Source organism: Engystomops pustulosus, chromosome 8 (assembly GCF_040894005.1).
Source record: "Engystomops pustulosus chromosome 8, aEngPut4.maternal, whole genome shotgun sequence".
In the NCBI taxonomy this organism is placed as follows: domain Eukaryota; kingdom Metazoa; phylum Chordata; class Amphibia; order Anura; family Leptodactylidae; genus Engystomops; species Engystomops pustulosus.
In genome coordinates, this window is record NC_092418.1 from 7,459,093 (window position 1) to 7,531,181 (window position 72,089).

A 72,089-nucleotide genomic window follows, 5' to 3' on the forward strand; every position below is an offset into this window, starting at 1 on the left:
GGCACAGTGTGGTCAGTTGTGGTGTGAGGGGTATATATGATATATGTGGGGCACATTGTGGTCAGTTGTGGTGTGAGGGGTATATATGATATATGTGGGGGCACAGTGTGGTCAGTTGTGGTGTGAGGGGTATATATGATATATGTGTGGGCACAGTGTGGTCAGTAATGGTGTGAGGGTATATATGATATATTTGGGGGCACAGTGTGGTCAGTTGTGGTGTGAGGGGTATATATGATATATGTGGGGGTACAGTGTAGTCAGTAATGGTGTGAGGGGTATATATGATATATGTGGGATCACAGTGTGGTCAGTTGTGGTGTGAGGGGTATATATGATATATGTGGGGGTACAGTGTGGTCAGTTGTGGTGTGAGGGGTCTATATGATATATGTGGGGCACATTGTGGTCAGTTGTGGTGTGAGGGGTATATATGATATATGTGGGGCACATTGTGGTCAGTTGTGGTGTGAGGGTATATATGATATATGTGGGGGTACAATGTGGTCAGTTGTGGTGTGAGGGTAAATATGATATATGTGAGGGTACAGTGTGGTCAGTGGTGGTGTGAGGGGTATATATGATATATGTGTGGGCACAGTGTGGTCAGTTGTGGTGTGAGGGTATATATGATATATGTGGGTGCACAGTGTGGTCAGTTGTGGTGTGAGGGGTATATATGATATATGTGGGGGCACATTGTGGTCAGTTGTGGTGTGAGGGGTATATATGATATATGTGGGGCACATTGTGGTCAGTTGTGGTGTGAGGGGTATATATGATATATGTGGGGGCACAGTGTGGTCAGTTGTGGTGTGAGGGGTATATATGATATATGTGGGGGCACAGTGTGGTCAGTTGTGGTGTGAGGGGTATATATGATATATGTGGGGCACAGTGTGGTCAGTTGTGGTGTGAGGGGTATATATGATATATGTGGGGGCACAGTGTGGTCAGTTGTGGTGTGAGGGGTATATATGATATATGTGGGAGTACAGTGTGGTCAGTTGTGGTGTGAGGGGTATATATGATATATGTGGGGGTACAGTGTGGTCAGTTGTGGTGTGAGGGGTATATATGATATATGTGTGGGCACATTGTGGTCAGTTGTGGTGTGAGGGGTATATATGATATATGTGGGGCACATTGTGGTCAGTTGTGGTGTGAGGGTATATATGATATATGTGGGGGTACAATGTGGTCAGTTGTGGTGTGAGGGTAAATATGATATATGTGAGGGTACAGTGTGGTCAGTGGTGGTGTGAGGGGTATATATGATATATGTGGGGGCACAGTGTGGTCAGTTGTGGTGTGAGGGGTATATATGATATATGTGTGGGCACAGTGTGGTCAGTTGTGGTGTGAGGGGTATATATGATATATGTGGGGGCACAGTGTGGTCAGTTGTGGTGTGAGGGGTCTATATGATATATGTGGGGCACATTGTGGTCAGTTGTGGTGTGAGGGGTATATATGATATATGTGGGGCACATTGTGGTCAGTTGTGGTGTGAGGGTATATATGATATATGTGGGGGTACAATGTGGTCAGTTGTGGTGTGAGGGTAAATATGATATATGTGAGGGTACAGTGTGGTCAGTGGTGGTGTGAGGGGTATATATGATATATGTGTGGGCACAGTGTGGTCAGTTGTGGTGTGAGGGTATATATGATATATGTGGGTGCACAGTGTGGTCAGTTGTGGTGTGAGGGGTATATATGATATATGTGGGGGCACATTGTGGTCAGTTGTGGTGTGAGGGGTATATATGATATATGTGGGGCACATTGTGGTCAGTTGTGGTGTGAGGGGTATATATGATATATGTGGGGGCACAGTGTGGTCAGTTGTGGTGTGAGGGGTATATATGATATATGTGGGGGCACAGTGTGGTCAGTTGTGGTGTGAGGGGTATATATGATATATGTGGGGCACAGTGTGGTCAGTTGTGGTGTGAGGGGTATATATGATATATGTGGGGGCACAGTGTGGTCAGTTGTGGTGTGAGGGGTATATATGATATATGTGGGAGTACAGTGTGGTCAGTTGTGGTGTGAGGGGTATATATGATATATGTGGGGGTACAGTGTGGTCAGTTGTGGTGTGAGGGGTATATATGATATATGTGTGGGCACATTGTGGTCAGTTGTGGTGTGAGGGGTATATATGATATATGTGGGGCACATTGTGGTCAGTTGTGGTGTGAGGGTATATATGATATATGTGGGGGTACAATGTGGTCAGTTGTGGTGTGAGGGTAAATATGATATATGTGAGGGTACAGTGTGGTCAGTGGTGGTGTGAGGGGTATATATGATATATGTGGGGGCACAGTGTGGTCAGTTGTGGTGTGAGGGGTATATATGATATATGTGTGGGCACAGTGTGGTCAGTTGTGGTGTGAGGGGTATATATGATATATGTTGGGGGCACAGTGTGGTCAGTTGTAGTGTGAGGGGTATATATGATATATGTGGGTGCACAGTGTGGTCAGTTGTGGTGTGAGGGGTATATATGATATATGTGGGGGCACATTGTGGTCAGTTGTGGTGTGAGGGGTATATATGATATATGTGGGGCACATTGTGGTCAGTTGTGGTGTGAGGGGTATATATGATATATGTGGGGGCACAGTGTGGTCAGTTGTGGTGTGAGGGGTATATATGATATATGTGGGGGCACAGTGTGGTCAGTTGTGGTGTGAGGGGTATATATGATATATGTGGGGCACAGTGTGGTCAGTTGTGGTGTGAGGGTATATATGATATATGTGGGTGCACAGTGTGGTCAGTTGTGGTGTGAGGGGTATATATGATATATGTGGGGGCACATTGTGGTCAGTTGTGGTGTGAGGGGTATATATGATATATGTGGGGCACATTGTGGTCAGTTGTGGTGTGAGGGGTATATATGATATATGTGGGGGCACAGTGTGGTCAGTTGTGGTGTGAGGGGTATATATGATATATGTGGGGGCACAGTGTGGTCAGTTGTGGTGTGAGGGGTATATATGATATATGTGGGGCACAGTGTGGTCAGTTGTGGTGTGAGGGGTATATATGATATATGTGGGGGCACAGTGTGGTCAGTTGTGGTGTGAGGGGTATATATGATATATGTGGGAGTACAGTGTGGTCAGTTGTGGTGTGAGGGGTATATATGATATATGTGGGGGTACAGTGTGGTCAGTTGTGGTGTGAGGGGTATATATGATATATGTGTGGGCACATTGTGGTCAGTTGTGGTGTGAGGGGTATATATGATATATGTGGGGCACATTGTGGTCAGTTGTGGTGTGAGGGTATATATGATATATGTGGGGGTACAATGTGGTCAGTTGTGGTGTGAGGGTAAATATGATATATGTGAGGGTACAGTGTGGTCAGTGGTGGTGTGAGGGGTATATATGATATATGTGGGGGCACAGTGTGGTCAGTTGTGGTGTGAGGGGTATATATGATATATGTGGGGGCACAGTGTGGTCAGTTGTGGTATGAGGGGTATATATGATATATGTGGGGAACAGTGTGGTCAGGTGTGGTGTGAGGGTATATATGATATATGTGGGGGTACAGTGTGGTCAGTAATGGTGTGAGGAGTATATATGATATATGTGGGGGTACAGTGTGGTCAGTAATGGTGTGAGGAGTATATATGATATATGTGGGGGGTACAGTGGGGTCAGTAATGGTGTGAGGAGTATATATGATATATGTGGGGGTACAGTGTGGTCAGTAATGGTGTGAGGAGTATATATGATATATGTGGGGGGTACAGTGGGGTCAGTAATGGTGTGAGGAGTATATATGATATATGTGGGGGGTACAGTGGGGTCAGTAATGGTGTGAGGAGTATATATGATATATGTGGGGGTACAGTGTGGTCAGTAATGGTGTGAGGAGTATATATGATATATGTGGGGGTACAGTGTGGTCAGTAATGGTGTGAGGAGTATATATGATATATGTGGGGGGTACAGTGGGGTCAGTAATGGTGTGAGGAGTATATATGATATATGTGGGGGGTACAGTGGGGTCAGTAATGGTGTGAGGAGTATATTTCTGAAGGGCATCAACACATCTAAGTGGTCAAGGTTGCTGTTCTTCAGGCACAAAGACATCCATAGGCATCGGTTATAGGGAGACTAAGGCATCTATGAGGATCATAGCTTCTGATTGGGGGTCAATGGGGGTCAAAGTAACTTCGTTAGTGTGAACGGTGATTCTTTTGCCACCAATACATTTATAGGGGGCAGTTTTTGGTCACCAGGGCTTTTATCAGGGTACAGTTACTGTTTTAGGGTCATAAAGAGATTTGTGGAGTCCTAATCGACCTTCACGGGTCAATAGGTCATCTATGGGAGTCAATGTTACTGCTTTGTAGTCATCTAGAGATCTAGTGGTGGCGTAGATGTTACTGTAAGGTATCCCTGATGGAGGTGCAGTCACTTGTTTGGGGTCTCTTGGGCACCTACTGGCATGTGTATTGGTAGTTGGGGAGTGACTTGGGTTTTGAAGACGACTCCTCGGAGGATCTGGACATCAGGAAGCCCCCCACCCCCTGGACGTCCAGCAGTCAGGACCCTGGAATAATCAGGCAGCGGCCGCATCGTCCTATGATCTTTATTCATGGTAAATAAATGTCAAAAATACTGTACAAAAAGTTTCACTAAGGCCACGCCCACCGAGTCATGTGACTACATCGCAGGCGGCGTCACATGGCTGCTATTACGTTACTTGAAGGGTGTGTAGACTTCTGCAATCTTCTCTTTATTGCTGTGCTACATTGTGTATAGAACTTCTATACAGACCTATGAGTCTCCATGGTAACAGACTACAAGCGAGCCTTGTGTAGTCAGATACAGCGTCCCAGGTTTAGACTTATGTACAAGACATAAGAAGAACAGATATAATCGTCTCACATCGGGAACGACTGTCCGGCCCCATCTAGACGCCCTTATTGGCTGAATAAGTGGCACAAAATTAAGGGGTCATTTGGGAGTCAACGATAAGCGGATATGTTGTCCCTTCATGTGGCCATTTTGACCAATTAAAAGCAGGAACATGTTGCTCCACCCACTAGACTCAGTAGAAGCATGTCACATGACGTTTCTCCTGGATTCTGATTGGCTCAGGGGTCTTCTCATTTGCATCTTATCGCTAGAAGAAGTTGTCCTTCTTGGTGAGCTCCCGATGTTGTTGATAGCCGCCATTGCAGGAGTTCATGTCACCATGGAGACCTGGTGGTGGTGGGGTCACAGGGTCACAGGTCTCTATGGTTCCGCCACCAGAATTCATCGATGTCGTGTAGGGTCACACGCGGTTGGCGGCGCACTGCGCTGTCCCAGCTGTCGGTGAGCGGGGTCGGTGGTGGCAGTGCTGGTTCTGTGGGCCACAGGAGGTTGGTCTGACTGTGTGATGTAGGGGGAGCAGCCCATAACTCCAGGGGCACAGAGGGGGGCACTGGGTCCCTGCTCCGCCCAGGCTGCTTGGACCTCAGGGCCACCTTATAGGCCAACGAGAGGCAGGCCACCATGAAGAGAGCCGTGAGACAGCCGAGGACCAGAAGGACCACCACACACTGACCACAGGATGGAGGGAAGAAGGAGAAGGCCGAGGGCGCAGGGCCGGGGGGCTCTGGAGAAGCCGCCATAATGACCTGGAACAAAAAGGGGGAGAAAGGGAAATGGTCCAACGCAAGTCTAGTAGTGTATGTCCTGGATCTGGGCTGCATATATACAGGTCACGGTGTAGTAGTAGTGTATACACAGGTCACGGTGTAGTAGTAGTAGTAGTAGTAGTGTATACACAGGTCACGGTGTAGTAGTAGTAGTAGTAGTAGTGTATACACAGGTCACGGTGTAGTAGTAGTAGTAGTAGTAGTAGTGTATACACAGGTCACGGTGTAGTAGTAGTAGTAGTGTATACACAGGTCACGGTGTAGTAGTAGTAGTAGTAGTGTATACACAGGTCACGGTGTAGTAGTAGTAGTGTATACACAGGTCACGGTGTAGTAGTAGTGTATACACAGGTCACGGTGTAGTAGTAGTAGTGTATACACAGGTCACGGTGTAGTAGTAGTAGTGTATACACAGGTCACGGTGTAGTAGTAGTAGTAGTGTATACACAGGTCACGGTGTAGTAGTAGTAGTAGTGTATACACAGGTCACGGTGTAGTAGTAGTGTATACACAGGTCACGGTGTAGTAGTAGTAGTGTATACACAGGTCACGGTGTAGTAGTAGTAGTAGTAGTGTATACACAGGTCACGGTGTAGTAGTAGTAGTAGTAGTGTATACACAGGTCACGGTGTAGTAGTAGTAGTAGTAGTGTATACACAGGTCACGGTGTAGTAGTAGTAGTGTATACACAGGTCACGGTGTAGTAGTAGTGTATATACAGGTCACGGTGTAGTAGTAGTGTATATACAGGTCACGGTGTAGTAGTAGTAGTAGTAGTAGTGTATACACAGGTCACGGTGTAGTAGTAGTAGTAGTAGTGTATACACAGGTCACGGTGTAGTAGTAGTAGTAGTAGTGTATACACAGGTCACGGTGTAGTAGTAGTAGTAGTAGTGTATACACAGGTCACGGTGTAGTAGTAGTAGTAGTGTATACACAGGTCACGGTGTAGTAGTAGTAGTAGTAGTAGTAGTAGTGTATACACAGGTCACGGTGTAGTAGTAGTAGTAGTAGTGTATACACAGGTCACGGTGTAGTAGTAGTAGTAGTGTATATACAGGTCACGGTGTAGTAGTAGTAGTAGTAGTAGTGTATATACAGGTCACGGTGTAGTAGTAGTAGTAGTAGTAGTGTATATACAGGTCACGGTGTAGTAGTAGTAGTAGTAGTAGTAGTAGTAGCAGCAGCAGCGGCGTATACACAGGTCACGGTGTAGTAGTAGTAGTGTATACACAGGTCACGGTGTAGTAGTAGTAGTAGTGTATACACAGGTCACGGTGTAGTAGTAGTAGTGTATACACAGGTCACGGTGTAGTAGTAGTAGTGTATACACAGGTCACGGTGTAGTAGTAGTAGTGTATATACAGGTCACGGTGTAGTAGTAGTAGTGTATATACAGGTCACAGTGTAGTAGTAGTAGTGTATATACAGGTCACGGTGTAGTAGTAGTAGTAGTAGTGTATATACAGGTCACGGTGTAGTAGTAGTAGTGTATATATAGGTCACGGTGTAGTAGTAGTAGTGTATATACAGGTCACGGTGTAGTAGTAGTAGTAGTAGTGTATATACAGGTCACGGTGTAGTAGTAGTAGTAGTGTATACACAGGTCACGGTGTAGTAGTAGTAGTGTATACACAGGTCACGGTGTAGTAGTAGTAGTGTATACACAGGTCACGGTGTAGTAGTAGTAGTAGTAGTGTATACACAGGTCACGGTGTAGTAGTAGTAGTGTATACACAGGTCACGGTGTAGTAGTAGTAGTAGTGTATATACAGGTCACGGTGTAGTAGTAGTAGTAGTAGTAGTAGTGTATATACAGGTCACGGTGTAGTAGTAGTAGTAGCAGCAGCAGCGGCGTATACACAGGTCACGGTGTAGTAGTAGTAGTGTATACACAGGTCACGGTGTAGTAGTAGTAGTGTATACACAGGTCACGGTGTAGTAGTAGTAGTGTATATACAGGTCACGGTGTAGTAGTAGTAGTGTATATACAGGTCACGGTGTAGTAGTAGTAGTGTATATACAGGTCACGGTGTAGTAGTAGTAGTAGTAGTAGTAGTAGTAGTGTATATACAGGTCACGGTGTAGTAGTAGTAGTGTATACACAGGTCACGGTGTAGTAGTAGTAGTAGTAGTAGTAGTGTATACACAGGTCACGGTGTAGTAGTAGTAGTAGTAGTAGTAGTGTATATACAGGTCACGGTGTAGTAGTAGTAGTAGTAGTGTATATACAGGTCACGGTGTAGTAGTAGTAGTAGTGTATATACAGGTCACGGTGTAGTAGTAGTAGTAGTAGTGTATATACAGGTCACGGTGTAGTAGTAGTAGTAGTAGTGTATATACAGGTCACGGTGTAGTAGTAGTAGTAGTAGTAGTGTATATACAGGTCACGGTGTAGTAGTAGTAGTAGTAGTGTATATACAGGTCACGGTGTAGTAGTAGTAGTAGTAGTGTATATACAGGTCACGGTGTAGTAGTAGTAGTAGTAGTGTATATACAGGTCACGGTGTAGTAGTAGTAGTAGTAGTAGTAGTGTATATACAGGTCACGGTGTAGTAGTAGTAGTAGTAGTAGTAGTAGTGTATATACAGGTCACGGTGTAGTAGTAGTAGTAGTAGTGTATATACAGGTCACGGTGTAGTAGTAGTAGTAGTAGTGTATATACAGGTCACGGTGTAGTAGTAGTAGTAGTAGTGTATATACAGGTCACGGTGTAGTAGTAGTAGTAGTAGTGTATATACAGGTCACGGTGTAGTAGTAGTAGTGTATATACAGGTCACGGTGTAGTAGTAGTAGTAGTAGTAGTGTATATACAGGTCACGGTGTAGTAGTAGTAGTAGTAGTGTATATACAGGTCACGGTGTAGTAGTAGTAGTAGTAGTGTATATACAGGTCACGGTGTAGTAGTAGTAGTAGTAGTAGTGTATATACAGGTCACGGTGTAGTAGTAGTAGTAGTGTATATACAGGTCACGGTGTAGTAGTAGTAGTAGTGTATATACAGGTCACGGTGTAGTAGTAGTAGTAGTGTATATACAGGTCACGGTGTAGTAGTAGTAGTAGTAGTGTATATACAGGTCACGGTGTAGTAGTAGTAGTAGTGTATATACAGGTCACGGTGTAGTAGTAGTAGTAGTAGTGTATATACAGGTCACGGTGTAGTAGTAGTAGTAGTGTATATACAGGTCACGGTGTAGTAGTAGTAGTAGTAGTAGTAGTAGTAGTGTATATACAGGTCACGGTGTAGTAGTAGTAGTAGTGTATACACAGGTCACGGTGTAGTAGTAGTAGTGTATACACAGGTCACGGTGTAGTAGTAGTAGTGTATACACAGGTCACGGTGTAGTAGTAGTAGTGTATACACAGGTCACGGTGTAGTAGTAGTAGTGTATATACAGGTCACGGTGTAGTAGTAGTAGTGTATATACAGGTCACGGTGTAGTAGTAGTGTATATACAGGTCACAGTGTAGTAGTAGTGTATATACAGGTCACGGTGTAGTAGTAGTAGTAGTGTATATACAGGTCACGGTGTAGTAGTAGTAGTAGTAGTGTATATACAGGTCACGGTGTAGTAGTAGTAGTAGTAGTAGTGTATATACAGGTCATGGTGTAGTAGTAGTAGTAGTGTATATACAGGTCACGGTGTAGTAGTAGTAGTAGTGTATATACAGGTCACGGTGTAGTAGTAGTAGTGTATATACAGGTCACGGTGTAGTAGTAGTAGTGTATATACAGGTCACGGTGTAGTAGTAGTAGTAGTAGTAGTAGTAGTGTATATACAGGTCACGGTGTAGTAGTAGTAGTAGTGTATATACAGGTCACGGTGTAGTAATAGTAGTAGTGTATATACAGGTCACGGTGTAGTAATAGTAGTGTATATACAGGTCACGGTGTAGTAGTAGTAGTAGTAGTGTATATACAGGTCACGGTGTAGTAGTAGTAGTAGTGTATACACAGGTCACGGTGTAGTAGTAGTAGTAGTGTATATACAGGTCACGGTGTAGTAGTAGTAGTAGTGTATACACAGGTCACGGTGTAGTAGTAGTAGTGTATACACAGGTCACGGTGTAGTAGTAGTAGTGTATATACAGGTCACGGTGTAGTAGTAGTAGTGTATATACAGGTCACGGTGTAGTAGTAGTAGTAGTAGTAGTAGTAGTGTATATACAGGTCACGGTGTAGTAGTAGTAGTAGTAATAGTAGTAGTAGCAGTGTATATACAGGTCACGGTGTAGTAGTAGTAGTAGTAGTAGTAGTAGTGTATATACAGGTCACGGTGTAGTAGTAGTAGTAGTAGTAGTAGTGTATATACAGGTCACGGTGTAGTAGTAGTAGTAGTAGTGTATATACAGGTCACGGTGTAGTAATAGTAGTAGTGTATATACAGGTCACGGTGTAGTAGTAGTAGTGTATATACAGGTCACGGTGTAGTAGTAGTAGTAGTGTATATACAGGTCACGGTGTAGTAGTAGTAGTAGTAGTGTATATACAGGTCACGGTGTAGTAGTAGTAGTAGTGTATATACAGGTCACGGTGTAGTAGTAGTAGTAGTGTATATACAGGTCACGGTGTAGTAGTAGTAGTAGTGTATACACAGGTCACGGTGTAGTAGTAGTAGTGTATACACAGGTCACGGTGTAGTAGTAGTAGTGTATATACAGGTCACGGTGTAGTAGTAGTAGTAGTAATAGTAGTGTATATACAGGTCACGGTGTAGTAGTAGTAGTGTATATACAGGTCACGGTGTAGTAGTAGTAGTAGTAGTAGTGTATATACAGGTCACGGTGTAGTAGTAGTAGTAGTGTATATACAGGTCACGGTGTAGTAGTAGTAGTGTATACACAGGTCACGGTGTAGTAGTAGTAGTAGTAGTAGTAGTAGTAGTGTATATACAGGTCACGGTGTAGTAGTAGTAGTAGTAGTGTATATACAGGTCACGGTGTAGTAGTAGTAGTGTATACACAGGTCACGGTGTAGTAGTAGTAGTGTATACACAGGTCACGGTGTAGTAGTAGTAGTGTATACACAGGTCACGGTGTAGTAGTAGTGTATATACAGGTCACGGTGTAGTAGTAGTAGTGTATATACAGGTCACGGTGTAGTAGTAGTAGTAGTAGTGTATATACAGGTCACGGTGTAGTAGTAGTAGTAGTGTATATACAGGTCACGGTGTAGTAGTGTATATACAGGTCACGGTGTAGTAGTAGTAGTAGTGTATATACAGGTCACGGTGTAGTAGTAGTAGTAGTAGTAGTGTATATACAGGTCACGGTGTAGTAGTAGTAGTAGTAGTGTATATACAGGTCACGGTGTAGTAGTAGTAGTAGTAGTGTATATACAGGTCACGGTGTAGTAGTAGTAGTAGTGTATATACAGGTCACGGTGTAGTAGTAGTAGTAGTGTATATACAGGTCACGGTGTAGTAGTAGTAGTAGTAGTAGTGTATATACAGGTCACGGTGTAGTAGTAGTAGTAGTAGTGGTGTATATACAGGTCACGGTGTAGTAGTAGTAGTAGTGTATATACAGGTCACGGTGTAGTAGTAGTAGTAGTAGTGTATATACAGGTCACGGTGTAGTAGTAGTAGTAGTAGTAGTAGTAGTAGTGTATATACAGGTCACGGTGTAGTAGTAGTAGTAGTAGTGTATATACAGGTCACGGTGTAGTAGTAGTAGTAGTAGTAGTAGTAGTAGTGTATATACAGGTCACGGTGTAGTAGTAGTAGTAGTAGTGTATATACAGGTCACGGTGTAGTAGTAGTAGTGTATACACAGGTCACGGTGTAGTAGTAGTAGTGTATACACAGGTCACGGTGTAGTAGTAGTAGTGTATACACAGGTCACGGTGTAGTAGTAGTGTATATACAGGTCACGGTGTAGTAGTAGTAGTGTATATACAGGTCACGGTGTAGTAGTAGTAGTAGTAGTGTATATACAGGTCACGGTGTAGTAGTAGTAGTAGTGTATATACAGGTCACGGTGTAGTAGTGTATATACAGGTCACGGTGTAGTAGTAGTAGTAGTGTATATACAGGTCACGGTGTAGTAGTAGTAGTAGTAGTAGTGTATATACAGGTCACGGTGTAGTAGTAGTAGTAGTAGTGTATATACAGGTCACGGTGTAGTAGTAGTAGTAGTAGTGTATATACAGGTCACGGTGTAGTAGTAGTAGTAGTGTATATACAGGTCACGGTGTAGTAGTAGTAGTAGTGTATATACAGGTCACGGTGTAGTAGTAGTAGTAGTAGTAGTGTATATACAGGTCACGGTGTAGTAGTAGTAGTAGTAGTGGTGTATATACAGGTCACGGTGTAGTAGTAGTAGTAGTGTATATACAGGTCACGGTGTAGTAGTAGTAGTAGTGTATATACAGGTCACGGTGTAGTAGTAGTAGTAGTAGTGTATATACAGGTCACGGTGTAGTAGTAGTAGTAGTAGTGTATATACAGGTCACGGTGTAGTAGTAGTAGTAGTGTATATACAGGTCACGGTGTAGTAGTAGTAGTAGTGTATATACAGGTCACGGTGTAGTAGTAGTAGTAGTAGTAGTGTATATACAGGTCACGGTGTAGTAGTAGTAGTAGTAGTGGTGTATATACAGGTCACGGTGTAGTAGTAGTAGTAGTGTATATACAGGTCACGGTGTAGTAGTAGTAGTAGTGTATATACAGGTCACGGTGTAGTAGTAGTAGTAGTGTATATACAGGTCACGGTGTAGTAGTAGTAGTAGTAGTGTATATACAGGTCACGGTGTAGTAGTAGTAGTAGTAGTGTATATACAGGTCACGGTGTAGTAGTAGTAGTAGTAGTGTATATACAGGTCACGGTGTAGTAGTAGTAGTAGTAGTGTATATACAGGTCACGGTGTAGTAGTAGTAGTAGTAGTGTATATACAGGTCACGGTGTAGTAGTAGTAGTAGTAGTGTATATACAGGTCACGGTGTAGTAGTAGTAGTAGTAGTGTATATACAGGTCACGGTGTAGTAGTAGTAGTAGTAGTGTATATACAGGTCACGGTGTAGTAGTAGTAGTAGTAGTGTATATACAGGTCACGGTGTAGTAGTAGTAGTAGTAGTGTATATACAGGTCACGGTGTAGTAGTAGTAGTAGTAGTGTATATACAGGTCACGGTGTAGTAGTAGTAGTAGTAGTGTATATACAGGTCACGGTGTAGTAGTAGTAGTAGTAGTGTATATACAGGTCACGGTGTAGTAGTAGTAGTAGTAGTGTATATACAGGTCACGGTGTAGTAGTAGTAGTAGTAGTGTATATACAGGTCACGGTGTAGTAGTAGTAGTAGTAGTGTATATACAGGTCACGGTGTAGTAGTAGTAGTAGTAGTGTATATACAGGTCACGGTGTAGTAGTAGTAGTAGTAGTGTATATACAGGTCACGGTGTAGTAGTAGTAGTAGTAGTGTATATACAGGTCACGGTGTAGTAGTAGTAGTAGTAGTGTATATACAGGTCACGGTGTAGTAGTAGTAGTAGTAGTGTATATACAGGTCACGGTGTAGTAGTAGTAGTAGTAGTGTATATACAGGTCACGGTGTAGTAGTAGTAGTAGTAGTGTATATACAGGTCACGGTGTAGTAGTAGTAGTAGTAGTGTATATACAGGTCACGGTGTAGTAGTAGTAGTAGTAGTAGTGTATATACAGGTCACGGTGTAGTAGTAGTAGTAGTAGTGTATATACAGGTCACGGTGTAGTAGTAGTGTATATACAGGTCACGGTGTAGTAGTAGTAGTAGTAGTAGTAGTAGTAGTAGTAGTAGTAGTAGTAGTAGTAGTAGTAGTGTATATACAGGTCACGGTGTAGTAGTAGTAGTAGTAGTGTATATACAGGTCACGGTGTAGTAGTAGTAGTAGTAGTAGTGTATATACAGGTCACGGTGTAGTAGTAGTAGTAGTAGTGTATATACAGGTCACGGTGTAGTAGTAGTAGTGTATATACAGGTCACGGTGTAGTAGTAGTAGTAGTAGTGTATATACAGGTCACGGTGTAGTAGTAGTAGTAGTAGTGTATATACAGGTCACGGTGTAGTAGTAGTAGTAGTAGTAGTGTATATACAGGTCACGGTGTAGTAGTAGTAGTAGTAGTGTATATACAGGTCACGGTGTAGTAGTAGTGTATATACAGGTCACGGTGTAGTAGTAGTAGTAGTAGTAGTAGTAGTAGTAGTAGTAGTAGTAGTAGTAGTAGTAGTAGTAGTGTATATACAGGTCACGGTGTAGTAGTAGTAGTAGTAGTGTATATACAGGTCACGGTGTAGTAGTAGTAGTAGTAGTAGTGTATATACAGGTCACGGTGTAGTAGTAGTAGTAGTAGTGTATATACAGGTCACGGTGTAGTAGTAGTAGTGTATATACAGGTCACGGTGTAGTAGTAGTAGTAGTAGTAGTGTATATACAGGTCACGGTGTAGCAGTAGTAGCAGCAGCGTATATACAGGTCACGGTGTAGCAGTAGTAGCAGCAGCGTATATACAGGTCACGGTGTAGCAGTAGTAGCAGCAGCGTATATACAGGTCACGGTGTAGCAGTAGTAGCAGCAGCGTATATACAGGTCACGGTGTAGAAGTAGTAGCAGCAGCGTATATACAGGTCACGGTGTAGCAGTAGTAGCAGCAGCGTATATACAGGTCACGGTGTAGCAGTAGTAGCAGCAGCGTACATACAGGTCACGGTGTAGCAGTAGTAGTAGTAGTAGTAGCGTATATACAGGTCACGGTGTAGTAGTAGTAGTAGTAGTAGTGTATATACAGGTCACGGTGTAGTAGTAGTAGTAGTGTATATACAGGTCACGGTGTAGTAGTAGTAGTAGTAGTGTATATACAGGTCACGGTGTAGTAGTAGTAGTAGTAGTAGTAGTAGTAGTAGTAGTGTATATACAGGTCACGGTGTAGTAGTAGTAGTAGTGTATATACAGGTCACGGTGTAGTAGTAGTAGTAGTAGTAGTAGTAGTAGTAGTAGTAGTAGTAGTAGTAGTAGTAGTAGTGTATATACAGGTCACGGTGTAGCAGCAGTAGTAGCAGCAGCGTATATACAGGTCACGGTGTAGCAGCAGTAGTAGCAGCAGCGTATATACAGGTCACGGTGTAGCAGCAGTAGTAGCAGCAGCGTATATACAGGTCACGGTGTAGCAGCAGTAGTAGCAGCAGCGTATATACAGGTCACGGTGTAGCAGCAGTAGTAGCAGCAGCGTATATACAGGTCACGGTGTAGCAGCAGTAGTAGCAGCAGCGTATATACAGGTCACGGTGTAGCAGCAGTAGTAGCAGCAGCGTATATACAGGTCACGGTGTAGCAGCAGTAGTAGCAGCAGCGTATATACAGGTCACGGTGTAGCAGTAGTAGCAGCAGCGTATATACAGGTCACGGTGTAGCAGTAGTAGCAGCAGCGTATATACAGGTCACGGTGTAGCAGTAGTAGCAGCAGCGTATATACAGGTCACGGTGTAGCAGTAGTAGCAGCAGCGTATATACAGGTCACGGTGTAGCAGTAGTAGCAGCAGCGTATATACAGGTCACGGTGTAGCAGTAGTAGCAGCAGCGTATATACAGGTCACGGTGTAGCAGTAGTAGCAGCAGCGTATATACAGGTCACGGTGTAGCAGTAGTAGCAGCAGCGTATATACAGGTCACGGTGTAGCAGTAGTAGCAGCAGCGTATATACAGGTCACGGTGTAGCAGTAGTAGCAGCAGCGTATATACAGGTCACGGTGTAGCAGTAGTAGCAGCAGCGTATATACAGGTCACGGTGTAGCAGTAGTAGCAGCAGCGTATATACAGGTCACGGTGTAGCAGTAGTAGCAGCAGCGTATATACAGGTCACGGTGTAGCAGTAGTAGCAGCAGCGTATATACAGGTCACGGTGTAGCAGTAGTAGCAGCAGCGTATATACAGGTCACGGTGTAGCAGTAGTAGCAGCAGCGTATATACAGGTCACGGTGTAGCAGTAGTAGCAGCAGCGTATATACAGGTCACGGTGTAGCAGTAGTAGCAGCAGCGTATATACAGGTCACGGTGTAGCAGTAGTAGCAGCAGCGTATATACAGGTCACGGTGTAGCAGTAGTAGCAGCAGCGTATATACAGGTCACGGTGTAGCAGTAGTAGCAGCAGCGTATATACAGGTCACGGTGTAGCAGTAGTAGCAGCAGCGTATATACAGGTCACGGTGTAGCAGTAGTAGCAGCAGCGTATATACAGGTCACGGTGTAGCAGTAGTAGCAGCAGCGTATATACAGGTCACGGTGTAGCAGTAGTAGCAGCAGCGTATATACAGGTCACGGTGTAGCAGTAGTAGCAGCAGCGTATATACAGGTCACGGTGTAGCAGTAGTAGCAGCAGCGTATATACAGGTCACGGTGTAGCAGTAGTAGCAGCAGCGTATATACAGGTCACGGTGTAGCAGTAGTAGCAGCAGCGTATATACAGGTCACGGTGTAGCAGTAGTAGCAGCAGCGTATATACAGGTCACGGTGTAGCAGTAGTAGTGTATACACAGGTCACGGTGTAGTAGTGTATACACAGGTCACGGTGTAGTAGTGTATACACAGGTCACGGTGTAGTAGTGTATACACAGGTCACGGTGTAGTAGTGTATACACAGGTCACGGTGTAGTAGTGTATACACAGGTCACGGTGTAGTAGTAGTATATACAGGTCACGGTGTAGTAGTGTATACACAGGTCACGGTGTAGTAGTGTATACACAGGTCACGGTGTAGTAGTAGTATATACAGGTCACGGTGTAGTAGTAGTGTATACACAGGTCACGGTGTAGTAGTGTATACACAGGTCACGGTGTAGTAGTGTATACACAGGTCACGGTGTAGTAGTGTATACACAGGTCACGGTGTAGTAGTGTATACACAGGTCACGGTGTAGTAGTGTATACACAGGTCACGGTGTAGTAGTAGTATATACTGTGTGTACCTTAGTTTTCGCCTCCTCCGCTCTCGCGTTGTGCAGTCGTTTTTGGGGTAGAAATGAGGAAGTTGCCGCAGTGTAAAGAAACCACAAAGCCGTCACCTCCTCGTATCTTCAGTCTTATCCCCGGACGTCACATGACAGGAAGTGACAATCGCTGCTCCGCGTAACCTGCGCACAAGAGCCGCAAAAGCTACACGTCTCCAGTCACCACCAGAGCTGCAGCAGCGGCGTAGATATTGGGGTGCGCGAGGGAGTCGGCTGCGGCGTAGATATTGGGGTGCGCGAGGGAGTCGGCTGCGGCGTAGATATTGGGGTGCGCGAGGGAGTCGGCTGCGGCGTAGATATTGGGGTGCGCGAGGGAGGCGGCTGCGGCGTAGATATTGGGGTGCGCGAGGGAGGCGGCTGCGGCGTAGATATTGGGGTGCGCGAGGGAGTCGGCTGCAGCTGCGGCGTAGATATTGGGGTGCGCGAGGGAGTCGGCTGCAGCTGCGGCGTAGATATTGGGGTGCGCGAGGGAGTCGGCTGCAGCGTAGATATTGGGGTGCGCAAGGGAGTCGGCTGCGGCGTAGATATTGGGGTGCGCGAGGGAGTCGGCTGCGGCGTAGATATTGGGGCGCAGGGAGGCGGCTGCAGCGTAGATATTGGGGTGCAGGGAGGCGGCTGCAGCAGCGGCGTGGATATTGGGGTGCAGGGAGGCGGCTGCAGCAGCGGTGTGGATATTGGGGTGCGGCTCCTCTGACAGACCACAGGACTCGTGCAGTAAAAGGCAGGACAGACTTTATTGAAGACGTCGGCTCAGACCAACAAACCTCAAATAAAACCTGAAGACGCTAAATTCAAGTTTTCAGGGATTCCGGGTTTTTTCACATTTAGGTAAATTAAAAGGAAAAAAATTCCACAAAATAAAAACATAAATCACATCTTAACAATAAAAAAAAATCATAATATAAAAGAAAACACTTACTGGAAGAGGTAGATTATTGAGTGGGTGCAGTGACACAAGTGACGCACGTCTGTACAGGATATAAGTTATCAAGAAATCCGTGAGAAAAGGAGAGAAATCAGCCAAAATCACCAGCGCCCCCTGGAGGAGGGAGCAGCACAACGCCGCCGCCAGCGCCCCCTAGAGGAGAGAGCAGCACAACGCCGCCGCCAGCGCCCCCTAGAGGAGAGAGCAGCACAACGCCGCCGCCAGCGCCCCCTAGAGGAGGGAGCAGCACAACGCCGCCGCCAGCGCCCCCTGGAGGAGAGAGCAGCACAACGCCGCCGCCAGCGCCCCCTGGAGGAGGGAGCCGCACAACGCCGCCGCCAGCGCCCCCTGGAGGAGGGAGCCGCACAACGCCGCCACCAGCGCCCCCTAGAGGAGGGAGCCGCACAACGCCGCCGCCAGCGCCCCCTAGAGGAGGGAGCCGCACAACGCCGCCGCCAGCGCCCCCTAGAGGAGGGAGCCGCACAACGCCGCCGCCAGCGCCCCCTAGAGGAGGGAGCCGCACAACGCCGCCACCAGCGCCCCCTAGAGGAGGGAGCCGCACAACGCCGCCGCCAGCGCCCCCTAGAGGAGGGAGCCGCACAACGCCGCCGCCAGCGCCCCCTAGAGGAGGGAGCCGCACAACGCCGCCGCCAGCGCCCCCTAGAGGAGGGAGCCGCACAACGCCGCCAGCACCGCCCCCCTAGAGGGGAGCCGCACAACGCCGCCGCCCCCTAGAGGAGAGCCGCACAACGCCCCCTAGAGGAGAGGAGCCGCACACCAGTGCTCCCTGTAGTGCATGAGACTGACCGCTGCAGGACCTGACAGCAGCCACCAGGTGTCAGCAGAGGGCGGTTGTGATCTGTGCAATCTGCAGCCACGGACATTGCACCAATCTCTGCGTACAATCTGCGTCTGTGCGGGGGAGGGGTAACATGTAGCCGCCTCTATAAGTATCTAGCACTGCAGTAACTGAGGACTTTTGGGCTGCTGCAAAAATAAATTAAAAACATGGTTTTAAAATTGTCCAGACCAAACAGCAGCAGCGACCACTAGAGGTCGCTGTAGCACTACCCCCGGTGACCACAGCCCCTGCGGGGGCAGTGCTGTGCCCTCACTCCATGATCAGCTCGCGACTCCCAGCATGCCATGCTCCAGGCCCCACCCCCCGGATACACAATGGCTGCCGCCATACGGTGGGAACAGAGAGAAGAATCCCCAATTTGAGGAATGGTGCAGAGACGCCTCTCCCATTGGTCACGCCCACAATATGGCCGCCTGGGGTGGATCGGGGGCGGGGCCAGTATTTTCACCGCTTTTCTCTCCTTTTAAAATCAGTAGAATAAATAAAACGCTTGTTTTGCACAGTTTTCCCGCTTGTGGGAGGAGCCAGGGAGGCGCCGGCACCGGTGTGGATACAGTCCGGGGGGCTCCGCACAGGCAGCAGTGACGAGGGGTCCGGACAAGGCAGAGGATCCTCCACATAGAAAATATTTACAGCGTCCTTTATCCGTGTAGACCCCTCGCCGATCACCGACACCCCCCCCCCCTCCCCGGGACCGCACAGGATTCTGGGTAACAGGGAAAACGTCCTCGGGCGAGAATAATGCAGCAGGAAAAGCTCCGGAGCGAGCGGGAGAGGAGGACGAGGACGACACTTCATGCTGAGGACCTGGAGGAGACTCCGGACGCCATCGCCTCATCTCTCCTCCTTCTTGGAGACCTTAGAGGAATGCCAGGCCGTGGATCTGGGGGAGATAAGGGGACAAGATGAGGGGGGAACAGGGAGGACCCCCAACCTGGAGGCAGGACCCCCAACCTGGAGGCAGGACCCCCAACCTGGAGGCAGGGGGGGGGGGGGGGGATGGAGGAGGCAGGACCTCGACCTATAGGCAGGGGGAGGAGGCAGGACCTCGACCTATAGGCAGGGGGAGGAGGAGGCAGGACCTCGACCTATAGGCAGGGGGAGGAGGATGGAGGAAGCAGGACCTCGACCTATAGGCAGGGGGAGGAGAAGGAGGAGGCAGGACCTTGACCTATAGGCAGGGGGAGGAGGATTGAGGACCCCAACCTGGAGGCAGGGGGAGGAGGATCCGGGGGCCACCTACCTGATGAATGTCTTGAATGCTGCGGAGTGCGGGTTGATACACAGCGGGGGCCGCTTGCCCTGTTGTTGGTCTGTGATGAAGCGATGGACCAGCTCTGCACCGAGAAACACGTCAGTCACAATGAGTGGGATCCGCGCCCCTGCACCCTAAGTAACCCCACCCATACACCCCTTAGGGCACTGACCTTTAACCTGCCAGACAGAGGTGAGGCTTTTCTCATACGAGTCATCGAAGCGGTCGCCGGCCGTGGGCTCAAAGTCTGCAGTGTAGACACGGCCCGAGGACACGGAGTAGCAGCAGTGACACATACAGGTGTGGTAGCGGAGCCGCCCCTCCTCCAGGTACGGGTGGGCCAGGGCGTCCTTCGCGGAGATCCTCTTCATCTGCAGATAACGGAGCGGTTATGAGAGCGCCGCCACATACACCCCCCCCCCTTGACACCCCCCGGACCCCGAAACTCACCGGATCAAACAGCAGCATCCGGCACAGGAGGTGAACGGCCTCATGGGTAGCTTCACCAGACAACATGTACAGGACCGAGAGCGATGGCTGCAGGAGAAGAGCGAGGGTGAAGGCTGATGTGTCACCACGGGATCCCAGCGCTACCCACACATTATAATATATGCACTCACAGGGAGGAATATTTCACAGCTCATGGAATGTAGAACAACATTGTGCAGCAGTGTCTGCTGTCCTCCTCAGTGTAGCCTGTACCTGCGCCGCTTATCCCTGCGAGTCCATAGTGTTGTAGACAGAGCGGCTTCACAAAGTGGAGGGGGGGGGGGGGGTTTAGCCGTTATCCCTTAGTACTCACACAGCACAGACCATACACATCATGTAACTGTTTCATTGTGGGTTTCTACTACTTATTACATGCTCCTCCATGTGATGAAAGCTGCCAGGCTACTCCCTATATACATCTCTGCATGTACACACTATCAAGTGTTCTGAGGATTTACTTGTATGAATCTCACTGGATCTGGTTGGTTCGTCCACCCTACGCCACCCCAATCATGTCACAGGTCGTCCAAACAAGGCACCGGTAACCCCTCTTATAACACATCTCCGGGGCCACTGACAAACCAGGAGGCCAGATGCTGGAGCAGTGGAAAGTGTCCTGCACCCTCCAGCACTTGCCCCCAAATTTCCAGTGGGCACCTTTGTTTTCATGTATCCTATAGCAACATCGAAAGTCACCCCACAAAAAACAAGCCCGACCGCAGAACATTCGGAAGTGTTAATGCCGGCGCTGGTTCTTACCGGCTTGTGTGGGCCGCGCAGGATGTGGGCTCGTGCTCCCTCGCAGGCGGAGCGCATGGCGGTAAGAGGCGGAGTCCCCAGGAGGTCGGTGATCAGGTCCAGCTGCCAGAGAAAAAACAAATGAGGGAACACGACGGAGTCAGCGCATCCGAGCAGCGTCGGCAGGACATCATAGAGCACAGGATGAGGCGCACCTGCTGGATGGGGCTCTGCGCCTGGAACAGGATCCTCCTCCCCAGCAGCTCAGCGAAGATGCAGCCCACGGACCAGATGTCGATGGCGTTCTGGTAGTGTCGGCTTCCCATCAGGATCTCGGGGGCGCGGTAATACTGGGTCACCACCTCCTGCGTCATGTGCTGCGACTCGTCCGGCTCCTCCACACGCGCCAGCCCAAAGTCACAGATCTGAGAGGGGAGAGAGACAACGCTGTGACCTCTGCACTGAGGGGGAGAGGGCAGAGCAAGGGGGGGGGGCAGCGCAGAGGGCGGAGCAGCAGAGCAAGGGGAGGGGGGGGCAGCGCAGAGGGCGGAGCAGCAGAGCAAGGGGGGGGGCAGCGCAGAGGGCGGAGCAGCAGAGCAAGGGGAGGGGGGGCAGCGCAGAGGGCGGAGCAGCAGAGCAAGGGGAGGGGGCAGCGCAGAGGGCGACGCAGCAGAGCAAGGGGAGGGGGCAGCGCAGAGGGCGGAGCAGCAGAGCAAGGGGAGGGGGCAGCGCAGAGGGCGGAGCAGCAGAGCAAGGGGAGGGGGCAGCGCAGAGGGCGACGCAGCAGAGCAAGGGGAGGGGTCAGCGCAGAGGGCGACGCAGCAGAGCAAGGGGAGGGGTCAGCGCAGAGGGCGACGCAGCAGAGCAAGGGGAGGGGTCAGCGCAGAGGGCGACGCAGCAGAGCAAGGGGGGGGCAGCGCAGAGGGCGGAGCAGCAGAGCAAGGGGAGGGGGCAGCGCAGAGGGCGACGCGGCAGAGCAAGGGGGGCAGCGCAGAGGGCGCCGCGGCAGAGCAAGGAGGGGGCAGCGCAGAGGGCGACGCGGCAGAGCAAGGGGAGGGGGCAGCGCAGAGGGCGACGCGGCAGAGCAAGGGGGGGCAGCGCAGAGGGCGGAGCGGCAGAGCAAGGGGGGGGCAGCGCAGAGGGCGACGCAGCAGAGCAAGGTGAGGGGTCAGCGCAGAGGGCGACGCAGCAGAGCAAGGGGGGGGGGCAGCGCAGAGGGCGGAGCAGCAGAGCAAGGGGGGGGGAGCGCAGAGGGCGGAGCAGCAGAGCAAGGGGAGGGGGCAGCGCAGAGGGCGACGCAGCAGAGCAAGGGGGGGGCAGCGCAGAGGGCGCCGCAGCAGAGCAAGGGGAGGGGGCAGCGCAGAGGGCGCCGCAGCAGAGCAAGGGGGGGCAGCGCAGAGGGCGGAGCAGCAGAGCAAGGGGGGGGGCAGCGCAGAGGGCGACACAGCAGAGCAAGGGGGGGGGCAGCGCAGAGGGCGACACAGCAGAGCAAGGGGGGGGGCAGCGCAGAGGGCGACACAGCAGAGCAAGTGGGGGGCAGCGCAGAGGGCGACACAGCAGAGCAAGGTCGGGGGCAGCGCAGAGGGCGACACAGCAGAGCAAGGTCGGGGGCAGCGCAGAGGGCGACACAGCAGAGCAAGGTCGGGGGCAGCGCAGAGGGCGACACAGCAGAGCAAGGGGAGGGGTCAGAGCAAGGGGTTGGGAGGCAGCGCAGGGGTTGGGAGGCAGCGCAGGGGTTGGGAGGCAGCGCAGGGGTTGGGAGGCAGCGCAGGGGTTGGGAGGCAGCGCAGGGGTTGGGAGGCAGCGCAGGGGTTGGGAGGCAGCGCAGGGGTTGGGAGGCAGCGCAGGGGTTGGGAGGCAGCGCAGGGGTTGGGAGGCAGCGCAGGGGTTGGGAGGCAGCGCAGGGGTTGGGAGGCAGCGCAGGGGTTGGGAGGCAGCGCAGGGGTTGGGAGGCAGCGCAGGGGTTGGGAGGCAGCGCAGGGGTTGGGAGGCAGCGCAGGGGTTGGGAGGCAGCGCAGGGGTTGGGAGGCAGCGCAGGGGTTGGGAGGCAGCGCAGGGGTTGGGAGGCAGCGCAGGGGTTGGGAGGCAGCGCAGGGGTTGGGAGGCAGCGCAGGGGTTGGGAGGCAGCGCAGGGGTTGGGAGGCAGCGCAGGGGTTGGGAGGCAGCGCAGGGGTTGGGAGGCAGCGCAGGGGTTGGGAGGCAGCGCAGGGGTTGGGAGGCAGCGCAGGGGTTGGGAGGCAGCGCAGGGGTTGGGAGGCAGCGCAGGGGTTGGGAGGCAGCGCAGGGGTTGGGAGGCAGCGCCAACCTTTAGCACACAGTTGCTGTTCACAAGTAGGTTCCCCGGTTTGATGTCTCGATGCAGGATCCCGGCCGAGTGGAGATACTTCAGCCCTGAAGGGAACACAAGGGTTAATAGCGGCCAGACCCCCTGCCCCTCACCCCGCCGGACCCCCTGCCCCTCACCTCGTAGTATCTGGTAGAGGAAGACCTTGATGTGGTCTGCGCTGAGCGGCTGGGGGGACACGATGACTTTGTGCAGGTCCGTCTGCATCAGTTCTGTGATTACGTATCTGACGGAGGACGCGGTCAAGGTCAAAGGCGAAACAGAGTAACAAACCCGCAGCTCATGACCCCCTGACCCCGAGACCGGCATTTGTCAGCCATATTGGTTCTCACGTAGCAATATTATCTGTCACCGGGTCACCCAGAGGCTCCTCCCACTCCCGTTGCAGAGAATGCTGGGAAACTGATGTCATCAAGGACGAGGAGCCAATGCCCCCCCCCCCCCCCAAAAAAAAAAAACTGCAGGAGGAGACGCCCCCCATGACAGAAGCAGAATCCAACGTCTGAGCATGTGCGATGTTAGTAGCAGCAGGACTGTGGAATAGGGACTCATGTTCCAAGATTCCTCACACTGCTGTGCTCTGAGATCACTCAGCAGCCGCTACAGATTTTACTCACAGGAAAAGTGAGGAGCAACCCAAGTAAAATGCTGGAATATAAATCCATATATCACAGTTCTGCTGCTACAAACAACACACAACTCTCCAAGGAAAATATCCAACACTGGCTGTAGAGCACAGAACACAGCAGTGTGAGGACTTGGAAAAGCGATAATCCTGGAATACATCGTAAATCCATTTATCACAGTCCTGCTGCTACCAACATACATAAAGGTCCGATTACACGTCTCTCCAAGGACAATACATAACGCTGGATACAAAGAGCACAGCAGTGTGAGGACGCTCTCCCAGTGCACTTAAAGAAGCTACAGACTGGGAATATTAATCTATATATCACAGTCCTGCAGCTACTAACATATACAAAGGTCTGATTACACATCTCTGTAGAATGCTACATAACACTGTTTGCAGAGAGCACAGAGCACAGCAGTGTGAGGTCTGATTACACATCTCTCCAGGGACAATACATAACACTGGCTTCAGAGAGCAGAGAGCACAGCAGTGTGAGGACTGATTACACATCTCTCCAGGGACAATACATTACACTGGCTGCAGAGAGTACAGAGCACAGCAGTGTGAGGTCTGATTACACATCTCTCCAGGGACAATACATAACACTGGCTGCAGAGAGCACAGAGCACAGCAGTGTGAGGTCTGGTTACACATGTCTCCAGGGATAATACATAACACTGGCTGCAGAGAGCACAGAGCACAGCAGTGTGAGGTCTGGTTACACATCTCTCCAGGGACAATACATAACACTGGCTGCAGAGAGCACAGAGCACAGCAGTGTGAGGTCTGATTACACATCTCTCCAGGGACAATACATAACACTGGCTGCAGAGAGCAGAGAGCACAGCAGTGTGAGGACTGATTACACATCTCTCCAGGGACAATACATTACACTGGCTACAGAGAGCACAGAGCACAGCAGTGTGAGGTCTGATTACACATCTCTCCAGGGACAATACATAACACTGGCTGCAGAGAGCACAGAGCACAGCAGTGTGAGGTCTGATTACACATCTCTCCAGGGACAGTACATAACACTGGCTGCAGAGAGCACAGAGCACAGCAGTGTGAGGTCTGATTACACATCTCTCCAGGGACAATACATAACACTGGCTGCAGAGAGCACAGAGCACAGCAGTGTGAGGTCTGATTACACATCTCTCCAGGGACAATACATAACACTGGCTGCAGAGAGCACAGAGCACAGCAGTGTGAGGTCTGATTACACATCTCTCCGGATATAGTACATAACACTGGCTGCAGAGAGCACAGAGCACAGCAGTGTGAGGTCTGATTACACATCTCTCCAGGGACAATACATAACACTGGCTTCAGAGAGCACAGCAGTGTGAGGTCTGGTTACACATCTCTCCGGATATAGTACATAACACTGGCTGCAGAGAGCACAGAGCACAGCAGTGTGAGGTCGGATTACACATCTCTCCGGATATAGTACATAACACTGGCTGCAGAGAGCACAGAGCACAGCAGTGTGAGGTCTGATTACACATCTCTCCAGGGACAATACATAACACTGGCTGCAGAGAGCAGAGAGCACAGCAGTGTGAGGACTGATTACACATCTCTCCAGGGACAATACATTACACTGGCTACAGAGAGCACAGAGCACAGCAGTGTGAGGTCTGATTACACATCTCTCCAGGGACAATACATAACACTGGCTGCAGAGAGCACAGAGCACAGCAGTGTGAGGTCTGATTACACATCTCTCCAGGGACAGTACATAACACTGGCTGCAGAGAGCACAGAGCACAGCAGTGTGAGGTCTGATTACACATCTCTCCAGGGACAATACATAACACTGGCTGCAGAGAGCACAGAGCACAGCAGTGTGAGGTCTGATTACACATCTCTCCAGGGACAATACATAACACTGGCTGCAGAGAGCACAGAGCACAGCAGTGTGAGGTCTGATTACACATGTCTCCAGGGACAATACATAACACTGGCTGCAGAGAGCACAGCAGTGTGAGGTCTGATTACACATCTCTCCGGATATAGTACATAACACTGGCTGCAGAGAGCACAGAGCACAGCAGTGTGAGGTATGATTACACATCTCTCCAGGGACAATACATAACACTGGCTGCAGAGAGCACAGAGCACAGCAGTGTGAGGTCTGATTACACATCTCTCCAGGGACAATACATAACACTGGCTTCAGAGAGCACAGAGCACAGCAGCGTGAGGTCTGATTACACATCTCTCCAGGGACAATACATAACACTGGCTGCAGAGAGCACAGAGCACAGCAGTGTGAGGTCTGATTACACATCTCTCCAGGGACAATACATAACACTGGCTGCAGAGAGCACAGAGCACAGCAGCGTGAGGTCTGATTACACATCTCTCCAGGGACAATACATAACACTGGCTGCAGAGAGCACAGAGCACAGCAGCGTGAGGTCTGATTACACATCTCTCCAGGGACAATACATAACACTGGCTGCAGAGAGCACAGAGCACAGCAGTGTGAGGCATGATTACACATCTCTCCAGGGACAATACATAACACTGGCTGCAGAGAGCACAGAGCACAGCAGTGTGAGGTCTGATTACACATCTCTCCAGGGACAATACATAACACTGGCTGCAGAGAGCACAGAGCACAGCAGCGTGAGGTCTGATTACACATCTCTCCAGGGACAATACATAACACTGGCTGCAGAGAGCACAGAGCACAGCAGTGTGAGGTCTGATTACACATCTCTCCAGGGACAATACATAACACTGGCTTCAGAGAGCACAGCAGTGTGAGGTCTGGTTACACATCTCTCCGGATATAGTACATAACACTGGCTGCAGAGAGCACAGAGCACAGCAGTGTGAGGTCGGATTACACATCTCTCCGGATATAGTACATAACACTGGCTGCAGAGAGCACAGAGCACAGCAGTGTGAGGTCTGATTACACATCTCTCCAGGGACAATACATAACACTGGCTTCAGAGAGCACAGCAGTGTGAGGTCTGGTTACACATCTCTCCGGATATAGTACATAACACTGGCTGCAGAGAGCACAGAGCACAGCAGTGTGAGGTCGGATTACACATCTCTCCGGATATAGTACATAACACTGGCTGCAGAGAGCACAGAGCACAGCAGTGTGAGGTCGGATTACACATCTCTCCGGATATAGTACATAACACTGGCTGCAGAGAGCACAGAGCACAGCAGTGTGAGGTCTGATTACACATCTCTCCAGGGATAATACGTAACTGGCTGCAGGGAGCACAGCAGTGTGAGGTCTGATTACACATCTCTCCAGGGACAATACATAACACTGGCTTCAGAGAGCACAGAGCACAGCAGTGTGAGGTCTGATTACACATCCCTCCAGAGACATTACATAACACTGGCTGCACAGAGCACAGCAGTGTGAGGTCTGATTACACATCTCTCCAGGGACAATACATAACACTGGCTGCAGAGAGCACAGAGCACAGCAGTGTGAGGTCTGATTACACATCTCTCCAGGGACAATACATAACACTGGCTGCAGAGAGCACAGAACACAGCAGTGTGAGGTCTGATTACACATCTCCCCAGGGACAATACATAACACTGGCTGCAGAGAGCACAGAGCACAGCAGTGTGAGGTCTGATTACACATCTCTCCAGGGACAATACATAACACTGGCTGCAGAGAGCACAGAGCACAGCAGAGTGAGGTCTGATTACACATCTCTCCAGGTACAATACATAACACTGGCTGCAGAGAGCACAGAGCACAGCAGTGTGAGGTCTGATTACACATCTCTCCAGGGACAATACATAACACTGGCTGCAGAGAGCACAGAGCACAGCAGTGTGAGGTCTGATTACACATCTCTCCAGGGACAGTACATAACACTGGCTGCAGAGAGCACAGAGCACAGCAGTGTGAGGTCTGATTACACATCTCTCCAGGGACAATACATAACACTGGCTGCAGAGAGCACAGAGCACAGCAGTGTGAGGTCTGATTACACATCTCTCCAGGGACAATACATAACACTGGCTGCAGAGAGCACAGAGCACAGCAGTGTGAGGTCTGATTACACATCTCTCCAGGGACAATACATAACACTGGCTGCAGAGAGCACAGAGCACAGCAGTGTGAGGTCTGATTACACATCTCTCCAGGGACAATACATAACACTGGCTGCAGAGAGCACAGAGCACAGCAGTGTGAGGTCTGATTACACATCTCTCCAGGGACAATACATAACACTGGCTGCAGAGAGCACAGAGCACAGCAGTGTGAGGTCTGATTACACATCTCTCCAGGGACAGTACATAACACTGGCTGCAGAGAGCACAGAGCACAGCAGTGTGAGGTATGATTACACATCTCTCCAGGGACAGTACACAACACTGGCTGCAGAGAGCACAGAGCACAGAGCACAGCAGTGTGAGGTCTGATTACACATCTCTCCAGGGACAATACATAACACTGGCTGCAGAGAGCACAGAACACAGCAGTGTGAGGTCTGATTACACATCTCCCCAGGGACAATACATAACACTGGCTGCAGAGAGCACAGAGCACAGCAGTGTGAGGTCTGATTACACATCTCTCCAGGGACAATACATAACACTGGCTGCAGAGAGCACAGAGCACAGCAGAGTGAGGTCTGATTACACATCTCTCCAGGTACAATACATAACACTGGCTGCAGAGAGCACAGAGCACAGCAGTGTGAGGTCTGATTACACATCTCTCCAGGGACAATACATAACACTGGCTGCAGAGAGCACAGAGCACAGCAGTGTGAGGTCTGATTACACATCTCTCCAGGGACAGTACATAACACTGGCTGCAGAGAGCACAGAGCACAGCAGTGTGAGGTCTGATTACACATCTCTCCAGGGACAATACATAACACTGGCTGCAGAGAGCACAGAGCACAGCAGTGTGAGGTCTGATTACACATCTCTCCAGGGACAATACATAACACTGGCTGCAGAGAGCACAGAGCACAGCAGTGTGAGGTCTGATTACACATCTCTCCAGGGACAATACATAACACTGGCTGCAGAGAGCACAGAGCACAGCAGTGTGAGGTCTGATTACACATCTCTCCAGGGACAATACATAACACTGGCTGCAGAGAGCACAGAGCACAGCAGTGTGAGGTCTGATTACACATCTCTCCAGGGACAATACATAACACTGGCTGCAGAGAGCACAGAGCACAGCAGTGTGAGGTCTGATTACACATCTCTCCAGGGACAGTACATAACACTGGCTGCAGAGAGCACAGAGCACAGCAGTGTGAGGTATGATTACACATCTCTCCAGGGACAGTACACAACACTGGCTGCAGAGAGCACAGAGCACAGAGCACAGCAGTGTGAGGCATGATTACACATCTCTCCAGGGACAATACATAACACTGGCTGCAGAGAGCACAGAGCACAGCAGTGTGAGGTCTGATTACACATCTCTCCAGGGACAATACATAACACTGGCTGCAGAGAGCACAGAGCACAGCAGTGTGAGGTCAGATTACACATCTCTCCAGGGACAATACATAACACTGGCTGCAGAGAGCACAGAGCACAGCAGTGTGAGGTCTGATTACACATCTCTCCAGGGACAATACATAACACTGGCTGCAGAGAGCACAGAGCACAGCAGTGTGAGGACTGATTACACATCTCTCCAGGGACAATACATAACACTGGCTGCAGAGAGCACAGAGCACAGCAGTGTGAGGTCTGATTACACATCTCTCCAGGGACAATACATAACACTGGCTGCAGAGAGCACAGAGCACAGCAGTGTGAGGTCTGATTACACATCTCTCCAGGGACAATACATAACACTGGCTGCAGAGAGCACAGAGCACAGCAGTGTGAGGTCTGATTACACATCTCTCCAGGGACAATACATAACACTGGCTGCAGAGAGCACAGAGCACAGCAGTGTGAGGTCTGATTACACATCTCTCCAGGGACAATACATAACACTGGCTGCAGAGAGCACAGAGCACAGCAGTGTGAGGTCTGATTACACATCTCTCCAGGGACAATACATAACACTGGCTGCAGAGAGCACAGAGCACAGCAGTGTGAGGTCTGATTACACATCTCTCCAGGGACAGTACATAACACTGGCTGCAGAGAGCACAGAGCACAGCAGTGTGAGGTATGATTACACATCTCTCCAGGGACAGTACACAACACTGGCTGCAGAGAGCACAGAGCACAGAGCACAGCAGTGTGAGGCATGATTACACATCTCTCCAGGGACAATACATAACACTGGCTGCAGAGAGCACAGAGCACAGCAGTGTGAGGTCTGATTACACATCTCTCCAGGGACAATACATAACACTGGCTGCAGAGAGCACAGAGCACAGCAGTGTGAGGTCAGATTACACATCTCTCCAGGGACAATACATAACACTGGCTGCAGAGAGCACAGAGCACAGCAGTGTGAGGTCTGATTACACATCTCTCCAGGGACAATACATAACACTGGCTGCAGAGAGCACAGAGCACAGCAGTGTGAGGACTGATTACACATCTCTCCAGGGACAATACATAACACTGGCTGCAGAGAGCACAGAGCACAGCAGTGTGAGGTCTGATTACACATCTCTCCAGGGACAATACATAACACTGGCTGCAGAGAGCACAGAGCACAGCAGTGTGAGGCAGGATCATCACTAGAGACAATACATAGCACCGTGTAGCCTGTATGGCCTTAGGAAGCTACTAGCGCACGTCTCCCTACTGTCCCGTTACAATGTATCGGCTTGATGTTCGGAGGATTCTGGATACATTGTAACAAAGCAGCGGATCAACAATCTTGAGCCACAGGTCACAATTCCCCTAGCGGGCACCTCCAGCGCCCCCCGACTGCGCCCAGCACCCCCCATCCGGATGAGTCAGGATACATCTCCTCGAAGCAGTCGATCTGTGGCGGCTGCAGGATGTCGAGGGCGGACAGGACCTGCAGAGCAAGACAGAGGATTAATGGGTGACCTGCGCCCACCCTGCCCCCAACCACAGCGAGCACCCATCTCTACCCAACCCGGGCGCAGCACAACATACAGCACCTACAGGGTTAATTGTCCCAAAAGTTCTTCATCCACCCAGAGCTGTACCAGGCTCAACCTCAGGGAGAACGGCCATAAAACCCTGTACACCCCCCAGAGGGAGGTCCTACCCCATAACCCACCACATACCACCCCCAGAGGGAGGTCCCTACCCCATAACCCACCACATCCACCCCCCAGAGGGAGGTCCTACCCATAACCCACCACATCCACCCCCCAGAGGGAGGTCCTACCCCTTAACCCACCACATCCACCCCCCAGAGGGAGGTCCTACCCCATAACCCACCACATCCACCCCCCAGAGGGAGGTCCTACCCCATAACCCACCACATCCACCCCCCAGAGGGAGGTCCTACCCATAACCCACCACATCCACCCCCCAGAGGGAGGTCCTACCCCATAACCCACCACATCCACCCCCCAGAGGGAGTCCTACCCCATAACCCACCACATCCACCCCCAGAGGGAGGTCCTACCCCATAACCCACCACATCCACCCCCCAGAGGGAGGTCCTACCCCATAACCCACCACATCCACCCCCCAGAGGGAGGTCCTACCCCATAACCCACCACATCCACCCCCCAGAGGGAGGTCCTACCCCATAACCCACCCACATCCACCCCCCAGAGGGAGGTCCTACCCCATAACCCACCACATCCACCCCCCAGAGGGAGGTCCTACCCCATAACCCACCACATCCACCCCCCAGAGGGAGGTCCTACCCCATAACCCACCACATCCACCCCCCAGAGGGAGGTCCTACCCCATAACCCACCACATCCACCCCCCAGAGGGAGGTCCTACCCCATAACCCACCACATCCACCCCCCAGAGGGAGGTCCTACCCCATAACCCACCACATCCACCCCCAGAGGGGGTCCTACCCCATAACCCACCACATCCACCCCCCAGAGGGAGGTCCTACCCCATAACCCACCACATCCACCCCCCAGAGGGAGGTCCTACCCCATAACCCCACACATCCACCCCCCAGAGGAGGTCCCTACCCCCATAAACCCACCACATCACCCCCCAGAGGGAGGTCCTACCCATAACCCACCACATCCACCCCCCAGAGAGGTCCTACCCCATAACCCACCACATCCACCCCCAGAGGGAGGTCCTACCCCATAACCCACCACATCCACCCCCCAGAGGGAGGTCCTACCCCATAACCCACCACATCCACCCCCCAGAGGGAGGTCCTACCCCATAACCCACCACATCCACCCCCCAGAGGGAGGTCCTACCCCATAACCCACCACATCCACCCCCCAGAGGGAGGTCCTACCAAATAACCCACCACATCCACCCCCCAGAGGGATGTCCTACCCCATAACCCACCACATCCACCCCCCAGAGGGAGGTCCTACCCCTAACCCACCACATCCACCCCCCAGAGGGAGGTCCTACCCCATAACCCACCCACATCCACCCCCCAGAGGGAGGTCCTACCCCATAACCCACCACATCCACCCCCCAGAGGGAGGTCCTACCCCATAACCCACCACATCCACCCCCCAGAGGGAGGTCCTACCCCATAACCCACCACATCCACCCCCCAGAGGGAGGTCCTACCCATAACCCACCACATCCACCCCCCAGAGGGAGGTCCTACCCCATAACCCACCACATCCACCCCCCAGAGGGAGGTCCTACCCCATAACCCACCACATCCACCCCCCAGAGGGAGGTCCTACCCCATAACCCACCACATCCACCCCCCAGAGGGAGGTCCTACCCCATAACCCACCACATCCACCCCCCAGAGGAGGTCCTACCCCATAACCCACCACATCCACCCCCCAGAGGGAGGTCCTACCCATAACCCACCACATCCACCCCCCAGAGGGAGGTCCTACCCCATAACCCACCACATCCACCCCCCCAGAGGGAGGTCCTACCCCATAACCCACCACATCCACCCCCAGAGGGAGGTCCTACCCCATAACCCACCACATCCACCCCCAGAGGGAGGTCCTACCCATAACCCACACATCCACCCCCCAGAGGGAGGTCCTACCCCATAACCCACCACATCCACCCCCCAGAGGAGGTCCTACCCCATAACCCACCACATCCACCCCCAGAGGGAGGTCCTACCCCATAACCCACCACATACCACCCCCCAGAGGGAGGTCCTACCCCATAACCCACCACATCCACCCCCCAGAGGGAGGTCCTACCCCATAACCCACCACATCCACCCCCCAGAGGGAGGTCCTACCCAAAACCCACCACATCCACCCCCCAGAGGGAGGTCCTACCCCATAACCCACCACATCCACCCCCCAGAGGGAGGTCCTACCCCATAACCCACCACATCCACCCCCCAGAGGGAGGTCCTACCCCATAACCCACCACATCCACCCCCAGAGGGAGGTCCTACCCCATAACCCACCACATCCACCCCCCAGAGGGAGGTCCTACCCCATAACCCACCACATCCACCCCCCAGAGGAGGTACTACCCATAACCCACCACATCCACCCCCCAGAGGTACTACCCCATAACCCACCACATCCACCCCCCAGAGGTACTACCCCATACTGCCCCTTACATTATCATGCTTGAAGAAGCAGAGCATCTTGAGCTCCCTGAAGACCCGCTTACACGACACCAGGTTCTGGAAGACATTGGGCATCTTCTTCAGGGCGACGCGTTTGCCATCTCGAGGATCCGTCACTGACCTGCAGAACACGGGGGGAGGAGTCAGGTACTAACATAGGGGGGCACCCAGGGTACAGGGGGGCGGCACCAACCCGGGGACAGGATGATGTGTAACAAGCTCCGACACCCACCAGACCAGACCGGACCGGACCTCTGCCCCGCTACTACAGATCAGACATCGCCGGCACCAGAGGGGCTGCACCCCCTACATACCCCACTGTACCCCAACATACACTGCCCTGTATCCCCACACACCCCTCTGTATCACCCTGCTCCCCCTCATACGTGCCCCTGCTCCCCCTTATAGGTGCCCCTGCTCCCCCTTGTACCCCCTCATACGTGCCCCTGAACCCCCTCATACGTGCCCCTGAACCCCCTTATAGGTGCCCCTGCTCCCCCCTGTACCCCCTCATACGTGCCCCTGTACCCCCTCATACGTGCCCCAGCTCCCCCCCTGCACCCCCTCATACGTGCCCCTGCACCCCCTCATACGTGCCCCTGCACCCCCCTGTACCCCCTCATACGTGCCCCTGCACCCCCTCATACGTGCCCCTGTTCCCCCCTGTACCCCCTCATACGTGCCCCTGCACCCCCTCATACGTGCCCCTGCTCCCCCCTGTACCCCCTCATACGTGCCCCAGCTCCCCCCGTACCCCCTCATACGTGCCCCAGCTCCCCCCTGCACCCCCTCATACGTGCCCCTGCACCCCCTCATACGTGCCCCTGCTCCCCCCTGTACCCCCTCATACGTGCCCCTGCACCCCCTCATACGTGCCCCTGCTCCCCCCTGCACCCCCTCATAGGTGCCCCTGCTCCCCCTGCACCCCCTCATACGTGCCCCTGCTCCCCCTCATACGTGCCCCTGCTCCCCCCTGCACCCCCTCATACGTGCCCCTGCACCCCCCCATACGTGCCCCTGCTCCCCCTGCACCCCTCATACGTTGCCCCTGCACCCCCTCATACGTGCCCCTGATCCCCCTTATAGGTGCCCCTGATCCCCCCTGTACCCCCTCATACGTGCCCCTGCACCCCTCATACGTGCCCCTGCACCCCCTCATACGTGCCCCTGCACCCCTCATACGTGCCCCTGATCCCCCCTGTACCCCCTCATACGTGCCCCTGCACCCCCTCATACGTGCCCCTGCTCCCCCTTATAGGTGCCCCTGCTCCCCCCTCATAGGTGCCCCTGCACCCCCTTATAGGTGCCCCTGCTCCCCCTGTACCCCCTCATACGTGCCCCAGCTCCCCCCCTGTACCCCCTCATACGTGCCCCCTGCACCCCCTCATACGCTGCCCAGCTCCCCCCCTGTACCCCTCATACGTGCCCCAGCTCCCCCCCTGTACCCCCTCATACGTGCCCCAGCTCCCCCCCTGTACCCCCTCATACGTGCCCCTGCCCCTCCCCCACTCACCAGACGACCCCGAAGGCTCCGTATCCTATGGGGCGGTCGGGCTCGGGCTCCCCGCCGCAGTGTGTGGCCCCGGGTGTTGGGGGGCCCCGGCTCCTCCCCCGCTGGCGGCGCCGTTGTGACAGTAGAACTTGTGGCCGAGGGGCTGCGGGATGATCCCCCCGAAGACCCCGGAGCAGAGCGGAGCCGAGCGGCCGGGGCCCGGGAACGACATGACCGGACACCGCGGCCGCACACACGGGGGTCCCTGCTCCTGCTGCCCCGGAGACCCCGTGCTGCATCAGCTGGAACAATGCGGCCTCCCGGCGTGCACCGCGGCTTAAAAGGGAACGTAACTCCCCCCCCTACATCAGCAGCAGAGACACAGGGAGGGAGGGGTATACAGCTATATACTGCTATATACTGCTATACACTGCTATACACTGCTATACACAGGGAGGGAGGGGTATACAGCTATATACAGCTATATACTGCTATACACTGCTATACACAGGGAGGGGAGGGGTATACAGCTATATACAGAGCTATATACTGCTATACACAGGGAGGGGAGGGGTATACAGCTATATACAGAGCTATATACTGCTATACACAGGTAGGGGAGGGGTATACAGCTATATACAGAGCTATATATTGCTATACACAGGGAGGGGAGGGGTATACAGCTATATACAGAGCTATATACTGGTATACACAGGGAGGGGAGGGGGTATACAGCTATATACAGAGCTATATACTGCTATACACAGGGAGGGGAGGGGTATACAGCTATATACTGCTATACACAGGGAGGGGAGGGGTATACAGCTATATACAGCTATATACAGAGCTATATACTGCTATACACAGGGAGGGGAGGGGTATACAGCTATATACAGAGCTATATACTGCTATACACAGGGAGGGGATGGGTATACAGCTATATACTGCTATATACAGCTATACACTGCGAGGGGAGGGTATACAGCTATATACAGAGCTATACACTGCGCTATATACAGGGAGGGGAGCGGTATACAGCTATATACTGCTATACACAGGGAGGGGAAGGGTATACAGCTATATACTGCTATATACGGCTATATACTGCTATATACAGCTATATACTGCAATATACAGACTGGGAGGGGGGAGCCCGGATATACTGCTATATACTCCTATATACAGCTATATACTGCTATATACAGGCTGGGGAGGGGGGAGCCTGGATAAACTGCTATATACTGCTATATACAGCTATATACTGCTATATACAGGCTGGGGAGGGGGAGCCCGTATATACAGCTATATACTGCTATATACAGGCTGGGGAGGGGGGAGCCCGGATATACAGCTATATACTGCTATATACAGGCTGGGGGAGGGGGAGCCCGGATATACAGTTATATACTGCTATATACAGCTATATACTGCTATATACAGGCTGGGGAGGGGGGAGCCCGGATACACTGCTATATACTGCTATATACAGCTATATACTGCTATATACAGGCTGGGGAGGGGGAGCCAGGATATACTGCTATATACAGGCTGGGGAGGGGGGGCCCGGATATACAGCTATATACTGCTATATACAGGCTGGGGAGGGGGAGCCCGGATATACAGCTATATACTGCTATATACAGGCTGGGGAGGGGGGAGCCCGGATATACAGCTATATACTGCTATATACAGGCTGGGGAGGGGGGAGCCCGTATATACAGCTATATACTGCTATATACAGGCTGGGGAGGTGGGAGCCCGGATATACAGCTATATACTGCTATATACAGGCTGGGGAGGGGGAGCCCGGATATACAACTATATACTGCTATATACAGGCTGGGGAGGGGGAGCCCGGATATACAGCTATATACTGCTATATACAGGCTGGGGAGGGGGAGCCCGGATATACAGCTATATACTGCTATATACAGGCTGGGGAGGGGGAGCCCGGATATACAGCTATATACTGCTATATACAGGCTGGGGAGGGGGAGCCCGGATATACAGCTATATACTGCTATATACAGGCTGGGGAGGGGGAGCCCGGATATACAGCTATATACAGGCTGGGGAGGGGGAGCCCGGATATACAACTATATACTGCTATATACAGGCTGGGGAGGGGGAGCCCGGATATACAGCTATATACTGCTATATACAGGCTGGGGAGGGGGAGCCCGGATATACAGCTATATACTGCTATATACAGGCTGGGGAGGGGGGAGCCCGGATATACAGCTATATACTGCTATATACAGGCTGGGGAGGGGGAGCCCGGATATACAGCTATATACTGCTATATACAGGCTGGGGAGGGGGAGCCCAGATATACAGCTATATACTGCTATATACAGGCTGGGGAGGGGGAGCCCGTATATACAGCTATATACTGCTATATACAGGCTGGGGAGGGGGGAGCCCGGATATACAGCTATATACAGGCTGGGGAGGGGGAGCCCGGATATACAACTATATACTGCTATATACAGGCTGGGGAAGGGGAGCCCGGATATACAGCTATATACTGCTATATACAGGCTGGGGAGGGGGAGCCCGGATATACAACTATATACTGCTATATACAGGCTGGGGAGGGGGGAGCCCGGATATACAACTATATACTGCTATATACAGGCTGGGGAAGGGGAGCCCGTATATACAGCTATATACTGCTATATACAGGCTGGGGAGGGGGAGCCCGTATATACAGCTATATACTGCTATATACAGGCTGGGGAGGGGGGAGCCCGGATATACAGCTATATACTGCTATATACAGGCTGGGGAGGGGGAGCCCGGATATACAACTATATACTGCTATATACAGGCTGGGGAGGGGGGAGCCCGGATATACAGTTATATACTGCTATATACAGGCTGGGGAGGGGGGAGCCCGGATATACAGTTATATACTGCTATATACAGGCTGGGGAGGGGGGAGCCCGGATATACAACTATATACTGCTATATACAGGCTGGGGAGGGGGGAGCCCGGATATACAGCTATATACTGCTATATACAGGCTGGGGAGGGGGAGCCCGTATATACAGCTATATACTGCTATATACAGGCTGGGGAGGGGGAGCCCGGATATACAGCTATATACTGCTATATACAGGCTGGGGAGGGGGAGCCCGGATATACAGCTATATACTGCTATATACAGGCTGGGGAGGGGGAGCCCGGATATACAACTATATACTGCTATATACAGGCTGGGGAGGGGGGAGCCCGGATATACAGCTATATACTGCTATATACAGGCTGGGGAGGGGGAGCCCGGATATACAGCTATATACTGCTATATACAGGCTGGGGAGGGGGGAGCCCGGATATACAGCTATATACTGCTATATACAGGCTGGGGAGGGGGGAGCCCGGATATACAGCTATATACTGCTATATAGAGGCTGGGGAGGGGGAGCCCGGATATACAGCTATATACAGGCTGGGGAGGGGGGAGCCCGGATATACAGCTATATACTGCTATATACAGGCTGGGGAGGGGGAGCCCAGATATACAACTATATACTGCTATATACAGGCTGGGGAGGGGGAGCCCGGATATACAGCTATATACTGCTATATACAGGCTGGGGAGGGGGGGCCCGGATATACAGCTATATACTGCTATATACAGGCTGGGGAGGGGGAGCCCGGATATACAGCTATATACTGCTATATACAGGCTGGGGAGGGGGAGCCCGGATATACAGCTATATACTGCTATATACAGGCTGGGGAGGGGGGAGCCCGGATATACAGCTATATACTGCTATATACAGGCTGGGGAGGGGGAGCCCGGATATACAGCTATATACTGCTATATACAGGCTGGGGAGGGGGAGCCCGGATATACAGCTATATACTGCTATATACAGGCTGGGGAGGGGGGAGCCCGGATATACAGCTATATACTGCTATATACAGGCTGGGGAGGGGGAGCCCGGATATACAGCTATATACTGCTATATACAGGCTGGGGAGGGGGGAGCCCGGATATACAGCTATATACTGCTATATACAGGCTGGGGAGGGGGAGCCCGGATATACAGCTATATACAGGCTGGGGAGGGGGAGCCCGGATATACAGCTATATACTGCTATATACAGGCTGGGGAGGGGGAGCCCGGATATACAGCTATATACTGCTATATACAGGCTGGGGAGGGGGAGCCCGGATATACAGCTATATACTGCTATATACAGGCTGGGGAGGGGGGAGCCCGGATATACAGCTATATACTGCTATATACAGGCTGGGGAGGGGGGAGCCCGGATATACAGCTATATACTGCTATATACAGGCTGGGGAGGGGGAGCCTGGATATACAGCTATTTACTGCTATATACAGGCTGGGGAGGGGGAGCCCGGATATACAGCTATATACTGCTATATACAGGCTGGGGAGGGGGAGCCCAGATATACAGCTATATACTGCTATATACAGGCTGGGGAGGGGGAGCCCGGATATACAGCTATATACTGCTATATACAGGCTGGGGAGGGGGGAGCCCGGATATACAACTATATACTGCTATATACAGGCTGGGGAGGGGGGAGCCCGGATATACAACTATATACTGCTATATACAGGCTGGGGAAGGGGAGCCCGTATATACAGCTATATACTGCTATATACAGGCTGGGGAGGGGGAGCCCGTATATACAGCTATATACTGCTATATACAGGCTGGGGAGGGGGGAGCCCGGATATACAGCTATATACTGCTATATACAGGCTGGGGAGGGGGAGCCCGGATATACAGCTATATACTGCTATATACAGGCTGGGGAGGGGGGAGCCCGGATATACAGTTATATACTGCTATATACAGGCTGGGGAGGGGGAGCCCGGATATACAGCTATATACTGCTATATACAGGCTGGGGAGGGGGAGCCCGGATATACAGCTATATACTGCTATATACAGGCTGGGGAGGGGGAGCCCGGATATACAGCTATATACTGCTATATAGAGGCTGGGGAGGGGGAGCCCGGATATACAGCTATATACAGGCTGGGGAGGGGGGAGCCCGGATATACAACTATATACTGCTATATACAGCTATATACTGCTATATACAGGCTGGGGAGGGGGGAGCCCGGATATACAACTATATACTGCTATATACAGCTATATACTGCTATATACAGGCTGGGGAGGGGGGAGCCCGGATATACAACTATATACTGCTATATACAGGCTGGGGAGGGGGAGCCCGGATATACAGCTATATACTGCTATATACAGGCTGGGGAGGGGGGAGCCCGGATATACAGCTATATACTGCTATATACAGGCTGGGGAGGGGGAGCCCGGATATACAGCTATATACAGGCTGGGGAGGGGGAGCCCGGATATACAGCTATATACTGCTATATACAGGCTGGGGAGGGGGAGCCCGGATATACAGCTATATACTGCTATATACAGGCTGGGGAGGGGGAGCCCGGATATACAGCTATATACTGCTATATACAGGCTGGGGAGGGGGGAGCCCGGATATACAGCTATATACTGCTATATACAGGCTGGGGAGGGGGGAGCCCGGATATACAGCTATATACTGCTATATACAGGCTGGGGAGGGGGAGCCCGGATATACAGCTATATACTGCTATATACAGGCTGGGGAGGGGGAGCCTGGATATACAGCTATTTACTGCTATATACAGGCTGGGGAGGGGGAGCCCGGATATACAGCTATATACTGCTATATACAGGCTGGGGAGGGGGAGCCCAGATATACAGCTATATACTGCTATATACAGGCTGGGGAGGGGGAGCCCGGATATACAGCTATATACTGCTATATACAGGCTGGGGAGGGGGGAGCCCGGATATACAACTATATACTGCTATATACAGGCTGGGGAGGGGGGAGCCCGGATATACAACTATATACTGCTATATACAGGCTGGGGAAGGGGAGCCCGTATATACAGCTATATACTGCTATATACAGGCTGGGGAGGGGGAGCCCGTATATACAGCTATATACTGCTATATACAGGCTGGGGAGGGGGGAGCCCGGATATACAGCTATATACTGCTATATACAGGCTGGGGAGGGGGAGCCCGGATATACAGCTATATACTGCTATATACAGGCTGGGGAGGGGGGAGCCCGGATATACAGTTATATACTGCTATATACAGGCTGGGGAGGGGGAGCCCGGATATACAGCTATATACTGCTATATACAGGCTGGGGAGGGGGGAGCCCGGATATACAACTATATACTGCTATATACAGGCTGGGGAGGGGGAGCCCGGATATACAGCTATATACTGCTATATACAGGCTGGGGAGGGGGAGCCCAGATATACAGCTATATACTGCTATATACAGGCTGGGGAGGGGGAGCCCGGATATACAGCTATATACTGCTATATACAGGCTGGGGAGGGGGGAGCCCGGATATACAGCTATATACTGCTATATACAGGCTGGGGAGGGGGAGCCCGGATATACAGCTATATACTGCTATATACAGGCTGGGGAGGGGGAGCCCGGATATACAGCTATATACTGCTATATACAGGCTGGGGAGGGGGAGCCCGGATATACAGCTATATACTGCTATATACAGGCTGGGGAGGGGGAGCCCGGATATACAGCTATATACTGCTATATACAGGCTGGGGAGGGGGAGCCCGGATATACAGCTATATACTGCTATATACAGGCTGGGGAGGGGGAGCCCGGATATACAGCTATATACTGCTATATACAGGCTGGGGAGGGGGAGCCCGGATATACAGCTATATACTGCTATATACAGGCTGGGGAAGGGGAGCCCGGATATACAGCTATATACTGCTATATACAGGCTGGGGAGGGGGAGCCCGGATATACAGCTATATACTGCTATATACAGGCTGGGGAGGGGGATGTGAGGAGCCCGGAATCAACCGTCTGGATCTACTAGGTAAGTAGATTCCTAACGGTAGATTTCCTTTCTATGGGGTCACTGTTACTTTTGTGTTGGAGGAAACTCTGACATTTGCCTGATGGCACAGTGGCTCAGCTACTGTGGGGGGCACTGTGCCTTGGCTACTGTGGGGGGCACTGTGCCTTGGCTACTGTAGGGGGCACTGTGCCTTGGCTACTGTGGGGGGCACTGTGCCTTGGCTACTGTGGGGGGCACTGTGCCTTGGCTACTGTGGGGGCACTGTGCCTTGGCTACTGTGGGGGGCACTGTGCCTTGGCTACTGTAGGGGGCACTGTGCCTTGGCTACTGTGGGGGGCACTGTGCCTTGGCTACTGTGGGGGGGCACTGTGCCTTGGCTACTGTGGGGGGGCACTGTGCCTTGGCTACTGTGGGGGGGGGGCACTGTGCCTTGGCTACTGTGGGGGGGGGGCACTGTGCCTTGGCTACTGTGGGGGGGGGCACTGTGCCTTGGCTACTGTGGGGGGCACTGTGCCTTGGCTACTGTGGGGGGGCACTGTGCCTTGGCTACTGTGGGGGGGCACTGTGCCTTGGCTACTGTGGGGGGGCACTGTGCCTTGGCTACTGTGGGGGGCACTGTGCCTTGGCTACTGTGGGGGGCACTGTGCCTTGGCTACTGTGGGGGGGGGGCACTGTGCCTTGGCTACTGTGGGGGGCACTGTGCCTTGGCTACTGTGGGGGGCACTGTGCCTTGGCTACTGTGGGGGGGCACTGTGCCTTGGCTACTGTGGGGGGGGGGCACTGTGCCTTGGCTACTGTGGGGGGCACTGTGCCTTGGCTACTGTGGGGGGCACTGTGCCTTGGCTACTGTGGGGGGGCACTGTGCCTTGGCTACTGTGGGGGGCACTGTGCCTTGGCTACTGTGGGGGCACTGTGCCTTGGCTACTGTGGGGGGCACTGTGACTTGGCTACTGTTGGGGGCGCTGTTACCTGGCTACTGTGGGGGGCACTGAGACTTTGCTATCACACTCTGTGGTACATCTGGTGCTGTCTGTCTCGCTCTGCTCTTTTTGTCACAAAACAAAGAAAATATTTGATACATTTAGGAAGATTGCAACAGACACAAGCAGCGGCGAGCGCAGAAAGCTACATGTCCGCCAGTTCTGAATGTGACCACTAGGGGGTGCTGGTGCTCAGATGAAGTTTTGCAGTCAGGAGATGTTGGGAGTTGTAGTCACACAGCAGGTGCGGAGCTGCAGTATGTGTCATCCTTGGGTTGTAAAGTTTGGGGCTGAGGATCTGGCACTGCCTTATGTCCAGTGTCTGGCGCCAGGTCTGATCACATGACCCCGCGCCCTGCAGCGCAGCTGTCCGATCACCGCAATATTATCTGCTACATCCTGATTATTATATGACCGGACTGTGACTCACCGAATCCTGGTGTACGGAGGGGTCAGCGCCGGGTACAACTTTATACCTCCTCGGGTCCGGGTCGCTCTGTGACCCATACATGTGTGTGAATGTAGCCAAAGGGTGATGCCGCATGTGGCGTTTTGACCCTGTTTTTGGTCCGTTTTTAAGCAGTCCGTCCAGCGTTTTTACAGGTTTGACTAATTATCTTAATTAAAACTGGTCAAAAACGCATGCGTTTTTTAACACATGCGTTTTTTGACGGACTGCTTAAAAAAATGGACAAAAAACAGGTTCAAAACGCCACGTGTGGCATCACCCTCAGGGCGCGTTCACACATTGCGTTTTGGTTGCGTTTTCATTGCGTTTGAAACTCATATACAACAGCTGATGTGAGGTAATTTGCCTAATTACATTACCGTTTACGTTTGTAAACGCAATGTTAACGCATGCGTTAACAAAACACATGCGTTAACGCTTTGTTAACGCATGCGTTAACATCGCGTTTACGAAGCGTTTTGTAAATGGAAACGTTAACAGTGATGTAATTAGGCAAATCACCTCTCCTCAGCTGTTGTATATGCGTTTCAAACGCAATGAAAACGCAGGTCAAAATGCAACGTGTGAACGCGCCCTGAATCTTCTAAATCACAGAATAAAATGTAACTGTGATCATTGGAAAAGACGCTGATCAGGGCTAGAGACGCGTTCAGACTCCTGCAGGTAATTGCTGATAATCTGCACCTGCTGATAATTCCCTTCATTATCTATAAACCCAACAGAACCGGCAGTAACCTTCCAATTGTCACGCACTTTGTATAAATGTTCTGCTGATCCAAAGTGACTGAATCACTCCGGCAGCAGTTTGTCCACATAAAGACCAAAGCGCGAGAAATTGTGCCAAGTCTGTGATTTCTAGATAATTATTTTATCTTTACATCAGAAGTCGTCACCCCCAAATGACAGAGAGAGGACGGGATGATGCGGAGAATCTCCGTGAGTAATTGTCTCATCACTGCAGCTGGGACCGGCACCAGGGTGAGGATCCGTCCCCTCATACAGGGTCACAACATTTAACAGAATTTGTACTCAAAGTCGACTCTGCAGTCACCAAACCTCTTATTAGCAGAAAAAATCAGTAGGTGAGACTCCTCTTTACTGAGGAGCCGGTTGTGCGGCAGAGGAGGAGCGCTCCACATTTCATTTTAGTGATGAATGGATTTGGATCTGATGGGAAACAGTGGGGCTTATTTACTAAGGGTCCGCGGATCGCACTTTCGTTGGACTGTTCAAGGTTTCGGGATTTGCACGGCTGTGACGGGTATGTAACAGGTGTGTGCGCTGGGATTGTGTCGCACGCGATCGGATTATGGCGCGGCTGCGCTGCTTCCTTGCGACAGAAATCGGTGGGCGGGCCATCGGACGATCTGACTGATTTGGACTGAGCGCAGGATTTAAAATTCAAACTGTGTCCCAAGATCAAGCACTTACATGCACCAGGAAGAAGAAGGTGATCCAGGCCTTGGAGGAGAGGAAAATCTTAAACGATGAGCGGTTCCGGGAGATGGAGGAGGAGAAGCAGATGGGGCTTCAGCCTGAGAGTCAGACGGAGGAGGAAAGCCCGGTGCCGTGCAGTGGGCCCCCTGCAGGACAAGCGGCTATGTCATCTGGCTGCGGTTCTGCCGGCCCGGGTGAGGATAGTGACAGCCACCAGGGAGGGGCGCTGATGGAGGAGATCCGACGGCTCGTGTCCCCTGTGCACCTCCAGGACTTTACTTTTGGAGACGATCTGCCGGAGGATGTGCTGGGGGGCAGCAAACCACGAAAGAAGAAGACCAAATCCGTGGAAGTGGTGAGTCTAGTCTACAGCCCCCTCCCCGTAAAACCCGAGTCGGCCGCAGGGTCAGCTCACTGTGCGAGCCCCGTTACCCAGCCCAGCGCGGGTCCTGCAGTGGACTCAGTGCCAGGGAGCGGGGAGATTACAGGTGTGACATCTGATGTGGCGATGGGCTCCGTCTCTGTTTGTAGTAACAGTGGGGGAGCAGGGGAGGCATCGGCCGCAAGGCCGGACAGTAAGGGCGGCTCGGCAGTGGCGATACCATCCAAATCCAGTGCTGTGGTGCGTCCCCCAGTGGCAGGGGGGGACAGCCCGGCACTGGTGGCAGCTTCCGGTGCCTCGGCGCCTCTTCATGCTGTTGCCGCTGATCACTTGGTTATGGGGCGGCGGCAGTGTGGAGGGGTCGCTGAGGCTGAGGGCTCCGGACCTCCCAAACCAAAAGTGCTTTTTTATGTTGGTGTTGGAGATAATCTGCAGAGGAAGGTGGAGATCAGCGTCGCCACTCCCCAGGCCACGCGGGGTTCACCTATTATAGGGGTAGCTGCAGGTCTAGAATAGACAGGTTTTATTTAAAGAAGGAAGCCATTTCTTCAGCAGTTTCTGTTGTTGAGGTGGAGTTCTCCGACCACTGTCTAATTTTGTTTTCTCTGAATGTTACAGAGACCCCCCGGATGGGAAGAGGCTACTGGAAGCTCAATTCGTCTCTCCTGGAAGAAGCGGAGATCAGACAATCCTTTGAGGACTTTCTTCAGAGCCAGGTACCATTGCTGGGCCTTTGTAGCAGTAAGTCAGAGTGGTGGGAGATGCTCAAGAAAAGGGTGGCGAGATTCTTCCGCCAGCTCTCGAGCCTCAGGAGCCTGGACAGGTACCGCCTGTATCAGGGCCTGAGGAGGAAACTCGAGCATCTCGTCTCGACTGGAGGTAGTCATGAGGACTTGGGAATGCCCAAGTCGGGATCTGGGGGTGGGTTCAGGTCTTTTGAATTCTATCAGGATCCCCTTGAAGTTTTGGGACGTGACTTGTCGCTGCTTCCATGGAAAGCTGTGTGTGAGGGACAATCTGAAGTGTAGGAGCTCTGAGGAAAGGGGTTGTCCCCGGGAGGAGTGCGGTGGCCTGCTGGAGAGCATGGACCACTTCCTGCTTCAGTGCCCCTATAACACAGAGGTGTACAACCGGGTGGGCGCTTCCATCCATTGGCCCGGGTTGGCCGGTCTCTCCTATGCGGAGTGGGCCTATGGAGCATTCAGAGGCCTGGGTGGCCGGGACCGCTGCACGTTATTTCTAGTCAGTCTAGTGGTCAGGTACCACACGTGGAACGCACGGTGTTTAGTTTCGACGCAGCGTAAAATCCTCCCGGTGGATGAGGTGGTTAGGAACATTCTGGGTGACCTGGTGAAGGTGCGCTCTCTGGAGTATGAGAGGCTGGGCACGGGGAGGGCCTCTCTCCTTTGGAGGGGGTTCTCCTTTAGTGTCCCTTAGTCTGTCCTCTCCCCTCCTGGTGAAGGTGCGCTCTCTGGAGTATGAGAGGCTGGGCACGGGGAGGGCCTCTCTCCTTTGGAGGGGGTTCTCCTTTAGTGTCCCTTAGTCTGTCCTCTCCCCTCCTGGTGAAGGTGCGCTCTCTGGTGTATGAGAGGCTGGGCACGGGGAGGGCCTCTCTCCTTTGGAGGGGGTTCTCCTTTAGTGTCCCTTAGTCTGTCATCTCCACTCCTGGTGTTGGGCTGATGCTGCACTGTAGATTTTTGTCTTGTTTTATGAGCATGTAGTGATGTTGGGCTGTGTGGATAGTGTTTTCTTCATGTTATGTTGTAAATGCTGTATATATTTGGGTTTGGGACATAGCGTTAGGTTGGGAGGGGGGTGATGGTGGTAGGATTTTGGGATTTATGAACTGACCTTGGACACTGGTCTGTATATACGAAAAGTTTGGAGCAGAATAGTGAGTGCAGCTCTGGAGTAGACCTTGGGCGGCATGCTGGATGTTCTCCTGAGGGTTCTCCTTCCAGGCCTGGATTACCGCAGGAGTCGGCTCCGGGACAGTGTGTGGTGTAGTGTTGGATAGTCTCTGATTCTCCAGGTGGAGATGAAGGATGTGGCCGGGGGACTTTATCTCTTGGCAGCAGAGCTGACACTCTATATTTAGAGAGAACAAACACAGATAAGAGTTTGGGCTGCGATGCTGGGAAGAGTTGCCATGACCCCAGGAGATCCTGTTATCTGCCCCACCCTCCTGCCCCCCATCTGTCCTGCCCCCGGACCTCATGTTTACTCAGGAGCTGAATTACCTCCATAAACCAACCTCTTCCCGATAAATAGCTCGGAGCGCCCGCACTCATCCCAGCATCCTGGTACTCCGACAGGTGAGTGGGGTCACCCCATGGCAGACGCCTCAACATAGGGGTGAGACGCTTGTGTACTGGTGCAATGTTCTGCAGATGTTAACCACTGGTGTCTCAATATCTTTGCAGAATGTTGCTCTGGATCTTGCTTGGTGTCTGCTCTCTCGCTGCAGGTAAGTTACCACCTCACCTGTTATATGGGAGGGGGAGGGTTAATGTATACAGAATGTTATAAGGAGAGATCCAGCTATAAATTATCACTGTATATATCTCCCACAACTCATACACCTACCTGTCCTCTCCCTGCAGCTCAGCAGCGGAGCTCCTCGTACTCCGGAGAATATGGCGGAGGAGGCGGGAAACGCTTCTCACACTCTGGAAACCAGTTAGATGGACCAATCACAGCCATCCGGGTCCGTTCCAACCGCCAATACATCACAGGGTGAGACACTGATTATATTACTGCCCCCTATGTACAGGAATATAACTACTATAATACTGCTCCCTATGTACAAGAATATAACTACTATAATACTGCCCTCTATGTACAGGAATATAACTACTATAATACTGCCCCCTATGTACAAGAATATAACTACTATAATACTGCCTCCTATGTACAGGAATATAACTACTATAATACTGCTCCCTATGTACAGGAATATAACTACTATAATACTGCCCCCTATGTACAGGAATATAACTACTATAATACTACCCCCTATGTACAGGAATATAACTACTATAATACTGTCCCCTATGTACAAGAATATAACTACTATAATACTGCCCCCTATGTACAGGAATATAACTACTATAATACTGCCCCCTATGTACAAGAATATAACTACTATAATACTGCCCCCTATGTACAGGAATATAACTACTATAATACTGCCCCCTATGTACAAGAATATAACTACTATAATACTGCTCCCTATGTACAGGAATATAACTACTATAATACTGCCCCCTATGTACAAGAATATAACTACTATAATACTGCCCCCTATGTACAGGAATATAACTACTATAATACTGCCCCCTATGTACAAGAATATAACTACTATAATACTGCTCCCTATGTACAGGAATATAACTACTATAATACTGCCCCCTATGTACAAGAATATAACTACTATAATACTGCCCCCTATGTACAAGAATATAACTACTATAATACTGTCCCTATGTACAGGAATATAACTACTATAATACTGCCCCCTATGTACAGGAATATAACTACTATAATACTGCCCCCTATGTACAAGAATATAACTACTATAATACTGCCCCCTATGTACAAGAATATAACTACTATAATACTGTCCCTATGTACAGGAATATAACTACTATAATACTGCCCCCTATGTACAAGAATATAACTACTATAATACTGCCCCCTATGTACAAGAATATAACTACTATAATACTGCCCCCTATGTACAAGAATATAATACTGCCCCCTATGTACAAGAATATAACTACTATAATACTGCCCCCTATGTACAAGAATATAACTACTATAATACTGCCCCCTATGTACAGGAGTATAACTACTATAATACTGCCCCCTATGTACAGGAATATAACTACTATAATACTGCCCCCTATGTACAGGAATATAACTACTATAATACTGCCCCCTATGTACAAGAATATAACTACTATAATACTGCCCCCTATGTACAAGAATATAACTACTATAATACTGTCCCTATGTACAGGAATATAACTACTATAATACTGCCCCCTATGTACAAGAATATAACTACTATAATACTGCCCCCTATGTACAAGAATATAACTACTATAATACTGTCCCTATGTACAGGAATATAACTACTATAATACTGCCCCCTATGTACAAGAATATAACTACTATAATACTGCCCCCTATGTACAAGAATATAACTACTATAATACTGCCCCCTATGTACAAGAATATAATACTGCCCCCTATGTACAAGAATATAATACTGCCCCCTATGTACAAGAATATAACTACTATAATACTGCCCCCTATGTACAAGAATATAACTACTATAATACTGCCCCCTATGTACAGGAATATAACTACTATAATACTGCCCCCTATGTACAAGAATATAACTACTATAATACTGCTCCCTATGTACAGGAATATAACTACTATAATACTGCCCCCTATGTACAAGAATATAACTACTATAATACTGCCCCCTATGTACAAGAATATAACTACTATAATACTGTCCCTATGTACAGGAATATAACTACTATAATACTGCCCCCTATGTACAAGAATATAGCTACTATAATACTGCCCCCTATGTACAGGAATATAACTACTATAATACTGCCCCCTATGTACAAGAATATAACTACTATAATACTGCCCCCTATGTACAAGAATATAACTACTATAATACTGTCCCTATGTACAGGAATATAACTACTATAATACTGCCCCCTATGTACAAGAATATAACTACTATAATACTGCCACCTATGTACAAGAATATAACTACTATAATACTGCCCCCTATGTACAGGAATATAACTACTATAATACTGCCCCCTGTGTACAAGAATATAACTACTATAATACTGACCCCTATGTACAGGAATATAACTACTATAATACTGCCCCCTATGTACAGGAATATAACTACTATAATACTGCCCCCTGTGTACAAGAATATAACTACTATAATACTGACCCCTATGTACAGGAATATAACTACTATAATACTGCCCCCTATGTACAGGAATATACCTACTATAATACTGCCCCCTATGTACAAGAATATAACTACTATAATACTGCCCCCTATGTACAAGAATATAACTACTATAATACTGCCCGCTATGTACAAGAATATAACTACTATAATACTGCCCCCTATGTACAAGAATATAATACTGCCCCCTATGTACAAGAATATAACTACTATAATACTGCCCCCTATGTACAAGAATATAACTACTATAATACTGCCCCTATGTACAGGAGTATAACTACTATAATACTGCCCCCTATGTACAGGAATATAACTACTATAATACTGCCCCCTATGTACAGGAATATAACTACTATAATACTGCCCCCTATGTACAAGAATATAACTACTATAATACTGCCCCCTATGTACAAGAATATAACTACTATAATACTGTCCCTATGTACAGGAATATAACTACTATAATACTGCCCCCTATGTACAAGAATATAACTACTATAATACTGCCCCCTATGTACAAGAATATAACTACTATAATACTGCCCCCTATGTACAAGAATATAATACTGCCCCCTATGTACAAGAATATAACTACTATAATACTGCCCCCTATGTACAAGAATATAACTACTATAATACTGCCCCTATGTACAGGAGTATAACTACTATAATACTGCCCCCTATGTACAGGAATATAACTACTATAATACTGCCCCCTATGTACAGGAATATAACTACTATAATACTGCCCCCTATGTACAAGAATATAACTACTATAATACTGCCCCCTATGTACAGGAATATAACTACTATAATACTGCCCCCTATGTACAGGAATATAACTACTATAATACTGCCCCCTATGTACAAGAATATAACTACTATAATACTGCCCCCTATGTACAGGAATATAACTACTATAATACTGCCCCCTATGTACAAGAATATAACTACTATAATACTGCTCCCTATGTACAGGAATATAACTACTATAATACTGCCCCCTATGTACAGGAATATAACTACTATAATACTACCCCCTATGTACAGGAATATAACTACTATAATACTGTCCCCTATGTACAAGAATATAACTACTATAATACTGCCCCCTATGTACAAGAATATAACTACTATAATACTGTCCCTATGTACAGGAATATAACTACTATAATACTGCCCCCTATGTACAAGAATATAGCTACTATAATACTGCCCCCTATGTACAGGAATATAACTACTATAATACTGCCCCCTATGTACAAGAATATAACTACTATAATACTGCCCCCTATGTACAAGAATATAACTACTATAATACTGTCCCTATGTACAGGAATATAACTACTATAATACTGCCCCCTATGTACAAGAATATAACTACTATAATACTGCCCCCTATGTACAGGAATATAACTACTATAATACTGCCCCCTATGTACAAGAATATAACTACTATAATACTGCCCCCTATGTACAAGAATATAACTACTATAATACTGCCCCCTATGTACAAGAATATAATACTGCCCCCTATGTACAAGAATATAACTACTATAATACTGCCCCCTATGTACAAGAATATAACTACTATAATACTGCCCCTATGTACAGGAGTATAACTACTATAATACTGCCCCCTATGTACAAGAATATAACTACTATAATACTGCCCCCTATGTACAAGAATATAACTACTATAATACTGCCCCCTATGTACAGGAATATAACTACTATAATACTGCCCCCTATGTACAAGAATATAACTACTATAATACTGCCCCCTATGTACAGGAATATAACTACTATAATACTGCCCCCTATGTACAAGAATATAACTACTATAATACTGCCCCCTATGTACAGGAATATAACTACTATAATACTGCCCCCTATGTACAAGAATATAACTACTATAATACTGCCCCCTATGTACAGGAATATAACTACTATAATACTGCCCCCTATGTACAAGAATATAACTACTATAATACTGCCCCCTATGTACAGGATTATAACTACTATAATACTCCCCCTATGTACAGGAATATAACTACTATAATACTGCCCCTATGTACAAGACTATAACTACTATAATACTGCCCCCTATGTACAGGAATATAACTACTATAACACTGCCCCCTATGTACAGGAATATAACTACTATAATACTGCCCCCTATGTACAAGAATATAACTACTATAATACTGCCCCCTATGTACAAGAATATAACTACTATAATACTGACCCCTATGTACAGGAATATAACTACTATAATACTGCCCCCTATGTACAGGAATATAACTACTATAACACTGCCCTCTATGTACAAGAATATAACTACTATAATACTGCCCCCTATGTACAAGAATATAACTACTATAATACTGACCCCTATGTACAGGAATATAACTACTATAATACTGCCCCCTATGTACAGGAATATAACTACTATAATACTGCCCCCTATGTACAGGAATATAACTACTATAATACTGCCCCCTATGTACAGGAATATAACTACTATAATACTGCCCCCTATGTACAGGAATATAACTACTATAATACTGCCCCCTATGTACAAGAATATAACTACTATAATACTGCCCCTATGTACAGGAATATAACTACTATAATACTGCCCCTATGTACAGGAATATAACTACTATAATACTGCCCCCTATGTACAAGAATATAATACTGCCCCCTATGTACAAGAATATAACTACTATAATACTGCCCCCTATGTACAAGAATATAACTACTATAATACTGCCCCCTATGTACAGGAATATAACTACTATAATACTGCCCCCTATGTACAAGAATATAACTACTATAATACTGCCCCCTATGTACAGGAATATAACTACTATAATACTGCCCCCTATGTACAAGAATATAACTACTATAATACTGCCCCCTATGTACAAGAATATAACTACTATAATACTGCCCCCTATGTACAAGAATATAACTACTATAATACTGCCCCCTATGTACAAGAATATAACTACTATAATACTGCCCCCTATGTACAAGAATATAACTACTATAATACTGCCCCCTATGTACAAGAATATAACTACTATAATACTGCCCCCTATGTACAGGAATATAACTACTATAATACTGCCCCCTATGTACAAGAATATAACTACTATAATACTGCCCCCTATGTACAGGAATATAACTACTATAATACTGCCCCCTATGTACAGGGATACAACTACTATAATACTGCCCCCTATGTACAGGAATATAACTACTATAATACTGCCCCCTATGTACAAGACTATAACTACTATAATACTGCCCCCTATGTACAGGAATATAACAACTATAATACTGCCCCCTATGTACAGGAATATAACTACTATAATACTGCCCCCTATGTACAGGAATATAACTACTATAATACCGCCCCCCATGTACAGGAATATAACTACTATAATACCGCCCCCTATGTACAAGAATATAACTACTATAATACCGCCCCCTATGTACAAGAATATAACTACTATAATACTGCCCCCTATGTACAGGAATATAACTACTATAATACTGCCCCCTATGTACAAGACTATAACTACTATAATACTGCCCCCTATGTACAGGAAGATAACTACTATAATACTGCCCCCTATGTACAGGAATATAACTACTATAATACTGCCCCCTATGTACAAGAATATAACTACTATAATACTGCCCCCTATGTACAAGAATATAACTACTATAATACTGCCCCCTATGTACAGGAATATAACTACTATAATACTGCCCCCTATGTACAAGAATATAACTACTATAATACCGCCCCCTATGTACAAGAATATAACTACTATAATACTGCCCCCTATGTACAGGAATATAACTACTATAATACTGCCCCCTATGTACAAGATTATAACTACTATAATACTGCCCCCTATGTACAGGAAGATAACTACTATAATACTGCCCCCTATGTACAGGAATATAACTACTATAATACTGCCCCCTATGTACAAGAATATAACTACTATAATACTGCCCCCTATGTACAGTAATATAACTACTATAATACTGCCCCCTATGTACAGGAATATAACTACTATAATACTGCCCCCTATGTACAGGAATATAACTACTATAATACTGCCCCCTATGTACAGGAGTATAACTACTATAATACTGCCCCCTATGTACAATAATATAACTACTATAATACTGCCCCCTATGTACAGGAGTATAACTACTATAATACTGCCCCCTATGTACAGGAGTATAACTACTATAATACTGCCCCTATGTACAATAATATAACTACTATAATACTGCTCCCTATGTACAGGAATATAACTACTATAATACTGCCCCCTATGTACAAGAATATAACTACTATAATACTGCCCCCTATGTACAGGAATATAACTACTATAATACTGACCCCTATGTACAAGAATATAACTACTATAATACTGCCCCCTATGTACAAGAATATAACTACTATAATACTGCCCCCTATGTACAAGAATATAACTACTATAATACTGCCCCCTATGTACAGGAATATAACTACTATAATACTGCCCCCTATGTACAAGAATATAACTACTATAATACTGCCCCCTATGTACAAGAATATAACTACTATAATACTGCCCCCTATGTACAGGAATATAACTACTATAATACTGCCCCCTATGTACAGGAATATAACTACTATAATACTGCCCCTATGTACAAGTATATAACTACTATAATACTGCTCCCTATGTACAGGAATATAACTACTATAATACTGCCCCTATGTACAAGTATATAACTACTATAATACTGCTCCCTATGTACAGGAATATAACTACTATAATACCGCCCCCTATGTACAAGAATATAACTATTATAATACTGCCCCCTATGTACAAGAATATAACTACTATAATACTGCCCCTTATGTATAAGAATATAACTACTATAATACCGCCCCCTATGTACAAGAATATAACTACTATAATACTGCTCCCTATGTACAAGAATATAACTACTATAATACTGCCCCCTATGTACAGGAATATAACTACTATAATACTGCCCCCTATGTACAAGAATATAACTACTATAATACTGCCCCCTATGTACAGGAATATAACTACTATAATACTGCCCCCTATGTACAAGAATATAACTACTATAATACTGCCCCCTATGTACAAGAATATAACTACTATAATACTGCCCCCTATGTACAAGAATATAACTACTATAATACTGCCCCCTATGTACAGGAATATAACTACTATAATACTGCCCCCTATGTACAGGAATATAACTACTATAATACTGCTCCCTATGTACAGGAATATAACTACTATAATACTGCCCCCTATGTACAGGAATATAACTACTATAATACTGCCCCCTATGTACAAGAATATAACTACTATAATACTGCCCCCTATGTACAGGAATATAACTACTATAATACTGCCCCCTATGTACAGGAATATAACTACTATAATACTGCCCCCTATGTACAAGAATATAACTACTTTAATACTGCCCCCTATGTACAGGAATATAACTACTATAATACTGCCCCCTATGTACAGGAATATAACTACTATAATACTGCCCCCTATGTACAGGAATATAACTACTATAATACTGCCCCCTATGTACAAGAATATAACTACTATAATACTGCCCCCTATGTACAAGAATATAACCACTATAATACTGCCCCCTATGTACAAGAATATAACTACTATAATACTGCCCCCTGTGTACAAGAATATAACTACTATAATACTGCCCCCTATGTACAGGAATATAACTACTATAATACTGCCTCCTATGTACAAGAATATAACTACTATAATACTGCCCCCTATGTACAAGAATATAACTACTATAATACTGCCCCCTATGTACAAGGATATAACTACTATAATACTGCCCCCTATGTACAAGGATATAACTACTATAATACTGCCCCCTATGTACAAGGATATAACTACTATAATACTGCCTCCTATGTACAAGAATATAACTACTATAATACTGCCCCCTATGTACAAGGATATAACTACTATAATACTGCCTCCTATGTACAAGAATATAACTACTATAATACTGCCCCCTATGTACAAGAATATAACTACTATAATACTGCCCCCTATGTACAAGGATATAACTACTATAATACTGCCCCCTATGTACAAGAATATAACTACTATAATACTGCCCCCTATGTACAAGGATATAACTACTATAATACTGCCTCCTATGTACAAGAATATAACTACTATAATACTGCCCCCTATGTACAAGGATATAACTACTATAATACTGCCCCCTATGTACAAGAATATAACTACTATAATACTGCCCCTATGTACAGGAATATAACTACTATAATACTGTCTCCTATGTACAGGAATATAACTACTATAATACTGCCCCCTATGTACAGGAATATAACTACTATAATACTGCCCCCTATGTACAGGAATATAACTACTATAATACTGCCCCCTATGTACAAGAATATAACTGCTATAATACTGCTCCCTATGTACAAGAATATAACTACTATAATACTGCCCCCTATGTACAAGAATATAACTACTACAATACTGCCCCCTATGTACAGGAATATAACTACTATAATACTGCCCCTATGTACAGGAATATAACTACTATAATACTGCCCCTATGTACAGGAATATAACTACTATAATACTGCCCTCTATGTACAGGAATATAACTACTATAATACTGCCCCTATGTACAGGAATATAACTACTATAATACTGCCCTCTATGTACAGGAATATAACTACTATAATACTGCCCCCTATGTACAGGAATATAACTACTATAATACTGCCCCCTATGTACAGGAATATAACTACTATAATACTGCCCTCTATGTACAGGAATATAACTACTATAATACTGCCCCCTGTGTTTTCTCCTGCAGGATACAGGTGCGCTATGGGACCACCTGGTCGGAGTATAAGGGGGGCTCCTTAGGTGACATTGAGGAGATCTTCCTGCACCCCGGGGAGTCGTTCATTCTGGTGTCGGGGAAATATTCCACTTATCTCAGGAAATTGGTTTTCACAACAAATAAAGGTCGTGTTTTCACTATCGGGAAGGAATATGGGAACAGTTTTAATGGCGCCCCCCTGTTCCCCAACACAGTCCTGCGGTACATCAGCGGCAGCTCCGGCTCCGTCATCGACGCCATCGGCTTCCACTGGGATTACGCCAGCAGTAACTGTGTGCACTGCGCCAAGTAACAGCCGCGCCGCGCCGTGTACCCCCTCATTCATGTATACACCCCAATATAAAGCCCCAATGTGAAACACTGGTCTGATGTCTGATCTATGTGTACAAACTGCACCCCAAAATATCATCCACACCCCAGCACTGTATCACACAGGATGGGATTAGATACACAGCTCAGCAGACAGTATCACACAGGATGGGATTAGATACACGGCTCAGCAGACAGTATCACACAGGATGGGATTAGATACACCGCTCAGCAGACAGTATCACACAGGATGGGATTAGATACACAGCACAGCAGTCAGTATCACACAGGAGAGGATTAGATACACAGCTCAGCAGACAGTATCACACAGGATAGGATTAGATACACAGCTCAGCAGACAGTATCACACAGGAGAGGATTAGATACACTGCTCAGCAGACAGTATCACACAGGATAGGATTAGATACACTGCTCAGCAGACAGTATCACACAGGATAGGATTAGATACACTGCTCAGCAGACAGTATCACACAGGAGAGGATTAGATACACAGCTCAGCAGACAGTATCACACAGGATAGGATTAGATACACAGCTCAGCAGGCAGTATCACACAGGATAGGATTAGATACACAGCTCAGCAGGCAGTATCACACAGGATTGGATTAGATACACCGCTCAGCAGACAGTATCACACAGGATGGGATTAGATACACAGCACAGCAGTCAGTATCATACAGGATAGGATTAGATACACAGCTCAGCAGACAGTATCACACAGGATAGGATTAGATACACAGCTCAGCAGACAGTATCACACAGGATAGGATTAGATACACAGCTCAGCAGACAGTATCACACAGGACAGGATTAGATACACAGCTCAGCAGACAGTATCACACAGGATAGGATTAGATACACAGCTCAGCAGGCAGTATCACACAGGATGGGATTAGATACACGGCTCAGCAGCCAGTATCACACAGGAGAGGATTAGATACACAGCTCAGCAGACAGTATCACACAGGATGGGATTAGATACACAGCTCAGCAGACAGTATCACTCAGGATGGGATTAGATACACAGCTCAGCAGACAGTATCACACAGGATGGGATTAGATACACAGCTCAGCAGACAGTATCACACAGGATAGGATTAGATACACAGCTCAGCAGTATCACACAGGATAGGATTAGATACACAGCTCAGCAGACAGTATCACACAGGATAGGATTAGATACACAGCTCAGCAGCCAGTATCACACAGGATAGGATTAGATACACAGCTCAGCAGACCGTATCACACAGGAGAGGATTAGATACACAGCTCAGCAGACCGTATCACACAGGAGAGGATTAGATACACAGCTCAGCAGTCAGTATCACACAGGATAGGATTAGATACACAGCTCAGCAGACAGTATCACACAGGATAGGATTAGATACACAGCTCAGCAGACAGTATCACACAGGATGGGATTAGATACACAGCTCAGCAGACTGTATCACACAGGAGAGGATTAGATACACAGCTCAGCAGACAGTATCACACAGGATAGGATTAGATACACAGCTCAGCAGACAGTATCACACAGGATAGGATTAGATACACAGCTCAGCAGGCAGTATCACACAGGATAGGATTAGATACACGGCTCAGCAGACAGTATCACACAGGATGGGATTAGATACACGGCTCAGCAGACAGTATTACACAGGATGGGATTAGATACACGGCTCAGCAGACAGTATCACACAGGATGGGATTAGATACACGGCTCAGCAGACAGTATCACACAGGACAGGATTAGATACACAGCTCAGCAGACAGTATCACACAGGATAGGATTAGATACACAGCTCAGCAGGCAGTATCACACAGGATGGGATTAGATACACGGCTCAGCAGCCAGTATCACACAGGAGAGGATTAGATACACAGCTCAGCAGACAGTATCACACAGGATGGGATTAGATACACAGCTCAGCAGACAGTATCACTCAGGATGGGATTAGATACACAGCTCAGCAGACAGTATCACACAGGATAGGGTTAGATACACAGCTCAGCAGACTGTATCACACAGGAGAGGATTAGATACACAGCTCAGCAGACAGTATCACACAGGATAGGATTAGATACACAGCTCAGCAGACAGTATCACACAGGATAGGATTAGATACACAGCTCAGCAGTCAGTATCACACAGGATAGGATTAGATACACAGCTCAGCAGACAGTATCACACAGGAGAGGATTAGATACACAGTTCAGCTGTCAGTATCACACAGGATAGGATTAGATACACAGCTCAGCAGACAGTATCACACAGGATAGGATTAGATACACAGCTCAGCAGACAGTATCACACAGGATAGGATTAGATACACAGCTCAGCAGGCAGTATCACACAGGATGGGATTAGATACACAGTTCAGCTGTCAGTATCACACAGGATAGGATTAGATACACAGCTCAGCAGTCAGTATCACACAGGATAGGATTAGATACACAGCTCAGCAGACTGTATCACACAGGAGAGGATTAGATACACAGATCAGCAGACTGTATCGCACAGGGGAGGATTAGATACACAGGTTAGGTGCCAGTATCACCCTGGCTGTCTCCCTGGTTGGGTATCACACATTTGGGGGTTATTTATCCTGCTCTCTGACCTCTTGGTATATGCGTCGTGTTCGGTGCTGTGTTTTATCTGTACTCCGGGTCCTCTGGCGTATATATAAGTTTGGGCAGGACTATTCCGTGTGCTGATGCCCCTCTACACCCCCTGGAGGGCCCCAGTACTTGTATCTATGACCCCAATCTTATACATCCATCCAATGACCCAATGTATCTAAGCTGGGGGCCGGGTACACGGGACGCCCTGCACCCACCTCTAATGTCCTGAGATCCGAGGACACAGCGAGCCTGGAGCCCGGCCATGTCCTCCGCTACATGGGAACACACAGGTGACTGCCGATAACATGAGGAGCCCAGGCGGGGTATCTAAGCCAAGGAATATCGCCCCCCCCCTCCCTGCGTAAATTAGTTTCCCATCCTATCAGGTTTGTATAAGTTTAAGACTATAACGGCCTGTAACAATCTGCAGCCTCCCCTATGGTCTCCAGTCTGGGGAGGTAACATAACTAAAGATTTTACATGGGGACAGTACCATAACGAATCCTACTGCATAGATACAGCACCAGAACCAATATAACTACATAGATACAGCACCAGAACCAATATAACTACATAGATACAGCACCAGAACCAATATAACTGCATAGGTACAGCACCAAAAATAATTCTACTACATATTTACAGCACCAGAACCAATAGAACTGCATAGGTACAGCACCAGAACCAATATAACTACATATATACAGCACCAGAACCAATATAACTGCATAGGTACAGCACCAGAACCAATATAACTACATATATACAGCACCAGAACCAATATAACTGCATAGGTACAGCACCAAAAATAATTCTACTACATATATACAGCACCAGAACCAATATAACTACATAGATACAGCACCAGAACCAATATAACTGCATAGGTACAGCACCAAAAATAATTCTACTACATATATACAGTACCAGAACCAATATAACTGCATAGGTACAGTACCAGAACCAATGTAACTGCATAGGTACAGCACCAAAAATAATTCTACTACATATATACAGCACCAGAACCAATATAACTACATCGGTACAGCACCAGAACCATGACCGGGGCAGGGCTGAGCTGAGGTGAGGCGGGGAAGGTGAGGGGGTACAGCTATTAAGCAAAATGCCTTCCTATCATACGCAAGCTAAATAAAACACCGACAACGTTCTGTTGGAAAAGTGCTGGTCACAGCTTTATTCAAATCTTGTAACAATCTGTAAAACATAACTTTATTAAAACATAATAATATAAATGACATTTTATTCAACAAACATATTAATATTATTAAATTAAGTGGTCGAGTACTTGACAACAAATCTGGATCATTTTAAAATTAAATAATTAACACCTAAGTCCGGCACCATTACCAACCAAACCGTAGTTGTAAATACCGCTCAAAATCACGCTCAGCGTGCAAAACCACAACTACCATATCCACAAGCCGCTAACCTCCTGGCGAGTGGCGAGAGCAGAATGTGGCTACCAACCAAACATATAACCAAACCAACTGCTGAGGTACACCCCCTCAAGCAGTCTATAAAGAACTTTAATAGTAAAGCCGGACATAACCAAAATCATCACCACCAATTTACCTTCTTACCGGATAACTGTTGCCAAGTACCCGCCACCGCATGACGACTTGACCCCTCAAGGCGCCATGCACCGCCACACACGATAACCAAAGTTAGCCACTTCAGACAGTCCGTAGTTAAAAACATCCAGACCCAAGTCAGTCAGATGCACACCATCCTTACCCGTATAGCTGCGATCAGCCTACAACAGTCCATGCCTAACCACTAGACCACCATTCAACCGCACAAACTTACCCATACATTTGTTAATCTTTATGCGGGCCCGATTCAACGCTGCCACCGATACCGCATTCCTCCATCGCTCCCTCCTCACCATTTCCGACCATACTAGCAACACATGCGGGTATTCCGCCAACAACCACAACACATCTCTCTTCATGTCTTTCACCAAATTTCTCATAGGAAAAGAGCCCAAGTCATTCCCGCCTGCATGTATAATCAACACATTCGGCTGACCCCATCTCTCGAAACCACTCCGCAAGCGAGAACGCACAGCTCCCCATTGAAGGCCCCTGTAACCCAACCAGCGTACACTTACCAATTCATCAGGCAGCCCTAATGACCTACCACCCAGGCGCAGTTGCGCTCTCTTTTCTGCCCAATAAACGAAAGAGTGCCCGAAAATCCAGATGACACCTTTCTTAACACCAATTAACACCTTCTTAACACCCCCCCCCAGACTCAACTAACACTTCACCGCTCCAACCTATGCATGCGCACATAAGAACGAAAACGCCGAGACTCCCATCGCCCAATCCGTTTGATATCCTCTTCCGGCAACCCCCACCTCGCCGCTTCTGTCGCGGAACCAATGCGGAAAGAATGAGAGCAGTACTCCTTCCCATCCAATCCCAATTTCCCCAAACACTTCCTAAAAACCGCAATAAACTGGAAGATGGACAACGCTGTTCCATCCGCATGCACCAACAAAGACGTACTTTCTACATGAACTCCTCAAAACATGACACTGGACAACAACTACAACCCCGCACCGGACCTAGACGCACCACAAACCCTCGTCCTGATCTGTCAGTCTTGGATCCCAACAAAACTATAGAAATCACGCCATCAACACATTGAACCAGATCTTTTTGGATGTCACCCGCCCGGTGCCGACTCCTGCTGACCATCTCACCAATACGGAACGCCCCAAAAAATGCCCAGGAATACGCCAGCGCAAATAAACAGTATTCATATTCAGACACACAAATCTCCCGGAGCTGCTCCAGTATCTCCTGCAACAACCTGAACGACACTGGACGTCTCCCATCCTCCTGTGCCCGGCCTTTTACGAAGCCCCTTACTGCCTGCCGAATAACAAAATTCTGCGTGGCATCACCACCCCCTATCAACTTAAACAAAAACGAAAGCGCAGCCAATGCTCGTTGCACCCTTGAACCAGAACCCTGCATGTCAAACAACCTGCTCAAATAACAAAAAAGGATTGAAGTCCGGCCCGCCTGTAAACCCGCCGCCCGCCATTCATCCTCCAATAAGAACCACTCGCGCCATACCTTCCGATATGACCCCCAAGTCCCAGGGGCTACCGACTTCTGTATCCATGATAAAAATCTCATCGCACCATCTCCCACAACCGATCCGGACATTGCTTTTGCCCGACCAGGCATCCAGGCATCAGTTCCCGGAATCTGTCCAACTGCAATCGAGACAGAGCATCCGCCACTTCATTATCCACCCTGGGGACATGAACTGTGCAAAACATGACATTCAAACGAAGACACAACAAAACCAGATGCCTCAGGAACACAATCACAGGTGGTGAAGAAGACGTCTGCCTGTTAATCACCTCCACCACTGACATATTGTCACAATGAAAAACCACACAACGATCCGCCAATCTGTCCCCCCACAATTCCATGTCAACAACGATAGGAAACAATTCTAACAGACAAAGGTTCACCGTCAGGCCATGCTCCCGCCACCAAACCGGCCATTCGCCTACACTCCACTCCCCCTGGAAATAGGCCCCATATCCTACTGACCCAGCCGCGTCAGTAAACAGATGAAGCTCCGTATTGGATACCTGCTCCGCCATCCACAAAGTCTTCCCATTATATGTTACCAGAAACTCGTCCCACACCTTCAAATCATCCTTGTGTTCCTGTTTTAACTGAATGAAATGCTCCGGCCTCCTGACACCGGCTGTAGCCTGGGCCAAGTGTCTGCAAAAAACCCGCCCCATTGGCATAATCCTGCAGGCGAAATTCAGTCTACCCAACAATGACTGCAACTGCCTCAATGGCAACTTCGACTTCACCAACGCCTCCTGTACCCCCAATTTCAACTCCTCCAACTTGTCCAAAGGCAACCGGCACTCCATTGCTAGTGAATCAATCTCAATTCCCAAAAAACAGAGCGTTGTAGTCGGCCCCTCAGTCTTTTCTACTGCTAACGGCACCCCAAACTCAGCAAACAGTTCCGACAACGTGGACAACAACACCTGGCATTTAAAGCTCCCTGCTGGTCCCACACACAGAAAGTCATCCAAATAGTGTATGACTCCCTTACCTCCAGCCCGCTCCCTAACTGCCCATTCCAGAAAACAACTAAACGCTTCGAAATAAGCACATGAGATCGAGCAGCCCATTGGAAGACATCTATCCACAAAAAATTCCCCCTCGAAACAACACCCCAATAAATGCATTGAACTAGGGTGTACTGGTAACAAACGGAACGCCGCTTCAATGTCCGCCTTGGCCATACGGGCCCCCCGTCCAGCAGCCCTCACTAAACCTACCGCTGTGTCAAAAGAAGTATAAGAGACCGACGTCAATGACGAATCAATGTCATCATTGACCGACCCACTCTTGGGGTATGATAAATGATGAATCAACCTATACTTCCCCTTCACCTTCTTTGGCACTACCCCTAACGGGGAAACCCACAAACCCTCAACCGGTGGACTACTAAATGGACCCAGCATGCGCCCCAAACTCACCTCTTTCCTCAACTTCTCCCTAACCACACCAGGGCAATCTTCAGCTGACCTCAAATTCTTTGCAAACATACCCGGGGCCCCGTCCCTAAATGGAATCTGAAACCCCTCCCGAAAACCTTCTATCAACAACCCCGCCTTCTCCTTATTTGGGTACCTCTCGAGCCACGGCATCATGGCGTCTAACCTCACCGGAGTCACTCCCTTTCTGAGAACTGTCCCCGGATCGCTGCCCTGGTCCTTTCCGTTTGAAACATCTTGACAAGGGGTGGTTGAACCCGCCACAACCGGAACACTCGTGCTTGTATGTACACGATGTCCCCCAGGAGCATCCCCCTTCATTAAACTTCCAACACACCCCTTTCTTGGTTCCGCCCGACGAACCCCCTGACCTCGCGCCGTCGGGCCCTGACTGAAAAGGCGTGCCTGCCACAGCTACCCCACCAGAAGAACCCCCTTTTACCGCAGGCTTCGGCGCTGTCATTATCTGCAGCCAAAGCGACATATCTCTGTGGTCCCATTGCAGTGACGGCTGTATTGACATCCTCTGGCGAAATTGCTCATCATATTTCAGCCAAGCTGTCCCCCCATACGTCTTATATGCCTCGCAGATAGTCTCCTGATGACAAAACAAACCCGAACAACACTCCGGGTGTTTCTCCCCCAGCACACTCCCCAAGATGGAAAAAGCGTGCAACCAATTCCCAAAATTCCGCGGTATCAGCCTGTACCGGCGCCGCTCTTCATCCTCTTCCTTTCTATGTTCTTTCCCTTTCTCCCAGCGCTCTATGCTGAAACGCTCCAAAGGTAACAGCGTAAATATATCCAAATTCTCCCTCTTCCAAATCTTTTCCTTAACTTCAGTTTTTAAATGTCCCCCCAGCGGCCCGTTAAAACAGATGTATAAATTACCCTTTGCCGCATCGGATACAGGTAACGACTTAGTCACCGCAACCGTTATATCTGTCTGTAAGGCGACTGACTTTTCTGCCGCATCAGGCTTCTCTGCTTGCCCTGCCACAGCAGTTCCTGCCCCTACAGCCACACCCCCAGCCGCCCCTGACTGTACAGCCCCAACGCTCGCTTCTCTTGACCCCGTTGAGGCCTCCCCCTGGCTAGCCAGCTGCAACCCCCCTGACTTCTCAAACTCCGCCATCAACCGTTGTAAACCCTGCATGAATTGGCTAAGTGGGGTTCCTCCTCCCCCCACCCCGCCACCTGCTGTGTTAACGGGACCTCCCGTGGATGTATGTGCTGCGTGTGTAGCTGCTGACCCACCTGTCATCGCCGCTCCGCCATCACCTGGAGCCACCAAAGGGGGGGTGGGGGCTCCTGACTCTGCCCCGGACGCACCTCCGGATCCTACCGGCATCCCGCTCGACACCGGTGCCGCCTCACTTGCTGTTGCAGCTCCGGATCCTGCCGCAGGTCCCTGCACCAGACCGTCTCCTGCCGCTGCCAAACCAAGCGCGCGACGCACATTGTCCAGCATCATGGCCTCGGCGCTGCGCTGCCCCTGTAAAGGAAAAAACACCGAAGACACTCCGCGTACACAGCTTGGGTCACCCCCTGGCGGCACCCCTGGTGCCCCACCTGGCCCTGCTCAACCGTCTGCGATAGCTGGATACGACTGCGCCGCACCTGCGGCCCTAACTCCATCACCGCCAGGCCCTGCTCCCCTCCCCACTTCCTGAGCAGCCCTGGACACCGGGGTGCCTTGCCCCTGGTCCGCTATCCACACTCCATGCGGCCCTGTCCAGGCCTCTGGCCTAGCCTCCCACGTTGCTCCGCCCCTGGCAGAGGGGGCCGACCTCCACCCCCCCACCGCTCTGCGCTTCTCTCCACTCTCGGCCGCCCTGCGTGACCTGGCCGAGAGCCCCCCACTGTCGCTCACCTGGCTGCCTGGACTACTAGGGGCTGATCCCTCCCCAGAATCCGCCCCCCCGTCGATAACCCCCCCCCCCCGCCACTCCCGGTGCTTATGCGACTCACCGCCCGCCTGGTGCCGCCATCTTCCTCGCTCCTCGCCGATCGTCTGCTGCTGCTGCTGCGCTGCTGCGGCCAGTCGTCCTCCACCTCCGCTTCCCGCCGGCTGTTGCCCCGCCTCCGATCTGCGCCGTCCGCCATTCCACTCCTGCCACGTGTCGCCGCCATCTTGACTCCCGCCGAGGATCCTCTACTCCGAGCTCCACATGCCGGAACCCGCCGATCTTCAGGCGCAGACACGCCTCGGCTCCTCTTCTTGGCTCCGCTTGCCTGGGTCCCCGGCGTCGAAGCACCACTCCTCTTGCCGCCTGATCGCACCGCCGGTGACCTCGCCGTGCTGCCGGCTAACGGCGTGCATCCACCGCTCCTCGATCCTCTGCCCGGGGACGGCTCAGGACCTAGAAGCCCGCACCGGCCGCGGGCTTGGCCCTGCCGCGGTGGCTCCCGACGAAAAGACTGCCAACTGCTCCTGCATCCACGCTGGGCCCCGCGCCTCTGCCTGCGCCCGGACCTGCGCCAAAAATTCTTCCATCCTCCCGGTGAGTCTGCAAAATCCCTAACTCCCACTCCTATCTACCCCTCTGCTTACAATTTTGCTCGGCCACCAAAGATGGCTGGCCCTTCCTGCCGACCCTTAAAAACCCCCTAACTCCACTCCCCCAAATTAAACCCACCTATCAGGTAAACCTATACTCCACCCCAAAACTCCCGCCTCCCCCCCCTCACAGCCCGCCCCGTCATGGCCGCACTCCTCCTACCTGCGGATGGCTCCATGCTAACAATATAACTGCATAGGTACAGCACCAAAAATAATTCTACTACATATATACAGCACCAGAACCAATAGAACTGCATAGGTACAGCACCAAAATAATTCTACTACATATATACAGCACCAGAACCAATAGAACTGCATAGGTACAGCACCAGAACCAATATAACTGCATAGGTACAGCACCAAAATAATTCTACTACACATATACAGCACCAGAACCAATAGAACTGCATAGGTACAGCATCAGAACCATTATAACTGCATAGGTACAGCACCAAAAATAATTCTACTACATATATACAGCACCAGAACCAATAGAACTGCATAGGTACAGCACCAAAAATAATTCTACTACATATATACAGCACCAGAACCAATAGAACTGCACAGGTACAGCACCAGAACCAATATAACTGCATAGGTACAGCACCAAAAATAATTCTACTACATATATGCAGCACCAGAACCAATATAACTGCATAGGTACAGCACCAGAACCAATAGAACTGCATAGGTACAGCACCAAAAATAATTCTACTACATATATACAGTACCAGAACCAATATAACTGCATAGGTACAGCACCAAAAATAATTCTACTACATATATACAGTACCAGAACCAATATAACTGCATAGGTACAGCACCAAAAATAATTCTACTACATATATACAGTACCAGAACCAATAAAACTGCATAGGTACAGCACCAGAACCAATATAACTGCATAGGTACAGCACCAAAAATAATTCTACTACATATATACAGCACCAGAACCAATAGAACTGCATAGGTACAGCACCAGAACCAATATAACTGCATAGGTACAGCACCAAAAATAATTCTACTACATATATACAGCACCAGAACCAATATAACTGCATAGGTACAGCACCAAAAATAATTCTACTACATATATACAGCACTAGAACGAATAGAACTGCATAGGTACAGCACCAAAAATAATTCTACTACATATATACAGTACCAGAACCAATATAATTACATAGGTACAGCACCAGAACCAATATAACTGCATAGGTACCGCACCAAAAATAATTCTACTACATATATACAGTACCAGAACCAATATAATTACATAGGTACAGCACCAGAACCAATATAACTGCATAGGTACAGCACCAGAACCAATAGAACTGCATAGGTACAGCACCAGAACCAATAGGACTGCATAGGTACAGCACCAAAATAATTCTACTACATATATACAGCACCAGAACCAATAGAACTGCATAGGTACAGCATCAGAACCAATATAACTGCATAAGTACAGCACCAAAAATAATTCTACTACATATATACAGCACCAGAACCAATAGAACTGCATAGGTACAGCACCAGAACCAATAGAACTGCATAGGTACAGCACCAAAAATAATTCTACTACATATATACAGCACCAGAACCAATATAACTGCATAGGTACAGCACCAAAAATCATTCTACTAAATATATACAGCACTAGAACCAATAGAACTGCATAGGTACAGCACCAAAAATAATTCTACTACATATATACAGCACCAGAACCAATAGAACTGCATAGGTACAGCACCAGAACCAATATAACTGCATAGGTACAGCACCAAAAATTATTCTACTACATATATACATTACCAGAACCAATATAACTACATAGGTACAGCACCAGAACCAATATAACTGCATAGGTACCGCACCAAAAATAATTCTACTACATATATACAGCACCAGAACCAATATAACTGCATAGGTACAGCACCAGAACCAATATAACTACATAGGTACAGCACCAGAACCAATATAACTGCATAGGTACAGCACCAAAAATAATTCTACTACATATATACAGCACCAGAACCAATAGAACTGCATAGGTACAGCACCAAAAATAATTCTACTACATATATACAGCACCAGAACCAATAGAACTGCATAGGTACAGCACCAAAAATAATTCTACTACATATATACAGCACCAGAACCAATAGAACTGCATAGGTACAGCACCAGAACCAATATAACTGCATAGGTACAGCACCAAAAATAATTCTACTACATATATACAGCACCAGAACCAATATAACTGCATAGGTACAGCACCAAAAATAATTCTACTACATATATACAGTACCAGAACCAATATAATTACATAGGTACAGCACCAGAACCAATATAACTGCATAGGTACCGCACCAAAAATAATTCTACTACATATATGCAGCACCAGAACCAATATAACTGCATAGGTACAGCATCAGAACCAATAGAACTGCATAGGTACAGCACCAAAAATAATTCTACTACATATATACAGTACCAGAACCAATAGAACTGCATAGGTACAGCACCAAAAATAATTCTACTACATATATACAGCACCAGAACCAATAGAACTGCATAGGTACAGCACCAGAACCAATATAACTGCATAGGTACAGCACCAAAAATAATTCTACTACATATACTACATATATAGGTACAGCATATATAGGTACTACATATATAGGTACAGCACCAAAAATAATTCTACTACATATATACAGCACCAGAACCAATATAACTGCATAGGTACAGCACCAAAAATAATTCTACTACATATATACAGCACTAGAACGAATAGAACTGCATAGGTACAGCACCAAAAATAATTCTACTACATATATACAGTACCAGAACCAATATAATTACATAGGTACAGCACCAGAACCAATATAACTGCATAGGTACCGCACCAAAAATAATTCTACTACATATATACAGTACCAGAACCAAAATAATTACATAGGTACAGCACCAGAACCAATATAACTGCATAGGTACAGCACCAGAACCAATAGAACTGCATAGGTACAGCACCAGAACCAATAGGACTGCATAGGTACAGCACCAAAATAATTCTACTACATATATACAGCACCAGAACCAATAGAACTGCATAGGTACAGCATCAGAACCAATATAACTGCATAAGTACAGCACCAAAAATAATTCTACTACATATATACAGCACCAGAACCAATAGAACTGCATAGGTACAGCACCAGAACCAATAGAACTGCATAGGTACAGCACCAAAAATAATTCTACTACATATATACAGCACCAGAACCAATATAACTGCATAGGTACAGCACCAAAAATCATTCTACTAAATATATACAGCACTAGAACCAATAGAACTGCATAGGTACAGCACCAAAAATAATTCTACTACATATATACAGCACCAGAACCAATAGAACTGCATAGGTACAGCACCAGAACCAATATAACTGCATAGGTACAGCACCAAAAATTATTCTACTACATATATACATTACCAGAACCAATATAACTACATAGGTACAGCACCAGAACCAATATAACTGCATAGGTACCGCACCAAAAATAATTCTACTACATATATACAGCACCAGAACCAATATAACTGCATAGGTACAGCACCAGAACCAATATAACTACATAGGTACAGCACCAGAACCAATATAACTGCATAGGTACAGCACCAAAAATAATTCTACTACATATATACAGCACCAGAACCAATAGAACTGCATAGGTACAGCACCAAAAATAATTCTACTACATATATACAGCACCAGAACCAATAGAACTGCATAGGTACAGCACCAAAAATAATTCTACTACATATATACAGCACCAGAACCAATAGAACTGCATAGGTACAGCACCAGAACCAATATAACTGCATAGGTACAGCACCAAAAATAATTCTACTACATATATACAGCACCAGAACCAATATAACTGCATAGGTACAGCACCAAAAATAATTCTACTACATATATACAGTACCAGAACCAATATAATTACATAGGTACAGCACCAGAACCAATATAACTGCATAGGTACCGCACCAAAAATAATTCTACTACATATATGCAGCACCAGAACCAATATAACTGCATAGGTACAGCACCAGAACCAATAGAACTGCATAGGTACAGCACCAAAAATAATTCTACTACATATATACAGTACCAGAACCAATAGAACTGCATAGGTACAGCACCAAAAATAATTCTACTACATATATACAGCACCAGAACCAATAGAACTGCATAGGTACAGCACCAGAACCAATATAACTGCATAGGTACAGCACCAAAAATAATTCTACTACATATATAGAGCACCAGAACCAATAGAACTGCATAGGTACAGCACCAGAACCAATAGAACTGCATAGGTACAGCACCAAAAATAATTCTACTACATATATACAGTACCAGAACCAATATAACTGCATAGGTACAGCACCAAAAATAATTCTACTACATATATACAGCACCAGAACCAATAAAACTGCATAGGTACAGCACCAGAACCAATATAACTGCATAGGTACAGCACCAAAAATAATTCTACTACATATATACAGCACCAGAACCAATAGAACTGCATAGGTACAGCACCAGAACCATTATAACTGCATAGGTACAGCACCAAAAATAATTCTACTACATATATACAGCACCAGAACCAATATAACTGCATAGGTACAGCATCAAAAATAATTCTACTACATATATACAGCACTAGAACGAATAGAACTGCATAGGTACT

General features: G+C 48.4%; 2 protein-coding genes and 1 long non-coding RNA gene across 3 annotated transcripts; 1 reads left to right on the forward strand and 2 right to left on the reverse strand.

The window, feature by feature from the left end:
* Nucleotides 1-4,607: 4,607 nt before the first annotated feature.
* Nucleotides 4,608-16,748, reverse strand: LOC140075862 (uncharacterized). The gene is made up of 2 exons (XR_011849472.1): nt 16,616-16,748; nt 4,608-5,659 (listed from the first exon to the last, which is right to left on the reverse strand). It is a non-coding gene; the product is annotated as an uncharacterized lncRNA (long non-coding RNA).
* Nucleotides 16,749-17,372: 624 nt separating this feature from the next.
* Nucleotides 17,373-35,387, reverse strand: LOC140074500 (serine/threonine-protein kinase NLK2-like). The gene is given in 12 exon segments (XM_072119461.1): nt 17,373-19,327; nt 19,688-19,781; nt 19,872-20,070; nt 20,150-20,236; nt 20,948-21,049; nt 21,142-21,351; nt 23,232-23,317; nt 23,390-23,496; nt 30,810-30,865; nt 33,533-33,662; nt 35,055-35,136; nt 35,139-35,387. Coding segments are annotated over 12 exon segments (1,329 nt in total). The 5' UTR covers nt 35,266-35,387; the 3' UTR covers nt 17,373-19,278.
* Nucleotides 35,388-47,446: 12,059 nt separating this feature from the next.
* On the forward strand, nt 47,447-57,601 carry LOC140075863 (zymogen granule membrane protein 16-like). Its single transcript, XM_072122236.1, has 4 exons — nt 47,447-47,540; nt 47,649-47,692; nt 47,829-47,961; nt 57,209-57,601. Exons 2-4 carry the CDS (start codon nt 47,650-47,652, stop codon nt 57,528-57,530), a joined length of 498 nt encoding a protein of 165 aa, XP_071978337.1. The 5' UTR covers nt 47,447-47,540; nt 47,649; the 3' UTR covers nt 57,531-57,601.
* The last annotated feature ends 14,488 nt before the right edge of the window (nt 57,602-72,089 follow it).

Coding starts and splice junctions, on each gene's coding strand:
- LOC140075863 (XM_072122236.1), top strand. CDS start 47,650: ATGTTGCTCTGGATCTTGCTTGGTGTCTGCTCTCTCGCTGCAG. Junction 47,693..47,828: donor TGTCTGCTCTCTCGCTGCAG/GTAAGTTACCAC, acceptor CTCTCCCTGCAG/CTCAGCAGCGGAGCTCCTCG. Junction 47,962..57,208: donor AACCGCCAATACATCACAGG/GTGAGACACTGA, acceptor TTTCTCCTGCAG/GATACAGGTGCGCTATGGGA.